This window comes from Perca flavescens, chromosome 21 (assembly GCF_004354835.1).
Source record: "Perca flavescens isolate YP-PL-M2 chromosome 21, PFLA_1.0, whole genome shotgun sequence".
NCBI lineage: Eukaryota > Metazoa > Chordata > Actinopteri > Perciformes > Percidae > Perca > Perca flavescens.
Window position 1 is genome coordinate 21,439,837 of NC_041351.1, and position 72,089 is coordinate 21,511,925.

The 72,089-nt window shown below is 41.7% G+C and overlaps 1 long non-coding RNA gene across 1 annotated transcript; it reads right to left on the reverse strand.

Moving 5' to 3' along the window:
- Positions 1-7,055: 7,055 nt before the first annotated feature.
- On the reverse strand, positions 7,056-46,448 carry LOC114548483 (uncharacterized). Its single transcript, XR_003691368.1, has 5 exons — positions 46,312-46,448; positions 20,255-20,437; positions 11,253-11,439; positions 9,702-9,842; positions 7,056-9,319 (listed from the first exon to the last, which is right to left on the reverse strand). It is a non-coding gene; the product is annotated as an uncharacterized LOC114548483 (long non-coding RNA).
- Positions 46,449-72,089: the final 25,641 nt, after the last annotated feature.

Below are 72,089 nucleotides of genomic sequence, written 5' to 3' on the forward strand. Positions count from 1 at the left end.
TAGTTACAGGCGGCTCTGACCCAAATCAAACAAGGGATACCTGAATAGCTTTTGTCTGTCTGGACAGGCGGTGATGGAGACACTGGCTGGAGTCAGGAAAGCAGATAGGGGGCGGACCAAATATTGAGAGAGAGGTTTAGGTGGCTTCAACTGTAGTCACAACTGATCAATCTCAGAGCATTTTAAGAGGACTGCAGGCCAGACTGACCACTGTTAAACCAGCCATGTGGATCGAATTGTTTCTGTAGTGTTACTTAGCTACAGTATAGAGCTGAAGATCTTTGTCGTAATTTCTATCATTTTACACAGGCTCGGGCCGGGCTCGGGCTTGCGCTCCGGGGTTGCGCGGTAAATGAGCGGTCAGGTGATGAGTTTCGATTAGTGCGAAAATGGATGCTTTGGAGGTGAAACTGAGGCTGGCCTCTGGAGGACTTATTTTATTTCTTTGTTCCAACTTCCAAGTGACCTATAGCCTACGTTAGTCATGAATAAATGATGTTAAATGTTTTTAGAAATTACTCATTCTTGACAAAATGCAAAAGAGCTGTGTGCGTGGGCACATTTGAATAATGTCGGGCTGTAAACAGGTTTGGGCTTTTTGTATTTTTTGATTTTTTTTGGGGGGGCTTTTCCGCCTTTATTTGATAGGACAGCTAGGTGAGAAAGGGGAAAGAGAGGGGGAAGACATGCAGGCAATGGTCACAGGTCGGATTTGAACCGTGGACCTCTGTGTCGAGGCATAAACCTCCAAGTATATGTGCGCCTGCTGTACCCACTGAGCCAACTCGGCCACACAGGTTTGGGCTTTTAAAAAGCTGTCAATCAAAATGTACCTGCCGGGCACGGGCCGAATTCTGTCGGGCTCGGGCCTTGTTGGGCCTAACATTACAGCTCTACCAGCTAGAGTATTCATGGCTGCGGAGCATCTCTACCGCAAATTCACGCTTGTATAACTCAATCCAACATACGGACTGGCTGCAGTTCCATCACCTGAGGCTGAAGACTGAGGTTGATGTGATGAGTTTGCCAAAAGACGGAATCAGCAGAGCCATAATTTCTCGACTATCAACACCTCCGTCTCCCACAGAGGGATGGCAGGCAGAGGGGAAGTGAACGGTAAATACTTTCAGAAGATGAGAGACATATGGTTGGAGCGCTGCAGGGTAGTTCACAATTACAATTTCCTCTCAATATTGTTCAGATGAGAGGTTCTCTTAGAGTTCTACGCTGCTGCATTTAGTGTAATTGCACTCTGCAAGCTTACAGTGAAGTGAACTCAGTCAAGATTAATTGCAGTTTGGTAAAATTACAAATTTGGAAAAATGACAATAGCCTGCCGTCGCTTCCTCACTGCAAACATGAAGCTTTTAATGGAAAAGTTGGACATTTTGGGGAAATGTTGCTTATTTGCTTTCTTGCCAAGAGTCAGGTGACAAGATTGATACTGCTCTCAAGTTTGTGTGATAAGTGTGTATCTGGGACAGAAGGTGGTTAGCTTAGCTTAGCATAAATACTGGAAGCAGAGGAAGCTGGCTGTGTAAAGCTTACAAACAATACACCTACCAGCATATTTACAGCTTGGTAATTAATATGTTGGATTTTGTTTGTTTAATCTGTCCACAAACACAAAGCTAAATGCCACAACTTGTAGTTTTACGGTAGATTACCAGCTGCTATTTGCAAAGACATACTTGTCACTTCCTGTAAAATAAAAAATTGTGGCATTTAGATTGTTGGTTGTGTGCAGATTTAATCGACGGAATGCAACAGCTTTGGGTTCATTGCACATTACATTGCGGACCGTTCGTGGAGCGGATGTGCCGCGGAATGTATGTTTTAACTGGCTACGCCTGCGGTGCACACACAGCGTGGGATTGTGTGAGTCACAGGCGAGACGGTGAGCTTTTGCTTTGGGGTTGTCGTTTCTTCAGTTGTTTTTTTTTGTGTGAATCGTCACAAACATATCGTCAGCTGTTACCAAAAGGGTGCAGGGGAGGGAAACAAGAAAAACAGAAACTCTCAAAACGAAAGTGCCAATACGCTCATTGACAGTCATCGAGTCATTTCCTGTATATCGGTAGTTTCATTTAAAAGAAATATAGACACTTTATGACCCGTTTCTGTGTAAAAGGGCCGCACACGCCTCACTTAAAATATTTAAATAGAGGACCGTCCTATTTTTATGCTTGTAGAGCGGATCTCCGGGGCGCTGCTCTCGTGCCCGGTGTAGCCAATTTCATTGATTATAGTGGAAGCCAAGTGTTGGAGCATCCGCTCGGCATACATTACGCGTGCAATGAAGCCGGCCCATAACCCGGTCTGAGAAAAAAAAAAAAAGCACTAGCTACATGTGGTGGGAAACCAAACTGACGTTTTGTAGCATGTAGGCCAGCCTGTACACTGCCTGCACTGCATTATGTTTTCTCTATTTTAGGCCCACCGTAGAGGGCGCTTCATCACGTTTTTCTCTAATAGAAGGGCATCCTGGAGGGCATTTTATTGTTTACTCAAACATCATCATCATCCAGGAGGCACTTTTGTTGCGTTTTCTTTGAAACACGGGTACATGGGGTTAGACGTCTCCATCACCTAGACTTCACCAGTGCCCCTGTTTGGAGTCTTTGTAATTCATAGGTAATTCCTCGTCTAATAAAATGTATTTTATATTATTGTAAACAGGAGTAAAGACTTTAACATTTGTTTGTTAAAATTACAGCGCACAGGAAAAAATCGTGAAAAAACAAATGGTAAAAGTGCTGGTTTTTAAGTGCTTGAAAAATTAAAAAAACTAAGCAGGCTCCAAATCAAACAAATATAACTTGTTCCTTGGTTGTTATTATCAGCTGGCGCATGGCCCCTCAGGTGGTCAACTTTCATAACATCATATTATGGATGTACATGAGTAATATATTGAAATGTGTAAAAAGGTCTTATCTTTTTGCATATTGAGGAACTTATTACACATAATTGGTTCACTGGCATGCTCCACCTCCGTGTGGCCAGTTAAATTGTTAGCTGGTCTGCCATTGGGCAAGATGCGGCAGTAAACGGTCGGTTTTAGGGGGAAATGTCTGTGTTTCCGTCAATCATAAATGAACTGTTGGCTACTTGGAATTGAGATTACTTTGGAGAGATAAATGGGACAGGATCTTTCAATTAAAAAAAAAAATCCTCCTCCTGAACAATCTGTCCCCCTCACTTCTGATATCATGGCTGCGCCCCTCACCAGTGGGTACATTTTTAAACTTTTGAAAGATCCCCGATAGGGTGTTTAACCCCTGCTTTCATTCTTTATGCTAAGATAGGCTAATTGCCTCTTTGTAACATGAGTGTAGTATGGATCTTCTCATGTAACTCTCAGAAAGCAAACAAGCAAATTCCCAATAATCCAAGGCTAAAAGACAGGTCTTCTATTTGTTGCTGTACTAAATGATCAAGCAGCCCGAGATGATCAGCTTTAATGGAAATAATTATCTCATTATGCATAATGCTCCAGCCGTCTCATATCTCTTGTGCGGGCATCAGTGGCCTCTCAGGAGACACAGGGCTGCATGACAACAGCAGGTGTGGACGCAAACATGTGTTGTTATTATACAGAAGCATTATTTGTCCTATAAAATCAGCCGATAAAGCCAGAGAAGAGCAGAAGAGAAGGCCAACTGCTGGAGCAATGGAAATGGAAATATTCCGAAAAGAGACAAGTGGAGGATAAGATCGAAGCAGACAGTAAAATGATAGATAGGGTTAATGAGGAGACAAAGGAGAAGAGGAGGAGTGAAAAGAGGTTTGGCTACATCGCAACTGTGAAAGTCACAACCAGCAACACTAACCCCTCCACTCACTCGGTTATCCCCGAACGATCTTGACAGTGTTGAAATTCACAGCTTGTTTTAACTCAGAATATGCGCGTCTAGTCCACTCCAGAGACGCATGCCTACCGTCCGCACAGCATGTCGGAGGTCAGAGGGCAACAGGTAGGAATGCAGCACCATGGGAGCGAACATAATGAAGTCATCGCACATCATGTCCTCATAGCTGGTGAGTCTGTGAAGCTGTAAAATAGTAGGGTCATCACTGCAGTCATCTCGCCTGTTTTGATGGCACTCACTGTCAAGTTCATAAACGTCCTGCTGCGTGTTTTTGATGATTTGTTACTTATCAGTTTCTTTTTACTATTTATGTGACAAATGAATCTTCCTTCCAAATAGGCCTAGCCTTAAAGGCTAGCGACACCAGCATTAGACCAGCCAAATATTACGTCAAAATAAATTAATTCCAATGGACTCATGGATTTACTTGTGCATACAAAGTCAATCCTTGCAATTATCACCGTTGACCAAAAGCAAGCCAACAGTGCTGACTTTTGAAGGAACAGAGAGTGCAAAATGGAGGATGCCAGTTGAAGATTATAAGACGGGAGTCTAATACGTCTTTTGAATACACAGTGTAAGTTATTGTCCCCTTAGTGACCGAGCTGACAAGCTTGCTAACTATAGTTGCCAAGCAGTTAGCAAGCTTGTTAGCCCTGAGAACTTGTTTCCAATTGTTAAAACGGCTGTGGAGCTGATGAAAAGTAGTGCTAGCATGTCACGGCTGGCTAGCGGTTAGCTCACAAGCTTTTGAGTGAATGTATGGTTCTGTTAGCAACCCAAACTGATAAGTTTGCTAACTGACAATTACCCAGCAGTTAGCAAGCTTGTTAGCTTTGAGACCTTTAATGTCCCATTTTACACAAGCCACATATCTATCGAACATTCTGACACTAAAATGGCATTTTTCAAACTTTGCGTCAGTCTCGGCAACACACCCTCGCAAGATGTGGCAACATTGATGAGCTAACGTCAACAAACTTTTGCAAATTCATGGCAAATTCATTTCCGTAATGATATACTGTATATGGCGGTTAGGTGTGTATCTAATGTTGTCCTCCATCCACACAACGTTCACTACACTTCCAAACAAGGATGTCTACTTAGGAGACAGGAAGTGCATGCCATTTTATACCAATAGCGCAGCTTTAGTTATAGAGCATGTTTGATTCCAAGAACAAAATGCCAGGAGGGAGTGAATGGCCCAGTGAAGAGAAAATTGAAAGAAGCTTGCAGAGCTAGTGACGACTAGCGCTAGCATGTTACAGCTGGCAAGCAGGTTAGCTCACTAGCTTTGGAGTAAACGGTGTTTTCAAACGGTCTTTTAAATAAAGTGTATGAAATTGTCATCCATTAGCAGCCTGAGCTAAAGTTATAGCTTCAGGGAACTATTGTTACCGACTAGTCACCAACTTACTCTGCGTGAGTAAGTTTTTTGAAAGCAAACATTTTGCCGAGCAGTGCTACTTTCTAGTGTGACCATGTGAGAAACAGTACAGGACAGTAACGGGTAACAATACATGGTGACTCACAACACTCACACTTACCAAGTAGCGTGACATATAATGATGGTCAGAAGGTCGCGTCAGCCTCTCCACTGCTGCCCAAATGCCCATTGACAGTTTATGGAGCAGCCGTTTCCTTTGTGGCGGCATCGCCCTGACTAAGGCCTCTGATGACTCAGCATCCAATGTGAAGGTCTCATTAATTTAGGCCACTTAAGGTGATTTTCCAGTTAGGCTTGTTTTCTAATGAGGCAGGGCAATTAGGTGATTAGGGTTATGGCAGCACTGTGCTTTTTTAGGCATACAGGAGTGGACAGAATATCTAGCCCACTGTCTAAACTGTGAAGGAGTCATTAGATAAATAGATGACAACAAACCGCACAAAGTCAAGGGTTCCGCACTTAAAGGGACGGTTAATGTTTTACTTACTACATATTCTGTTGTACTAAACGTGTGGCCACAATCATCACTTTTAATGATACTTGAGGCTAATAAGGTGGCATAAAATGCTGTCAAACGTGAACCGTTGCCTCACTGAAACTGTCGAAAGAAAGGGAAGACCGAGGAGTTCCAGCAGAGTTCCAAAAGGGGAGGAAAAACAAAAAAAGAACAACTTGTGAAAGAATAGAGAAAGCAGCAGGTTTCCTTTTAGTGTCTTAGCAACCGATATTTGTTACTCTTCCTGTGTAAACCTCATTTCTGTGGTCAGTACGGCCAATCACCTTGCAGCCCGCTCTCACTTTTCAACACATTGCACGCATGTCTAGACCCAAAAGGTGTTAGCAATGGGTTTAGTGAGTGTGTGTGTGTGTGTGTGTGTGTGTGTGTGTGTGTGTGGGTTTGCCTCCTGCCAATGATTCATCTTGCCATTATTGTACCACATGGAAACATGGTGCTGAAAGGCACTGGCTGGGTCTCGGCTGACAAGTCGACCCCGGAGAGGTGCACACGGGCTGACCCTGCAGCCACTTGCATGAATCCCGGGGGAATAGCAATTTGATTCATGTCCACATCACATCAACACATCACATATTCTATATATATTTTAAAGAAATTGATGGACGGCATACAGGGCGCTAAATTTCCCCATCAACTAGTACGATAGCAAAAGAGTCACCATATTATGATTATGCAAAAACACCACAAACGGGGCAGATAGGAACAGTTGCAAACTGTGGATGTGTCTCAAACCGCCTACTTGCACACTTCAACGCGCTACACTAAAACACTAAACGGGTACCATCTTGACTACGAAGCGGGAATGGGAAGGGACCAGGGACGGCGACCGGCAGCTGATTGGACGAACGCGTCACGTGGGTCTGGCTTCTACCGGATTTCACAACAAGGCATAATGGCGGCTCGTTCAGGATACGATCTCGTATTTTACGACATAGCTCACCGAAACGTGTTTCTGAAAACATTTTAAGCGAGAAATAGGCCGTGCAGTTGCTGAATCCGTCTTCATTTCAGATCAACAAAGGTCAGTTTAATAGACTTTTGTCCGATTTTGAGAGGCGGCGAGACGAGCCGACCGCTCGTCATTTCCGGTAAGTGTAAGTGTTTTAACATAAGTGTTCCTTTTGGGACAATACTAACCATCAAAAGTGGGCACTACGGCAGTAAGTGGTCAGTGCACATTAGCAGTGTACTGACGGAAGTATGCCGAATGAGACACAGCCGGTGTACTTGAAAGATTTATTTGGCAGTTGCATGAAACAATGCAGACAGGAGGAACTTTCTTCTTCCCTTCACACTAGTGGATGTCATAGCAGTTATTCAATGTCACAACAGAGCTCAACAGTCCGGTTCTGGAAGTGAAAATCCCATTCATTTTCTGAATCAAGGATTTTGATCATTAGCCATAATGCTATAACTGTCAAAGGTCTACTTACTGCAGGCTACGAGATTGTCAAACTAGGGTATACTGTATGCTCCTGTAGAAGCCACGAGTGGGTACGATATCAACCTTGTTTTAAGAAAAACAGCGACGCCTCCGATTGGTGGAGCTCGCTGTTACCGTGGAAACGTTTACTGCACACTGAACTCTTTGATCGTCATGTACAGTCTTGCACCTTTGCCTTTTTTTTTTTTCTTTCGGTTATCCAATTTTTTATTTTTTTGCTCTGAATCAAAATGGTCATGATTCATCTAATAGTTGTTGGCTTAGTTCCAGACTTAAAACTCTATATAAGGATTTTCTGAAAGGTCAATGGAGTGAATGAATGGGTAATTCACTTCCGGAACCAAAGCCTTTCAAAAACTTGGAGATCACTTTTGGGCTCTGTGCGCACTGGGTGAATATTACAAAAGCGGATTGCAAAGCTTCCAAACTAGATGTTCACATGGAACCTACTCTACTGTCTGGCAACTACAGTGTTGTAGTTGTAGATTGTCATAAAAAAAATTCCGGTTAGAAATGAGACATTTGCGTAAAGTTCCTACGGGCTGATGAAGGCAACACAAGGTGCAGAAAATGTACAGTGTAAGTGGCACATCAACAACAGTCACATTTCTCATTTTTAAACAAAGCGTTAGACATACTGAAAACTGAAAGCTCATATTATGTATTCCAGGGGTGTCAAACTCATCTTAGTTAATGGGCCACATGCAGACCAATTTGATTTCAAATGGGCCGGCCAAGAAAACCATTGCGATGATAATGCTGAATATTATATTACTTGGGCACTGGCTTCCCACTTACCTCTGTGAAGAAATAGGAACTGGTCCATTGTTTTTCTTAGAAAACTCGACACTGCGTCTCATTTTTGACAAATGCATTTTCCACCGGTGGCTGCTAAATTAACAGTAACCTACACTTGACAGTGGTGTGTCACGTATTATTGGGACAGTGAGACCCCCAGTTGACAATAAGAATAGCAGTGCAATTAAAACTAATGACTTCTCTGCAATTTTTTTCACTTTGCAAAGTCCTCCAAATTGGACTCTTTGGCAGGCCAGTTGTATGTTTGACACCCCTGATCTATCCTATGAAATCGCTCTAAGGCAGCAACAACTATCAACAAGTATCAGACATATCCATTCATTGAAAGAAACCTTGGACCATAAAGTTGTAGTAGTTGAATAAGTATTTTCTGGGGCAAAGGAGTGTAGTTTGAGTTGGCCTCGGCAGACGGTGATGCAGTCAAACACCCATAACACAGTCCAGCCCCCCCCCGATAGCCCTGACGGAGTCGTTTTGTCTCACCGTTACCGTCACAGAAAATTTAGGTAAGGGATTTACTAAACAAAATAGTGTCTGAGAATGAGACTGAGGGAAAGAAAGAGAGAGTGAAAGAAACATTACGAGACCGCTCCCTATGTTTACCTTTGCAATTTTGTCCAATTTGTCTAAATTGCTTAGCTGACCTCTTAGAAGAAAAAAAAAGCATATGCTTAATGTCAAAAAGCAGCAAAATATGACTGATCACCTTCATTTTGTCCATTTGGCTCCTTGGCGCAAGACTCTAAATTGTGTATTCTTTCCATGGCGCCAAACCGCCCGCCCTGCATTTAATTAATTTCCTCTTATTTATATGGGGTACATTTTTACAGCAGCTTTTTCTTTAGGTAACGTAGACTTGCCTGTCTTTGGAAGAGCCAGGCGGTTGGAGCTTTGGTCAATCACCATTTACAGTCACTTAAATTATCTCACTTTGTCCGACTCCGTTTTTGTCACTGCTGAATTGAAGGGGTTCTTTTCAGCATAAAAAAATAAATAAAAAAATGGAGCAGAAATTAATTTGTCAGGATCAGATTGTTAGGAGATGAAATTACTGGCGTCGGGACCAATCGGAGAGTAATGTTGGTCAACGTTCCTCGTGGCAGGGTAATGAGCAAAATGGCTTTTGTACTGCATTCGGGAGGGCAAAGATCTAGCCCAATTTCCTTGTTGATTTGGCTTCCCATGGATCATTGCTTGGTAGGCCTACTGCAGGGAAATGAAGGCTGGATAGAAAGAGAGAGAAAAAAAAAAAAATGTCACCACTATCAAGAATCCAAGGGCATTTCTAAAAAGGTAGTGTTCATGTTGGAAGCGCTGCGTCCAAGTGTACGAGTTTGCAGATACGATCTCAATGTAATCCGCTAATTTGGAAAAGCAATTAGGACACAAATAGCCGAGTCACATTGACTTTATCTAGAGATGAGAATTGGCCTGAGTGAGACTCCTGAACCTGGGCTCTTTTTTAATGCAGCATGTCAGCTTCAGGTTTTAATGCATACAGCCTGAGCCACATTCCGGTCTCCTTTTCCCCTGCGTTCCGGGCCAAAAGGTAGAACATGTTTTCTTTCTCTCCTTCATATTTAATACAGCTCTGCGCTTGTTTACCTGAAGGCCCCGGCCTTTTTCCCGTAAGTGAGCCGTCAATCCATCATCTCCACGGTGGGTAACCAGACCAGCCTGTTTCCACTGGGGTGGAAGCCCCTCTGTGGACGGACCTGGGTGGGCATGGAGTAAGGAGTGCAAAGGCTGGGGGGGTTAGGGGGAAGGAGAGCTGGGGAGGGAGCTACACGGTCCTATAAGAGACTAAATGATGCTATGGGGAGCTCCTCATTCTAATCACCTGTCATTTTTGATCATGTTATGAGTAGGACGAGTTCTTTACAGTAGGCCTAAGTGTCTAGGGTAGGGCTGCAACTAATGATTATTTTCATAGTCAAATTAATCTGTTGATTATTTTCTCGATTATTCGATTAGTTGTTTGGTCTAGAAAATGGGGGAAAATGTGGATCAGTGTCTCCCAAACGCCCAAAATGACGTCCTCAAATGTCTTGTTTTGTCCACAACTCAAACATAATCAGTTTACTGTCACTGAGGAGAGAAGAAACTAGACAATATTCACATCAAAGAATTTTTACTTTTGTCTTAAAAAAATACTCAAACTGACTAATCAATTATCAAAATAGTTGGCGGTAAATTTAGAGTTGACAACTAATCGATTAATCTTTGCAGCTCTCGTCTAGTGTGTTTGAATCCAGGTAAAAGGACTGATGATGATGGACGTTCTTGTTCAAGTTTGGTTGGAGCTGGAGATAAATGACTAAACACATCTCAACAGTAGACAATCTTGTCCAGGCTCTTAAGCTCAGTACAAACATCAGTTCTGCCAAAATGTCCCTGAAAAGCTGCTACACATGAGAATTAAACACACACAAGCTGTGTCACAAATTTCATACTACAGTACATGCTAATTCCAAGTAAAGTAAAAGTGTGCATATATTACTCAACCCTTGTGTTGTCCTCCCATCGACCATGCACCTTTTGTTTTTTCTGGGTCAAAATCATCAAATTAAATACATTTTTTTTGGTGACGTTTTGAGGATGTTTTTCCCGATGTTTTCAACTTTTTGGTCACTTTTTTTCCCCAATTGTTTTCGTCACAAATTTCCGATGTTATTGTCAATGTTTAGTGCCGCCCCAAGACGATTGTGATTGGTTTAAAGAAACGCATGTGAAGATAGGTCTGGCAATGCGAGACTAGAGAAGGATTTAATGGTGAAATCTGAATCTGCTTTTTCTGTCTGCCTGTCAGCCTGCCTGCCTGCCGGTCTGTCTGTCCGTCCGTCTGTGTCAGACAGGAGGCAGAAACAAGCTTAGCACAACACGCTAGGGAACGTGTGATGGCCGCCCCAGCTGTGCCTCCAGCCCTGTATTATTCCAGTGACCCAACCTGAAATAGCACCGCTGTGGCAGTTCATTTATTATAGTCAAGCCTCCTGTTTCTGTCCTTATGTGTGTGTGTGTGTGTGTGTGTGTGTGTGTGTGTGTGTGTGTGAGACAGACACACACAAACACGTGGGAGGAGGTGTTTCCCAACCCCTTTAAATACAAGCGTCAGGATTCCCTGTTCTATTTTGGGCTGTGTGTGTGTGCTCTGACCTGCTCTCCGTGGCTGGACTCTGCTTTGGATATTTTTTTTTTTTTTTTTTTTTTGTCCCATAGGCAGACCCTCTCGCAAGTCACAGATTCCTACTGAGCCAGTTTCACCTCGTTCATAAGTCATCTTTCATCCGCACCCATCATCACGGTTGCCTGCGCTGTTTTTGTAGCAGAGGTGGGCCTGCACCTGGAACAAAGACCACCTCCGCTAACATCAAAAACCTTGTGTCACATACTATACATAAAAATAATAAGTTGTGTAAACTGATCACGGGAAAAGAGGAAACCCTACCCATAAAAAACGTACTCATGCTATTTTATTACTGACGCAGCACCTGATTCAGACCATTCTTCACATCTATTTTTAGAACAGCTCATAAGTAGGTAACAGCGCCTTTGCAAAATAAATATATTTTCCATAGTAAAGATCAATGTGATACAGTGATGTATCTTCACTAGCCTGGCTCCGCCCTCCTACGTACTTCCGCTCAATTTTAATTTTCTCCGGCCAAATCTTTACCGGTCCAATCAGAGAACGGAGGGAGTAGCTGGGAACGATGACGTTGAGGTCGTGCGCTAGTTTAAGCAAGGGGGTAAGCCTCTCTCCACAACATGTACCTTCTATGGTGCTATTTTGATGCTAACAAGCTCTCACCCGCCGTTAGCATTCCATTCATTTTGACGCCACTTTGAAAGCGAATAACTTTACATCTGAAGCGTTTAAAGACTGTATTTGTCCATTTTTAATTTCTAAAGAAACCCGACAATGTATAAAAGGCTCCATTACCTTTTACCTCACGTTATGGCTCCGTAGTAGTCATTTTTGTAAAAATAGGCTAACGATTGTGTCATAACCAGAGAGGAATTACCGTATAGTACAGGAGAAGCTCGCAGGCAGTTTCGACTTACATGAGCTGTTTAAGTTTAATTACTAATGTTAACTAGCATTTTAGTTAGCAATAATTAGCCTGTGCCTATGTTATCACTTAGAAATTTCCATTCCAGACAGAATACCAGCTGAGATCAGTTGCATTGTTTTTTTAATCAGATTACATTATGTGCTTACATAATTGCAAAAGGGTTCTCGACTGTTGTAGAAAGAAGTGGCTGAAGAAACGCTTGAAATTCATGCTTTTTGGCTAAACGTCATACCCAAATTAAAAGTGGTACAGCGCCCATATACTTTGACACTCAGGGGTGTGCCTGATATCATTGGAAAGGTGATTGATGTGGGTTTGTTTGAGTATTTGAGAAGTGTTGTATTTTGGAGTTTTTGGGCTTTTTTCTTTGCACTTTTCAAATGGAAATAAAAAAAACGTGCAGACATATCTGTAGAAAAAAAGTCATAAAATCCATTTTTGAGTCTTTTGGCTTCTGGATTTTTTCTGTAGTAAGCTGAGACATGTGGCTAATGCTGTCAGATGTGTTTACAGCAGTGTACTGTCATTTTACAGATTTATGACTTGGACGGAAATAAAAAAACTCCATTCTAGCCTCTGTAACTCTGTGTCAGTAAGGCATAGAATCACCCTGACACTTGTAACAAAAAGTGTTTCCTTTCCAATGATATCAGGCACACCCCTGAGTGTCAAAGTATATGGGAGCTGTACCACTTTTAATTTGGGTATGACGTTTAGACCAAAAACCAGGGAATTTCAAGCGTTTCTTCAGCCACTTCTGTCTACAACAGTCGAGAACCCTTTTGCAATATGATGTTGTGCCCCCACCCTCTCTCCCCCACGGGGTTCAGGAAAAGTTTGATTTCGCTCCGTTAGTGGCGAAGGAGTTGGCTAAGGTGAACGCTAGCGATGCTAAGCCGATAGATGTTGTCGTCTCCTCTCGTTAGCCTGGTCCTACCAGACGGTACGTAGGAGGGCGGAGCCAGGCTACCAGAGCGGCTCTAGGCAGATCCAATAGTTTTAAACTTCAACAGAGTACCCGCCTTCAAGGAAGTTAACACTTGTCAATGGAGAGTGGCCAGACTCTCTGTACAAATGAAATGTACCAGAGTCTGGTAGGACCAGGCTAGTATCTTCCTTAGTTACTAAATAAATTTAAAGGAATGGACAGACATTTTTCAGGAAATCCCTTTCGTGCCAAGAGTTATATGAGAAGATCAATACCTCTCTTGTATCTTTGTATTTAATTTAAAGCTACAGCCAGAACGGTGAGCTTAGCTTAGCATTAAGACTGAAAACGTGGAAAAGGGCCATCCTGGTTCTGTCCAAGGGTGACCAAATCCACCTACTAGCTAGAGCTGGGCAATACGGAAAAAAATGTAATATCACAATATTGTTGACGAAATACCTCAATGCAGCGATATTGTAGGGTTGACAATTGGTGCTTACAAAAAAATATGTACACAATTTTATTTTGATAAATAATCATCATTAATGTGTATATAATAACTAAGTGGGTAAAGGCAAATAATAGAAAAGCTAGAACAGTCTGGTGGGTTTAGCACTAACGATCTCAGAGCTGTTTCTGGTTAAACAGAAAGGTCTCAAAGAGGTTTTAAAGGTCTACCTCTGAAGGGACCCTTTCCATAATGTTGTCAGACACGTAGAATATTAATCTGAGCCTGATAGTAGCAAAACGAGCACTTTTGTATAGATAAATACGAACTGGACAATTGCTCTATTTGGAGTTAGTTTCGCCGTTGCCGACTGCAGCGTTCTTGCCTAATACTGGACCAATGTCAAAGACTGTTGTTCCCATCAGTCACGTAGACACAAAAACATAGGAAAATAGACGGTAGTTACCCTTTAACTTGCACTAATGTTCTTTTGTCTTAGATTCAGATTACTGATTATTTATTATTCAAACCTGCAAACTCAGAAGGGCTGAAAAAGGTGACATTTTATACAGCACAAGGCTGGCGAGGCGAGTTTCAAGTGAACGCAACATCTGTTTTGTACGGCAGCTACAGACTGTTGTTGGAATCCTCTACAGTGAAATACAGAAACGTTTACACCGTTTAGCTGTCAGCATTTTTAACCGTTGACAAACTGCCACTTTGCTCGTTTGAAAGCCATGATGTCTCTCTCTCATGGGTGGGCCAAATTCTCTGGGCAGGCAAAGCAGAGAAAGGAGAGGTAACCTTGCTCCTTATGACCTCATAAGGAGAAGATTCCAGATTGGCCCATCTGAGCTTTCATTTTCTCAAAGGCAGAGCAGGATACCCAGGGCTCGGTTTACACCTATAACCATTTCTAGCCACTGGGGGACCATAGGCAGGCTGGGGGAACTCATATTAATGTTAAAAAAAACTCAAAGTGAAATTTTTATGCCATGGGACCTTTAACGTTAAACATGTTAACAACAACGTTAGAGAAAACAATTATATTGTTGACAGATAACAGCACTTACCTCAAAACTAATGTCAGTGATTGTGATTGGCCAAAGGAATCACGTGACGTATCACCAAAGATGTTTGATTGTAAAGAAGACCGCAGTAGGTTTTTGAAACTCCCGTTAATGAGAAATTGTAACCCCCCACCCTCCCCCCAGTGTGTAAGCATTTCTCAAATGCCGGACTATTCCTTTGATAACGAGAATCTGTTGGCATGTATAGAACCCTCCCTTAATACAGGATGTATAATAGGGCTGCAACTATCAATGTGTTATTTTTTTCAATGAATTCATTAATTGTTAAGCATAAAAGAAAAAAAAATGGCTCTTAAAAGTTCCCCAAGGTGAAATTGTTGTCTGACCAACAGAACAGTTTCATTTACAATAATATAACACAGCGGCGAATCTTCACACATCTGTGGGGGTGGAAACGGTGAATGTGCTTGTGTTTTGTTTGATAGCCTAAATGAGCAAAAAAAAGTCAAACGTTTCTGTCAATTAACTAATAGACTAATCTTTTCCGTACTAATGTTTAATCATATATTACACTATCAACATGTCCATGTGTGTATTCCGTGAGGAGACAGAGAATATTACAGAGCCCCACGGCCCCTTTGGGAGCGGCTGCAGGCTCGTGTCGTAAGCGCTCCACTGATTTGTTTAATGAAGTGCCAAAGTGCAGTCGGTCATGCTTCCTCTCTGCACAGATACACAGCGACACGCGAGATATGCTTGGGTTCATCTCAGGAAGGCCTGGACTGTGTGGAGCCACCGTGGGAATAACAACCCCGAATCGCAGCAACAACATTTAACGGCGCAACTGCACCGAGTTCGCAGAAAGGGGTAATTATCCATATTGATGAGGGGTTGCCGGCGCGATGCATCATCCCGGTTGGCGACAGGTTTGTGTAACATCCAAGGCGAAAAAGAAAATATCCAAATGTACATTTGTTTGCTTTTCTGGCAAAGGAAACGTGGATGGTCATGCACGCAGGCTACACTACACAGGACAAGCTTATGAAAGTTTGTCCCTGTTGTTGATTTGATTTTTTTTTTTTGGGGGGGTCTTAACTGGTGTGTTCTTTTATGACTCCCATATTGTGTGATAAATCACAGCATCAGAGTGGGGACAGTTTCATGGCATCATTCACGCTACATTTCCAACCGTGGGCCAGTTTTTGATTAGGGCTGTAAATCTCCTTCACTGTCTGCCACACACAGACACACACACACACACACACACACAGACAGACACACACACACACAGGCACACACGTCACACAGTGAATGTTCATCGAAGTAAAACTTGAATATTGTTTTATGTCCGTCTACTCCGATCCATAAGTAACGGTGGTTTCCTTAAGGGGTGGAACTGGGTGTAGACTGTGCTGCTTGTAAGACTGCAACTTTTTTCGAAATCAGAAGCCACTGTGTCGACAAGCAGCATCTATAGGCTGATAGCAAAGTACTGCGTTTCCCCGTATTCCCGGTGAGTTAGTTGTTCTAAACACTAATGTCCGTGACATGCCAAAACGTAGCGTGACAGTAGCAAAATTAAAGTATGCATCACCTAGCACTGCGAGGCATTGGTGAGCTTACCAGGCGTAGATAATAGGGGTGGGAGAAAAAATCAATACAGCATAGTATCGAAATATTGTATCGATACACAGACTCCAAGTATCAATCTTTTATTATATATGTGTTGGCCAGTTGGTCTGCTTGACAATTAGATTTTGCAGCAATACAATTGAAGTGAGATGAACAAACAGAAATGTATATTTTTAGATAAAACAGATTACAAACAGTTATCTGGAGTTACAAAGTTTGCTTTTGTGGACATAATTTGACATTGGGGAAAAAAATTTGAAGTTGGAAAAAAGGTAATGAATTGCAATATATTGCAGAATATTGCAATATGTTTAAAATCGCAATAATATTGTATCGTGACGCAAGTATCGTGATGATATCGTATTGTAAGGCCTCTGGTGATTCCCACCCCTAATAGATAAGAAGCTGTGAAGATATTTATTTCTGAGATTCTGAGATTTACTTCTTTTCCCTCTCTCCCTTCTCGTCCCTGTGTGTGTGTAACAGGCATAGTTTGCGCATGCTGTGCATAAGCCTAGGCGCATTTTACTAATGCGCTGTTAAAATAACAATGAAATGCTGCGTTATTGACTTCAGACCAGGTTTTTGTTGGTCAATGGCACGATAACTTCCCACTGCCTCAAGACACCAATACGCCAAGAATGCACCTGAACACACCTCCCTGTAAGACCAGCATGCCCATGGGCGCAGGTGCATTTTCTATTCAAACAACGCGGGCGCTGGATGGGAAATTGACAACTGCGTCGGTCTTAAACTAGCAAAGACACTTGGGTCGGGCTTTGGGCTGCGCCGTGACCTTCAAGACCACATGTAAAAACAAAAAATAGGTGCTGCCTCACACAAAGTCACATAAATACTTAGAGAGAGTCAGAGGCTAATCATTTACACGGTGCTTGCTAACAGAAATGCTACATGCTAGCGTGTTAGCGTTACCAGAGCCACAGCAACATACAAGAATTAGAGGCATGTTACGAAACTGGGTAACACTTTACTTGAAGTATACATCTACATAAGAGTGACATGACACTGTCATGAACACATGACACTGTCATGACACATGAACCCTAACCCTAACTCTAACCCTAACTTGTCTTGACAAAAACCGAATAACACTTACTAAAAGAAGTGTTATGTCATAAACTTTATGACTTGTTTATAATGTTTATGACACGTTTATGACAGTGACTACGTTTACAAGCGGCCAATAACCCGTTTAAAACCGGAATATTAGCAATAACCCGGTCGCGCACGGCCATGTAAACACCGGCAAAAAAACACAAATATGCTCATATTCCTGTTTTTAAAAACCTGAAAATGATCCCTGGGTTACCCCTTTTCTAACCCGAAATTTTGGTCATGTAAACGCGTATCGGCATATCCCCATCAAAAGGAACATTGATTTTTGTTCTGCGCATGTTCTATTCGCAAGGAATCTTGGTCTTTTTGAGTAGAGAAACTTCTTGTATGCGCCAGAAAACCTGCGCGCAGTATACCGTAAGTAAACAACAAGTAGAGGTAAACATGGCGAGACGCAGCACCACACTTTTGGAGCAAGGAGGAAACCAATTTCTTTATTAGTGTGGTAAAAACCATGAACATAATGTCTTTTGTTGACGGCAGAAAGTACCGAGATAGTGAGATTTATAAGAAGGTGACTGAAAAGTTACGCGAAGCAGGGTTTGTCCGTACGTCCAGACGCTAACCGTGCGTCGCCGTTTCCATCGGGATATTGCCAATTGATCAAATTCTATGTATACAGGAGCAACTCTCTCTGCTCACGCATGTAATTAAATTATATTAAATTATTCTAAATGTTTCAGAAACCCGAATAGTGACCTTAACCCGACCATAACCCGAAAATAGACAGCTTGTAAACGTAGTCAGTGTCATGTCACTCTTATGTAGATACCTTCAAGTAAAGTGTTACCCGAAACTGTTCTTTCCTAAGCGTCAGGATGTAAGCAAACCGGCTCAGTAATGTCAGTTGCACAGTTCTCCACAGAAGATAGCTAATGTTAGCTAGCAGTTTCAAACGCAAGCTAACATTCACACGAGACCAAATAAGATCATAGTAGCAAAACCATAGAGTGTAATACATTTTAGCAAGGATGTGGATTTGAACATTTAGGAGTGTTTTATTGTCAATGAAGTCAACTTCACATTTGTTCAACATTAATTGTGTTAGTTTTTCTTTCAGAAGTTACATCTAACCTATCAAATGAAAGGACTTAAAGTGTGGTTTTAACGTCACATCTTGGTCTTGGCAACTAGTGTACTACAATAGCTGAACTCTTCTAACAATTAAAGTACTGTTCTGTTGAAATCTGTATGTCAAATGATTTGCCCCAACCAATTGCCCATGAGCTAAAATTACAGAAAAGATATATAATTTTCCATAAAATAGCTTCCACTGGATATGTACCTTTGATTCTTTAGGGTTGCATAATTGTCTATATGAATTTACTTGACCTCCAGCACGTCACGACAAAGTTGAATTCCTCTAAAGGGATCAATAATTGCATTTTATTCTTCCTGCGTTGAAGTCCCCTTGCCATAGTGTTACCCAAGTAATTTCCGATTACACCGATTACAACAAATGATAACTGGAAAGAAAAACGCCCGAAAATGAATTGGTTTCGGTAGGAAAAAGGTATTGGAGAACACACGTCTAAAATTCAAGTGTTCAAGCGAGTGTTATTTCTTTCTAGGCCGCCACTGTAACTAACCACTCAAACTAAAATACATCACAACCAACAGCCAAGTCCGATCGCTTAGGTCACCGCTTGGATGCGGAGTTTTGTATCCAAGTGTACCAGACGGAGAAATTGAATTAAGTTGGTAACAAAACTTCCCGGTTTGCTTCCAAACTGGAGCAATGAAGTCCGTAAACACTGTTGTTTTATAAGTGGGTTGTTATTTCCCCGCCGTTGAGTCCTCTGCCTTCGTTTCAGATGTGCAGGAGGCTTTCCCGGTGGAAAAAAAAAAAAAAAAAAAAGAGTGTAAGGGACCTTTTTTATTTTTATTTTTTTAGGGGTTGACACTGTGGTGCGAGAGGATGGAGCGCTATGAAATCATTTCGTCATTACACTGTCAAGGAGCGTGGAATGTTCCTGCCTTTCATGTCGGAGGAGCGAGGGACAGAGGAGACTGAATTAATACGCGAGCATATTTGGGGATTTGGTTGAAATGCACGAAATTGCTAAAAATGTACACTCACCGCACCGTGGCCCCGGCCGCATACTGTGCACAGAATACATTCACACTCCTCTCGCTACAACGTTCATTAAAGGTTTCCCCCCACCATGTTACAGAAATGACTGTGAAACTTATAATTCACCTAATTATGGTTGTGCCTCCATATTACCCCTGCCCTGTTTTCTTCCCTCTCTCATTACTCTTACAAAAACACATAAATCAGAAAAGTATACACCGTTGCCCCTGCAACACAATGCACGGGGGGATACCCCTTAGCTATCCTAACACGTCTCAAATTCAAATTTCTCCTGACATTCCAGTTCCCCAATCCTCAGCTTGGGTGTCAGAAAATAACAGTAGGGGAACTCTCGCCCCGCTCTCCCCCTGCATTATTCCCGATTTTTTAAAAAAGGTAAACAGAGCAAGGAGCAGGTGGTTGTGGGGGATTTTTTTTTTTTTTTTTTTGCGGAGACTTTCGATGTAATGTCTGGTGGCAATTAGGTGTAATACAGGATGTCAAAGCCCACAGCCGCTAGCCTCAGATATCTGTTGCCTAATGTTAGCTTTACAGATTCACTCTGGCATATGGCTTTGACTGCGCAGCCCGGGGCCAAATTAGTGAACGCTATTACCTCCTTTCCCTCTGTGGCAAAGGGCACAGCAAAGAAGAAGAAGAAGGAAAAAAAAAGGGTAAAGTACACTGAGGGAAATTCTTGCACAACCTGAAGAAATTTAGACACTGCCGGAATCCGATTAAGCGCTGGAAATAACTTAGTAACAGTAAAAGTCTTTGTCATGCCTCAGATGCATACTCGGGCATTAGTTCGCTGTTGTGAGCGAAAACATACCTCCGTGAATCTTGGATTGAAGTATCTCTCGGAGGCGTTATCTTAAGGTCAGCGAGCCGAGCGCAGAGTGAGGCCGGGGCAGGGTCGCAGGGGCAGTGAGCAGATCTCCAAATGAAGGGAGTGCCATTGCTTGTGCAGTAACTGGATCTGTGATATCCTTAGGAAGGGTACAATAGTCCGGACCTGTTGAATGCAACGCAGATGGAGAAGGGGTGGAATGCACAGTTAGACCGTCCTTGAGGAGTGCCAAGGTGGGCAACAAAGTGCTGAGTGCGAAGAAGAGAATAACATGTTGGGATATTGTACGGAGGAGGTCAAACTAAATAAGCAGCAGAGTATAGTGTGGCGAAACGGGGCAGCTTATTATTGGACTGGCGAGATTAGTTGGATGTTTTCCGAACAATGCTACGGCTAAATACATAAATAAAATGGATGCACTGTGGATGGCGGTTTATCCGATTGTTTTGTTTAGAGCAGTGATTCCCAAAGTGGGGCCTGGGGATACTCAGGGGGTCCTTGATGGTGCTCCAAAGGGGGTCCCCAGCAAAGGGGAATCATTTTGTCACCGTTTTCAGTATAATTCCATACATAGGTAACACAATGACAGAATGTGTGACTATTTTGGTCATGGGTTTCATACACTTTCTGTAAATGTACCTCAAAAGCAATAATCTATCAGAGATGGGGGGGGCCCTTGGAAAGAAATCTTATCAAAGGGTGGTCAGTGGTCTAACTTGTGTCAGTCCTTCATGTGATAAAGTTTGGGACCCACTGGTCCAGGGACATTTTATGAGAAGACTAGACTTACATCCATATAGGATTTAGGATTATATCCTCCTATATTTCTTTGATAAACATAGTGAAGCCTTTAGCAGCTACACAGCCAGATATTTCCCTTAGGAGTTGGTGGAAACCAAAAACAGAGCTTAAAGGAGAGTGTGAACATTAAATTCTTTAGGTGGCCAGAGACATGACTCCTAATTAAAGACAACGTTGCTCTGTATCTGCTCAATAGGTAAACAAACTGCTAACAAGTTCACTATATTAACTTAAAATGCGATATGTCATGTCGTGTTCACAACTTGTTTCTGCTGCCTCCAAGTGGGCAACTAAAAGTTATTACAGGTTTGACCATATTTTATTAGACAAAACTTACCGTCATTGGTAGATATTGAAGAAAGTATATAAAAAAACAAAAAAACATTGGCATTGGACCTAAAGCAAAGTCGTCATTGAACGGAATGCAAGGTTTTGCCAAATCATACAAATCGTCCAATATCAATGTTCTTTTCTGGCAATGGGGTTGAGAATACTGGGATGTCTTAAAGTGCTCATATTAGGCTCATTTTCGGTTCATAATTGTTTTTAGAGGTTGTATCAGAATAGGTTTATGTGGTTTAATTTTCCGAAAACAACAACTTTATGTTGTACTGCACATTGCTGCAGCTCCTCTTTTCACCCTGTGTGTTGAGCGCTCTGTTTTAGCTACAGAGTGAGACATCTCACTTCTGTTCCATCTTTGTTGGGAGTCGCACATACGCAGTAGCTAGGTAAGGACTACTAGCCAGTCAGAAGCAGAGTATGAGGGCGTGCCACGCTAGCAGCTAGGTGAGCATTATAACGTGTGTTACAAAGTGACCACGTTTGTCTCTGAAGTAAAGACTGGACTACAATAGAGCTGTTTGGAGCAGTTTGTGAACAGTGTTTTCTGTTGGAGATGGTAAGGCCCTTTGGGGGGGACTTTGGGCTTTTTCACTTTGTACACCTATAACATGCACAAAAAAAGATATATGACACAATAAAGGAAAGGGGAAAAGCCAAAAAAGCATGATATGAGCACTTTAACAAAAAGTTTGGACTTTGGACTTTACAATCTCCTCTGTAAAATATTGATCAATGATGTGTTCCGATTATTTTTCTTTGTTGCATATTACTGACATTAATTCCCATGCAATCCCAGAAATTGAAAACAAATTACAACCTGTAGGCTAAGTATTTTTTTTTTTTTTTTAAATAGACACTAGAAATATCACTAGTTGCGGTAAAGTTGTATCGACGGCTTCACGTGTCCCCGTTTTCTTATTCCAATGTTGTTTTTGTGGAGTGATCAATTCGTCCCAATGAGGATTTTGTATTGGAAATCCATTACCGTCATCAAAGTGGGTGTCCTTGAAGTCCTTTAGCCTTCACGTGCAAGTAGTGAGAAAGCGCAGCTCCTGCATGCAGAAGTCAATGAGTCATGCAGAAACAGAGCGTGCATGCTCACCAAACCTTTTCCTGGATAAATAAAGGGCTTTTAAGAAAAATCAACTATGCAAGCGATGAATCATACCCAAATTATCCTTCGCTCCCTCCGCCTACACTCGATCATTTTGTGATATAAATAGTCGGGCCACAGTTTTCATCAATGTCCATAGATTTCTAAACCACAGGTCAAAGGGAAAACAGTCGGGCTTAGAGGCTTCTGCGACACAGGAAGTGCTGTAACATTATATCTGACAGGCAAGCAGCGGTAATCCACAGTTTCACTCCAATCAATATCAGGACAAACCATTCTTCACGGAATTAAGGATTAAAAATATGCTGTTTAGCTATCGTATTACATCTGGGCAATGAAGAATGTTAGATACTTGTATATAGCAAGATTTTCTGCAATAAAGCAGTACGTTTAAATATGGCCTCACAACTCTAACGATGAGCAGTACTAAGTTTCAAAATCATAAAAAGGTCCTGACAGCAGATGTGACCTACTTTTCCTGTTTCACACTTGGCTCATTTGGAGCAGTTGTTTTCGTTTCCCCAACCTGAAGATCAGTTTGTTTGGGCACGAACACTGCAATCACACTCGGATGCGGGACAAAACAAGCAACAAGGCAGAGATTTCCAAAGGGTGGTCTCGGCTGCTTCCAACCGATGCCCGTAGCGTGTTCTTTTGCAGTGTGAAACGCAATCAACCCAGCAAGCGAAGGCAAATTCTTCCGGTAAGATCTTTGACTAATAATAAGATAAGATATACTTTATTGTCCCTAAGGGGGAAATTTGTTTTGGACTCTGTCCGTTCTGCAGCTTTACAAAATAAAGAAAATAACACACAACATGGTTCCATATACATTAGACCGGTACCTATATAGTAAGCACCAGAACTCCTCCTTTCATTGGCATTTTTTAATTGAACAACCCTGTCGGCTGCATTCTCTGATATTGCACAGCTAACATATTGCCCAACCCCAATAGCCTACGTATTGCACAACCAACACATTTCCACATAACCTATGCAGTACACAATGACATATTGAACAATCCAACCAATGAGAGAACAGTTTGCCCTCGCATGGCATATGTCTACAAATTCAAGACCGCTTTGGACCGCTGTTGAATGTTGCCGTGTGAATAGGGTTGCAAAATTCCGGGAATTGTCAAAGTTGGAAACTTTCCATGGGAATTAATGGGAATAAACCGGATATTTTTAATATAGCTTGTGATAATACTGTTAGTCTATAACAGGGAACTTAAATGTAGTTGGAAAAAAAAAAAAACATCTTGCAACTTCAGTTGAATGAAATCAGCATAGACTACTACATACTGGCCAACATTTAGTTTTTAAAATACATTTTTTTTTTTGGGGGGGGGTAATTGTAAATAGTACTGTTATGAATAACCTATGTGTGTTAATTGTATAGCCCACTAACCATAGCAAATCAAAATTGGAATGTTTCCAAAAGTTCCAAGCTAAACTTTCAATGGAAAGCAATATTAAAAATATCCAGTTTATTCCTATTAATTCCCGTTTATTCCCGTTAATTCCCATGAAAGTTTCCAAAATTCTGCAGCTAAACTTTCCATTGATAGTTTCCGGACATTTACCCGATAATTTACACCCCCCTTTGAAACCCTACGTGTGAACACAACAACCAAGGGACAAATGCAATAATTACATAATTTTTGTATTAGCAACGTGTGAACACACCCCTAAGTCTGATATCTGCTGGAAACATTTGATTGAAGCTCCTGCAAACCGTATTTTGTGTTTCTAAAAATTAAGACCACCTTCACCTCATTTCACTAGTTTCCACTAGAAGGAATTTGTTTTGGTGGAACACGTGCACGTAGGGAGGTGAGCTCTGGAATTAAAATGGCTGTTGTGTAATGAGTTTTCCTAAATATATATATATATAGGTGCCTGGGTGACCTAGTTGTAGAGCGTGCGCCTAAATATAGAGGCTCAGTCCTCGACACAGAGGTCGCAGGTTCAGTTCCAACCTGTGGCACTTTCCTGCAGGTCATTCCCCCGCTCTCTCCCCTTTCATGTCTAAACTGTCACTAATAAAGGCATAAAATGCCACAAAAAAAAAGATCAATATAATTTCTCGGTTCTAGCTCGGAGGATGTTTCCCCGAATCGACCGGAGTTTGGAATGCCAACACAAAGAAAGCGGAAGGTTAGGGACATCCAGCGGAACATCCAGCGGGACATCCGGCCACGGGAACCAGAACAATCCCGTAAATGAAACGTCGTCGATTAGGGATGTAACGATACCACGATAAAATGATAACAATTACAGTTTTCATTTAAAATATTATTATCGCGGTGGATTACCACGGTGTGGAAACCGCATGTTTAGGCCAAATCCTTCCCAGCTTCATCCGAGTCTCCTGAAGTTGCCGCACTGCGCAGCCTCCAACGTGCGTTTCTTGATGTTGGAATAATGGCGGAAGGAGGAGAGGACAGTGCTCAGGATATTTGATGTTAAAAGTTGCACTTTTGATAAAGTTTGCCTATATTTGTTGTAATATAATACACACTGTTACACTTTTTGAAACTAGTTCAGCTTGTGTAGGCCTAGAAGTGCTTTCTGAACATATTGAACACACTTTTCAAAATACCGCGATAATACCGAAAACCGTGACAATTTTGGTCACTATAACCAAGAGGTTACATTTTTATACCGTTACATCACAATCGTCGATATAGATTCATTTCACAATGACCGTATGATCTAACATTCAAATAACCGGCGAATCAAAAAATGTTCAACTGTGCAGACTGCATGATGCAAACAGCCAACATAGTAAGAACGGTATGTACACCTGCTCTACATATCTGTCCCTTTCCTGTTAAGTCCCAGTGTTCTCTTATCTCTTACATTTTAGTCATGTTTTCTATGTGTCAGTCCTTTGAGTAACTTAAGGCTTGTGAATAAGAAATGGATTGTATTTGCAAGAAGAAAAATTGTGATTGGACCTAAGCGCCCTTTTCCTTCTTGTAATATATTGTCTACTGTTATGCTACATTCATGGACCAGTGTGCTCTCAAATTAACTCCAGAAACTTGAACGGTTATATTTCCTCTGGATTATGAATGACCTATGTGGCACACATAGAGAGACGTCGCAGATTAACGGTACACAACCATGACTTCCATACAGATCCACACTGTCTGCGTCTGCTGGTTGCGCTTACAAAGGCTCCATAGCTCCAGACAGATGGCAATCTGATCTCAAATAAACACTGCTGTAAATCCATTCAGCCCGGCCAAACAGCCACCAGCAACAGGGCCACTGAACCCCAGCCTCCACGAGTTACAGCGCAAAAAAAAAAAAAAAAAATCAAGCGTCTGCGTCGCACTGGAAGGTAATGGAAAGACGTTTTTTCGGGGAGCGACCCAAAACCACAGGAGGAAGTTGCATGTCAATGTTCTCTCATACGTGAAGACGGCGGGAGCGTTTGCCAGGTGTCAGCACCAATCCACGTGAATGCCGGCCCGCGGAGCGTGGCTCGATGGGTTTCCGCACGATCCGCCGCGGCCCCCACCGAACCCGCCGCGTGAAAGCGATTCGACACGCCAGCAGGTACGGTAGGAGGGCATGGGTGCGGCCTCACGCGAGCTGCTGACTTGGTGTTCAGATGTGTGGCTGGGATGTATGTGCGTCTCTGTATCGCAAACACCTGTTCTCCATTCAGTCCCACCACCCGGTATTTACTCTTTACAGGCACGGTTCTTCATTACAAACACATGCACTGCAGAGGGGGAAGGCGTGTGTGTGTGTGTGTGTGTGTGTGCGCGCACGAGGCTTTCAAAGTCCACAAAATTAAGACAGATGGAGATGAAAGGATGGAGATGTTACAGGAACTGTCTTCTGTCTCCGTACACGTATTTGTCCTATTTATTCCAGCTATTCCCAGCTCTGGCACCTCTGCTGCTCTGTCCACCAGGTTAACATATGGCTGCATAAAGCTGCTGCTGTATGGAAGCCAGAAATAATTAAAAATAATTAAAAAAAACACACGCACCTAAGTCTTCAACAAAGCCAGGGAAAAAACTGCAATCTTATAATGATACCATCCCGATATTAGTCTAACTATGAATACAAAATGCCCTGTGAAAAGGTTAAGCGCAGGTTTTCTCTCTCTATTCACTGCAAGTCCAAACTGTTAGAAAACAGCACAATTGTGTGCAGCACAAGTTTTACAGTCTGTAAATTAAAATGACTACTGAACTATAGAGCAAAAAAATTTGGACTTAACTGTGGCTGGGGGCATTTGTTATTTCCTCAAACTGCTGTCCACCATCCCGTCGAAAACTAGTTAACTTAATGTTCAAGTTTCCCTCATTCATGTGTTGAGCGCCACCTCGAGGAGCCATGAAGCAGCGGAGCTGGGAGCAGGGAAATCTATTTAGAGCGTCTTATTTTATTTATTAAAATATGATATTTGGTGCCAGCGTATTGATTCTCGTATCGCAAACAATTTGTCAACAGGAGATTTTAATTGGGCATCTATTATATAACTTATATAATGTATAATGATGTTACTTATTTAAAAGGTTTGTCTTCGCGGTGTGTCCCCTTTAAACAAACTCATTTGGAATTGCAAAACGGAATGAAAAAGGTACGTTTATTACCAAAATTGTCAGTTGTAAATATCAAATTTGCAGACTGGTTCAACATTGACCTCTAGTACTTGCCGTAGTTGTGCAATAACAGGTTCCCTGTGCCATGAGGGATTATTATATATATTTTAGGTGCGCCCACATTCAATTTAACTTCAAATCAAGTGGTTTTGATAATCATGCTAACCATTTTTTTAGCCTGTTTGCAACCTATATGCTCCTCTGAACAGGCTTCTTGCCACTTTCCAAGTTGTTAGCAATTAGTCTGGTGAGTACAATATTATCATAACCAATAGAAATGATGGTCAAACCTGCAAAAATGAAATATAAGCTAGATCTCTGAAGCAAGGAATGTTGGAAGGGTTTTTTTTTTTTAATACATTGTACAAATGAAGCAAGGCCACTTTGGCTCTGAACAGGAGTCATGTTCAGACAAGCGTTAAGTTGAAAACAAACAAGGGCAGAATGAGTGAAGTCTGGAACAGGACATTGTGGATGTTGGCACTGGAACGCCTGAATCATGCACGTGTACGAACATACAGTATATAGGTGCTCACACACTTACTGCTCGCACAATTACATGGAAATCTGTATGCCGTTTGGACGCAGACGTTTCTACATATACAATGATGAAAGGGGATCGAGGATCTAATTTTACATCAGCTGGAGCCAAGCAGAGACGAGCCGTCCTGCAGCAGGTGTGAGAGGAGACGCTCAGTGTTTGTTTATCCTCTCACCACCCCGTCTATAGTGCTGACCTTTTCTCTAAAACAAGCCCTGAATACCCTTAAATAAACTCTGTGTAACCCTATCTTTAGTGCAGTTAAAGTTTATGAGTTTATCTAGACTACGTTTGTGTATTTATTTTTTGGGCTGCATGGCTTACCTGCGTAGAGATTTTGAAATCCCATGCAAAGGACTTAGACAGAGGTGGAGCCCACATATATGGTCGTGTTTTGTGCAAAGAAGAGGTACAATGTTACAGATCACACCTTTAGAGGATTGCTTCCATTCTCACATATGGGCATCAAGTACAGAGCTAGAGCTTAGCTTAGCATAATAGTTGGAAGCAGGTACAAACAGCTAGCGTCTATCCGCAGTTAAACAATAGAGAGGTGAAGTCCCTCCCCCTGCGGTGGACAGCCATGGGACCATAACTCGGAAAACATATGGACGGTAGTGAATGGGAAAAGACAAATAAATAAACTGTTGAAGTATAAGACTGCGAAAATACGTAATTAGAAAGACTACACGCTACAAAGTCACATGGATGACGTCTCGCTGAAGCTACAATGTCTGTGTGTATCGTACCGGGGACGTAATGTTACTCATATGAGCAGCGATATAAGATAACGTTACATGTGTTGTGGAACAGAGCTAAGCTAGCTAGCTAGCGAGCAAGTTGAGCATCAAGCTAGGTGACGTAAATTGTGTGAGACGAGAGATGTAGTTCACAGAGCGGTTTCACACAAAACTACGTGATCATATGACAAACCTACGGCTAACTGAGACTTGTAATCCATGGCTCAATTCAAACGGGATCAACAAATAATTTGCCTCTCCCCGTTCACTACCGTTCGTATTTTTTTAGAAAGATAGGTCCCATGGACTGGCAGTAGAAGTAGTAGTAGACTTTGCTACCTAGCTCTCACCCACCGTTAGCATTCCATTGACTGCCATTCATTTTGACGTCACTTCGACAGCGAATAGTTTTACATCTGAAGCGTTTAAAGACTTTATTTGTCCATTGTTTATTGCTAAAGAAACACGACAATGTATAAAAGGCTCCATTACCTTGTACCTCACGTTATGGCTCCGTAGCAGACGTTTTTGTAAAAATAGGCTAACGATTGTGTCATAACCATGCGACTTACTGTCCCATTGTAGATGAATTACCGTATAGTACAGGAGAAGCTCGCAGGCAGTTTCGACTTACATTAGCGTTTTAACTTTAATTACTAATGTTAACTAGCATTTTAGTTAGCAATAATTAGCCTGTGCCTATGTTATCTCCTTACATATACCTACGCTCTATCCGTCTCTGCAAGATTGAGAATGAATGATTGAGATTTCTCTTGGCACAGCTACCAGAAGACTTCCAACTTTCAGACAGGTTGCTCACGTCACATCTATGTCTTCGAGCTCAGTCAGAGGCTGCGCAGTAACGCTCAGCCATCACCGGAAATGTGCTTCTAATATCCTTCACTGGTCTCTGTCTAGAGCAACGGGATCTGTTGGTCCATTTTATATACGGTCTATAGTATATTCACACGTGTAAAAAACAGATAAACAAATTAGATATTTTTTAGCTTTAGAGGTGCTGGTAGGCAGATATTGTTTCCTGGACAGTGATAGACTAGCTGCTTCTTTTTTATGCTTTGCTATGCTAAGCTAACCAGCTGCTTATTTAGATGACGTTTCGTCCCTCAGGCCTTCTTCAAAATCAAGAATGCAGATATGGATATTGCCCAAAATGACCGACTATTCTTTTAAAGGGATAGCTTTCTAGCAGAGAGTTAAATGAGGATATTAATACAACTTTTACATCTGTGCATCAAGTACAGAGCTAAAGCTGGTAGGAGATTTGTTTTTCGATTAGCATAATGACTGGACGCTGTGGGAAGTAGCTAGCCTGGCTCTGTATCTCAGCACCACCAAAGCTAATTAGCATGCTGCGTCTCACTGTTTAATGCATACAGAAATGTAAAAAGAAAACGACAATATGTGGTTTTCATTAAACCAACAAGACACAATATGTTAATGAATGAGCTGAATTAGCTGTGTTGCTATTCAAATTCTTTAGCTTCAGAAAGAGCCAGGCTACCTGGCCCTGCTTACATTATCCCGGGTTCACAGTCTTTATGCCAAGCTAAGCTAAATGCCTCCTGGCTCTAGCTCTCTACATAAGGCACTGACAGTGGAGTGGTATTTATCTTCCTATCTAAATCTTGGAAAGAAAGTGAATACACAGTTTTCTATTGCAATAATGGCAATGAAGTATTTTAAACCAGTAAATACATGTGCTGCTAACACTTTAACAATCTCCTCAGTGTGGTTTCAGTGGAGGGTTTTAGTGCCCTATGATGGTGTCGGTGCTGTTTCAGGGGCTTTAACACCCTAACAAGAACAAAATCCAAAACCCTGAACACTTTTGCCCTTAGACCCGACACTGTGCTTCTATTCGAAGTGTACACAGGGTACAGTTTGTAAGAAAACCCAAAAAGCTGGCCAAGACTCAAGACCTACGCAATCTAAATATACCTCTCTAGTAAAATGGAGACAAATTGTATACATTAACCTAAAAATGGAAACAAATTGTGTGCTTTTCCCCCCCTAAAACTCGAGACAAATTGAGTGAAGGCAGAGCAGAGCAACTTTTACTGCTTTATTTCTCTAAAACATATGGAGAGTGCCATTAATGCGAGACCGCATCATGAAAATGGATGGAATAGAAAAGGGTTTCTATGCCCACTTGCCTGTGTCTGTATTACGAGACCAGACAGAGGGTATTTCAAATAAATACAGGATGCCACAGAAATGTACACTTCCCTCTAGAGGACCACGGGCCAGGCCTGGATCTGCACACCTAAACACTATATTCATTATGCCCTGGCCTCATAAAGTGATTACATTAGAGCTTGATGATTGGGACGAATTTGCTGCCAGGGAGAACTTTCCAAACAGAAACGGTTTTGGCTTAATGGATCGCCCGCTCTCTCTTTCTATTTTATCACTCTCAGACACCCAATTTCGTTGTCAGTGTTGCTTTTTCTTTACCAAAACGCTCACTTTCTGTCACGCTGTCTGTCTCCATTAACAAAGTGCCAAGGTGCAGTGGCAAGCTAGGAAGCGCGATGACTTTAGCCCAGTGACGCATGGAAGGCAAAATAATGCAGGTCGGAGGAAAAATCGCCCCATGGATGTGCTTATGATGTTAGTTCTTGTTAATCTGCGACGCTTGCAGCTTTCCAACAGTTATTTTGTGATGAAGTGTCATAATTTACCTTTTTGGTGTAGCCGCTTTCCATCAGCGTGCCCCGTCTACTTGTGTTTAACTAGCAGTAAATAGCAGGTGGAGGGAGCGCAGTGAGTAAAAGTGGCACTCAAGTCGCACTGTATCATTTTTGACTGCATGTGCAATGGAACATACTTCTGTACGGTTTCACCGTCATATTTGCTGACACAGGTTAACGAATGCGTCCGAATTCTTCCGAGGATATACAGTGGCACTCATAAGTTTATGAACCCATGCTATTTGACTAAAAAGGGGAATAATCTTAATGCCTTAATTATAAATATTAGGAAAAATCCAACCTTTAAGGACACCGGTTTTATTTGTGAATGAATAATGTAATAGGGCTGTGCAATTAATCGAAATGTAATCGTGATTATGATTTTGGCTCCCAACAATCACAAAAACAGAATAATCGAGAAATACAATTATTTAGCTCATTACATTTTGCAAGTAAACTCTTTATTTTCTCGTGTTCTGAAAGAAAAAACTAAGTTTAAATAGGAAAAGTATTAAGGCAAAATCCGTAATCGTGATTATATTTTTTTCCCATAATCGAGCAGCCCTATAATGTAACGTAAAAATAAATAAATGTTCTTCCTTAAAATACAGGGGGCATAAGTAAGTACACCCCTATGTTAAATTCCCATTTTTATTTTTAAAGGCCAGTTATTTCATGGATCCAGGATACTATGCATCCTGATAAATTTACCTTGGCCTTTGGAATTAAAATAGCATCACATCATCACATACCCTTCATCATACCCAGAGATTGGCATGGGCTACTTTCCATAAAATCATCTCTCAATGCAAATCAAACCAGCTATTAGGCTAACTGAAATAAAACTATGCCAATCTGTAGGTATGGTGAAGGGTATATTTGATGATGTGGGGCTATTTTAATTCCAAAGGCCAAGGGAAGTTTATGAGTGCCACTGTAGTCTTGTTTGATTTCTTAAGGCTCTTCTAAAAATGACAACATTTTCTTCACTTATATGAATACCAGACAAATAAATTACAAAGTATCAGGGACACATTCTAAACAAGCCACATGTGTCAGTTTACCACTTGTTGGTGTGGATGAAAAAAATAAATAAAAAGGACATATCTCATATGGTTAAGTTTAATGCACAATAATCTGTCCCCCAGTGTTTTTCCAAATCTACCAGAAGAAAGTTTTCTCTCTGACAGCTGAATCACACAACAGACTTAATTACTCACAATTTCAAAACCCTTTCTAGTTGGATTTAACCCCCTACTCTGCGCACACACACACACACACACACACACACACACACAGCTGTCTAACGGTCATCAATGCAGACTATAAAGAGCTTGTTGTGTGGAGGTTAGTGATGGAGACGGGGGTTGTGGCCTGATGCTCGCTGTGACAGCTCCTTTGTTTCTTGCTTAAACCACGTCCATCTCAAGATAAGGACGGATAAAGACGAGCGGGTGAAAAGACAGAAATGATTAGACTCTGTACAATTTGGGTGTGGGATATTAGGTTATATTAGTTCCAGTCTTAAAAAATGCATCAAACAACAATAACTTTGCTACAGATTATGTAACACGATATAATAGAGCTGCAACGATTAATCAATTAGCTGTCAACCATTTTTTTTTTGGTGATGCTCAACACAAGGGCCACGTTCCGTGACTTCTGATAAGGTGTCGGAGGGGGGGGGCTTTGTGTTGTCATGACAACCATTCATCTTGTCTCGCAGGCACGGAGCTTGAATACGAGGGGCAGAGATAATGCTGTGCAGCTGGGGCTCTGCTGAATGACGGTGCCACCCCGCAGCACGGATAGAAGGCCTCCTTTGTTTACCACAGGTGTCTGCCTGCTAACAACATGTATGTATGCCCACACATACATACATGGTAATATCCATGTACATGTACATATGTACACACACACACACACACACACACACACACACACACACACACACACACACACACACACACACACACACACACACACACACACACACACACACACACACACACACACACACACACACACACACACACACACACACACACACACACACACACACGTCCTGCTAGAGATCCTGTTCAAATACAGAGTGCTAAAGTTATGACTCTGCTGTCAGCCCAGGGAGGAATACATTAAAATGGAAGTGGGAGAAGCAGATATTTAAGAAATGCCATGTTTTTGTTTTTTTAACTTGATACCGTCCTGGATATGGAAGCGGCTTTTTGTCACGTTTGTGCCAACTTTCAAAGAGCTCATATTATGCTTTTTGGCTTTTCCCCTTTCCTTTATTGTGTCATATATCTTTTTTGTGCATGTTATAGGTGTACAAAGTGAAAAAAAGCCCAAAGTCCCCCCCCAAAGGGCCTTACCATCTCCAACAGAAAACACTGTTCCCAAACTGCTCCAAACAGCTCTATTGTAGTCCAGCCTTTACTTCAAAGACCAACGTGGTCACTTTGTAACACACGTTATAATGCTCGCCTAGCTGCTAGCGTGGCACGCCCTCATACTCTGCTTCTGACTGGCTAGTAGTCCTTACCTAGCTACAGCGGATGTGCGACTCCCAACAAAGATGGAACAGAAGTGAGATGTCTCACTCTGTAGCTAAAACAGAGAGCTCAACACACAGGGTGAAAAGAGGAGCTGCAGCAATGTGCAGCACGACAAATGTGTTGTTTTTTGAAAATTAAACCATGTAAACCTATTCTGATATAACCTCTAAATACAATGATGAACCTGAAAATTAGCATAATATGAGCACTTTAAGCCTTGAAAGAAGAGAAGTTAGTTCAATCAAAAGATTAAAAACAGGGGAGAAGTAGGACAAAGAAGATGCTGATTCAACCATCCCAGGGGTTATAGAAAATAACTAACAATGTTTGCTGAAAAACCTTTTTTGGCTTTCGCTGTTTTTGCTCTATGGTCCCTGAAATCGAGCGTCTTTTTTGCGGTTTCTCTCTCGAGGCCGCGTGCCAGACCTGTCGCCACCCGCGGCCTTCAATGGCTTCTTTCATAGTCCCAGTGAGCTGAGCGGGGAGGCTTCTCTGTCCAATTTGACTCCTCTCTGATACACCCTGACTTTTAAAATACACCACATAAGATATATTACCACCTGTATGAAGAAAAAAAAGAAAAGTTAAAAACCCCTCTTCTCCTGCCTACACACACCTTTACTGCTTCATCCCCAACATCTCACGTCATAATAAATTATACAAATTTGCAGACGCACACGCGCGCACACACACACAATCTTGCACCCCTCTCCCCCCTCAGACCTTCCTCCCTCCCCTCCATTTGTCCACCTCAGGTTAGGAGCCACATTTCTGGTTCCGGGCCAGGTCTGAGAAGGGCGCAGCATATCTCCCTCGGACAGCGTTGGATTTCAAACGGATGCCAGCGAGGCGGCCCTGGTGCGAGGTCGGGAACCACAGCCAGGACCACCGGGGGGCCCCGGCTAAAAGCCTCGTCTGTTTACCGGAGGCGGTGCGTGTGTGTGTGTGTGTGTGTGTGTGTGTGTGTGTGTGTGTGTGTGTGTGTGTGTGTACCGTGGGTGGTGCCGCTTCTCCTTGGATTTATGTTTAATTTGGTTTTGATGCAGAGTGCTATTTCCATCAGGAATGACGAGGGCTAATGAGGGATACTCTCCTGTGCTGGGAGTTTTGTTCATGGGGGGGTGGGGTGGGCCCGAGGGGGGACCAGTGGTGGAAGAAGTATTCAGCTCCTTAAGTACAAGTACTAATACCACACTGTAAAAAAAAAAAAAAAAAAAAAAAAAAAAACACTGTTATAAGTAAAAGCCATGCATTAAAAATGGTATATATGCAAGAGCATGTAAGTATCATCAGGAAAATGTACTTGTATTATGTTTTGTATTATGTACAAGTATTAAAAGTACAGCTGGCCTGTATATTGTTGCATAGTTTAATTTATAATAAAACATTGTATTTTCTAAACTACATGTGACTGAGTCCAAAAATCGTAATGTGTAAAGTAACTAAAGCTGTCAGACGAATGTAGTGGGCTAAAAAGTACGATATTTCCTTCTGAGATGTAGTTGAGTAAAAGTAGAAAGTGGCATGAAAAAGCAAAGACTCAGGTAAAAGAACAAGGGCCTCAAATTAGTCACATTAGTACCGGAGTAAAAGTCCTTAGTTCCATTCCACCGCTGCGAGTGACACGCGCAGTCTGAGGGTCGGCGGCTCGCGGTGGGAAATGAAATGCGTCGAGCGAAAGCAAGAAAACAAGTGGAGTTTTTGTTTAGTAATGATTCGTCATGGGAGAGGAGGAGGAGGAGGAGAAGGAGGAGGAAGCTGCTCCTAGGTGGCCTGCGGATGGAAGCCGAGTGGTCAGTTGATTTGTTGTCCCAAAAGTTTGTTGAAGTTTGCTGAAGGTGGAAGCAAAGTTATTGCAATTTTATTTATTTTTTTTCAATCGGGAAACACCAAGTCACCGCCACGCCCCCCCGCTGCCAAATACGACCACGGTTACTTCAGATGCAAAGGCGCTGTAAATACGCCGTCTTTGGAGTCCATAATTATGCCAAGTGTAAATCTCTGAAACCACAGTGTGTCTGAGGGCAGCAGTTAAAGCCGGGCTGGAGAGGGCCATGTCCACCAGGGCTCAGGGCTCAGCAACCGCTCCTATCAAAGGAGACGCTTTGGGCCATCAAAATATATATATATATATATATATATATATATAAAAACATTTTAACCTAATAAGTCTAAATAAGATTATGATTTTGACCATCTCATCCCATTCTTTTTTTCTTTTTCTTAGGATCAGGGTTCATACGCATTTTAACCAATACTTTTCGGCAAATTTCCATGACTACTAAGGCTGAGCAATTTTATTGATTCTGCGATATAAGTCGATATTTTATTCCCCGAGAAAGTATTGATTTTTATGCCGCGAGTATCGATACATAAGTCCCATTCAAATCCCCCGTGTTTACCCGCGTTCGCGTTGCAGGAAGAGCAATTTGGTCAGCCAGCCGCTAGTGTCGCTGTAGAGCAGCCAACGTCAGCTGGCGGCCCTCCGCCAAAGCTTTTAGTCTGGCCCCCAGAATAATCAGGAATTCACTAAATATAAAGAGGAAAAACTGCCTTCTGTTATTTATCATTTCAAGCATTTAGAGCAAAAACACAGCCCCCTGTATTTACATCTCTATTCACATGCCGGGATTCTCTACAGCGATGACCGAGCTCCACACACACGGCTGAGCCGAGATGTGTGTGCGTTAAAACACACACACTGCTGAGCCGAGATGTGCGTGCGTTAAAACCAAGGGGGTAAGCTTCGCTTCAGAACTCGAGCCATCATGGCGCCATTTTGTTGCTAACTGGCCATCACCTCCTGTTAACATTCCGCTGACCGCCATTTTTTTTTTACGTCACTTGACTGCGAATAACTTTACATCTGAAGCGTTTAAAGACTCTATTTGTCCGTTGTTTAGTTCCAAAGAAACACGACAATGTATAAAAGGCTCCATTACCTTGTACCTGACGTTATGGCTCCGTAGCAGACGTTTTTGTAAAAATAAGCTAACAATTGTGTCATAACCAAGTGACTTACTGTCGCATAGTAGAGGAATTACCGTACAGTACAGGAGAAGCTCGCAGGCAGTTTTGACTTACATGAGATGTTTAGGTTTAATTACTAATGTTAACTAGCATGTTAGTGATCAATAATTAGCCTGTGCCCATGTTATCTCCTTACATACACCTACAGTCTCCGTATCTGTAAGATTGGGAATGATTGAGATTTCTCTTGGCACAGCTACCAGAAGACTTACAACTTTCAGACACGTTGCTCACGTCACATTCTCTCAGTTGGAGGCTGCGCAGTAAAGCTGGCCATCACCAGAAAAGTGCTTCTAATAGCCTTCACTGGTCTCCGTCCAGAGCAACGGGGTCTATTGGTCCATTATATACTGTCTATGGTTAAAACACACACACCGCTGAGCCGAGATGTGTGTGCGTTAAAGGTTAAAACACGCAGCACCTGACTGGGAACGATACAGAGTTACCAACGGCCGCTGGGGCAGATGAACTCACGCTGGTCTCTTTTCTGTAAATAGGCTCCAATTAAACCTTCGTGAGTAGAAAGTCAATACTTATCAATGCACTCACCTGTGTAGACCGGCATCAACATGTAGAAAGCGATATTTCAATCTGCTCAGTCTGCTCAGTTCACTCTTATCCACCGTGCTGTTTTACGCAAACACAGCTCTACTCTGCGAATAGCGAATTTTTACAAACAAGCTAAAATAAAAGCTGTCGGTTTTTAGTCTAACTGTTTATCTTAGGTTGCCGGGAAGCTGAAAATTTTGAAAAAATTCTTTGTAAACCTCACTGCTGGCTGAACACACCAAACTCTCCGCTAGAGCAGACAATCTGGAGCTACTTAATATGCACGTGAATGACGCGATCGTTATGTTCGAGTGATGATGATGATGATGGTTGTATTATTTTGCAACAACATTGTTTCATTGCAAATGAGGCATACATGACGAGTGCATAGCCTGCTTATCAGTCCATTCATCATTAAAGCTGGGCTTTTGGCTTTTCCACGTCAACTTTTCGCTTCAGCGTCTTTGACAGTGACATGTTTACCTGACAACAGCCTTTCTTTCTGCAAGCATTTTCCACCAATCAGGATGCTGCATACTACAATAATGTTTCCATAATCACAGACTTTAACCATCACTCCTCGGTGAACTGCCTCCTAGTCTGAGATCTTTTTCTAGTTAAAGAGCCAGTTATCATTATGGAGTTTCCATGTTTTTTAGGAGTTTGCTCACACTAATACATGTAAAAAAAATATATAAGTATAAGTATATATATAAGTATAAATTCATTTTATTTTATTTGAAAGTCCGGCCGCCAGAGTGCTTAGAAAAATTCTGGAAAAAAGAGACATATTGTGTTATTGATGTTTTCAGTTCAATTAATTAAATCCAAGTAAATGGAACACTCACAAGATGTCACCAAAATCACTCCGTCCCCTTTAAATCTTTCAGAAAATGATGTAAGTGTATCGAATTATATCGTATCGTATAATCGTATCGTTGGCTGAATATCGTGATTTATATCGTATCGTGAGCTGAATATCGTGTATCGTATCGTGAGATTAGTGTATTGCTACAGCCCTAATGACTATGTGTTCCTGAAAATGTCAGTCGACATTATACAATAAGAATACAAATCTGTGTTAAAGTTTACCCTCAGAGGTTTAACTATAAAATGGATGACAATTTATGTGGTTCACCAGTGGGATTCATAATATCGCTCCCCGAATAGAACGTGGAGGTTAAGACAACGTGAAAATACATTTATTAATGACATATTATTATGCTGTGTTAAGTTTCCAAAACCTTTCCAGGCCTGGAATTTGCATTAAAAAACATTTCCAGGTTTTTTCAAAAAACGTATGAACCCTGTAGGATTATTTTTTGGGCATTTTGGGCTTTTATTTATTTATTATTGAAGAGGTGAAAAGGTAGATTGAGGAGTAGAATGCAGCAAAGGGCTTGCAGACCGGAGTCAAACCCGCGGCAGCTGCATCGAGGAGTAAACCATATATGTACTTAACAAAAAAGTGTGAAATAACTGAAAACATGTCTTATATTTTAGATTCTTCAAAGGAGCCACCCTTTGCTTTTTATGATAACTCTGCAAACCCTTGGTGTTCTCTCAATGAGCTTCATGAGGTAGTCACCTGAAATGGTTTTCACTTCACAGGTGTGCTTTAATTAGTGGAAGTTTTTCCCTTATTAATAAAAAAAAGCAAAGGGTGGCTACTTTGAAGAATCAAAAATATAAGACATGTTTTCAGTTATTTCACACTTTTTTGTTAAGTTCATAATTCCATATGTGTTCATTCATAGTTTTGATGCCTTCAGTGAGAATCTACAATGTAAATAGTCATGAAAATAAAAATTAAACACATTGAATGAGAAAGTGTGTCCAAACTTTTGGCCTGTACTGTGTGTGTGTGTGTGTGTGTATATGTATGTATGTATGTATGTATGTATGTATGTATATATATATATATATATATATATATATATATAAAAAGAAATTTTCAGTCAATTAACACTCATTCAATTGTATCAACTAATCGATTAGTTGATATAATCGACAGAAACATCAGTTTCTTGGAAATGAGTAATTAAGCATGAATAATCATAAAAAAGAAAGAAATCTTAGTCGACTAATCGAACATCACTTGTAACGGCCCTCGTATTCAAAAATTGTCGATAGGGCTTGTCAATATATCGATATTATATCGATATCGTGATATGAGACTAGATATCGTCTTAGATTTTGGATATCGTCGTACGGTGATGTGACATAAGTGTTGTCTTTTACTGGTTTGTAAGGCTGCATCACAGTAGAGTGATGTACTTTTCTGAACTTACCATACTGTTCTAGCTGTTCTATTATTTGCCTTTTCCCCACATAGACATTATGCCCACATTACTGATGATTATTTATCTAAAATCTAAGTGTGAAGATATTTTGTTAATGCACCAATTTGTCGACCTTAGAATATCGCCACAATATCGATATTGAGGTATTGGGTCAAGAATATCGTGATATCTGATTTACTCCATATCGCCGAGCCCTAACTGTCGGGTTTAAAAATCGGGCTCGGGCTCATAATTAGGCTGCATTTAATGTGTCGGGCCGGGCTCGGATACGACATGCACGGGCTCGATTTTTGTTTTTTTGGGCCCGATCTAAGCTTTACACAGCGTCTGCGTGCCCTGTCCCAGAGACGTGTCCATCTCCGGAGCCACAGCTTGCAGACCCCTGATCTCAACTAAATAGACCGTATTCACTTAGGTAGCTGCGCTGTCCCCTTTTTCTTTTTTTTCCCCCCAAACATACGTGTCACCTCCTGTCTTTTCCTCTCCGCCCATATCCGTCCCTTCCTCCTTTCTTTTACATACTGCGAACAGGGCTCTAAGTGTCCAGGGTCCGAGGCCACAACCCTGCTGCTGTTGCTGGGGGAGGTCTGCTAGGAACAGTACCAGCTGATACCTATACATCTCTGCCTGCCTGGCCTCGCCAGGCCAGGAAGAGTCACAGACCATTTAACTCGGGTATTAATGACCTACAGGGCGACACGTTGCCTTTTTAAAAACTACAGTATATGGAGCTACGAGAGTATATACAGACAGAGGCTGGGGGGGGAGTAGAGTGCAGAGAGCGAGGTGCCAAGGCCAAGAGAAATGAGGTGTGGGAAGGCGAGGTAGAGAGAAAAACAAAGAGTAGATAAAGATTGAGTGATGTGAAAAGGCACGCGCTGTACAGTATCACGAGCCGAGGGAAATAAACAAATGTCAAGAAAGTACGCTCAGCGGGGAATCTGGGCTGCAGATGGCCACATGGAAGCATGATGGGGAAAAAAATATAAATATGTCATGGCACAAGGATCATAATTCCACTGTTTTTTTATTTAGCAAAACAGATAACCCAGAATGAGACATCAGAGGGTCTGCTCAGTCCAACCATACGGCGTCATGCTCAAATCCAAGTTGAAACTTAAAGCTACGTTGTGTAGGAATTTCACCCATCTATTGTTGAGATCATATATCGCAATCAAAGCTCTCTCGCCACGTGGTATCGCAGCTACGGTAGCCTTCACGCTTCAAAAAGCAAAAGGTGAACAAAAGGCCGTCTGTCAGCCGTCGTCGTTGGAGTTCGTGCGTTCTCTTATGGTGCGTTCTTTTTGTCTTGTAATCGCGACTAGTAGCTTGAGTGTGACGTCACACCCGTGTCGAAAAACGAATAACCGCGGGTAGGCTACTGCTCTGCTTTCTGCTCGAGACTCGGCCATTGTTGTCATATAGCAACCGAGCGTCTCTAGCCAATTTCAGCTGCACAAGCTACTAAATAACTAATGAGGCGGTATTTAACTCCTAATAAGACTGTAGAGACATGCCTATAGGTAGCAGTATACAGCACTATGTTTAACTCCTAATAAGACTGTAGAGACATGTCTATAGGTAGCAGTATACAGCGCTATGTTTAACTCCTAATAATACTGTAGAGACATGTCTATAGGTAGCAGTATACAGCACTATGTTTATCTCCTAATAAGACTGTAGAGACATGCCTATAGGTAGCAGTATACAGCACTATGTTTAACTCCTAATAAGACTGTAGAGACATGCCTATAGGTAGCAGTATACAGCACTATGTTTAACTCCTAATAATACTGTAGAGACATGTCTATAGGTAGCAGTATACAGCGCTATGTTTAACTCCTAATAAGACTGTAGAGACATGTCTATAGGTAGCAGTATACAGCGCTATGTTTAACTCCTAATAAGACTGTAGTGACATGTCTATAGGTAGCAGTATACAGCACTATGTTTAACTCCTAATAAGACTGTAGTGACATGTCTATAGGTAGCAGTATACAGTACTATGTTTAACTCCTAATAAGACTGTAGAGACATGTCTATAGGTAGCAGTATACAGCACTATGTTTAACTCCTAATAAGACTGTAGAGACATGTCTATAGGTAGCAGTATACAGCACTATGTTTAACTCCTAATAAGACTGTAGAGACATGCCTATAGGTAGCAGTATACAGCACTATGTTTAACTCCTAATAAGACTGTAGAGACATGTCTATAGGTAGTAGTATACAGCGTAGGGATGCACCGATGCATCGGCTGAACATCGGTAACGGGCAATATTTGCCTCGTTGACTGCCATCGGCCATCGGGAAATAAAAATGACATTCGCCGATAATTATATGTCTCATGAACGCTGTGCTCAGGAGAAACTTTTTTTCCCTCTTTTTATTTGGGCGGGGGAAGATACCCAGACGGAAGAGGGCACCCGCGCACTCTCCTCAGTAACTTAGATTAAACAAAGAAGATGGCGGTCGTGTGGCAATATTTTACAGTTTCAGAGAAAGATCAGCGTTTTGCAGTTTGCAATACGTGTTCCATTGACATTTCAAGAGGGGGGGCTGTTAGAAAGTCATTTAACACAACAAATCTCATTGGACATTTGAGAAGCAGGCACGAGGCGGTGTACGGCGATTACCTGCAAGCTGACCAAAAACGGAAAAATGAAGCCGCCAAGAAAGCGCAAACCCCCGGTAAGACTCAGACTTCAATTGACACGGCGTTTGAGAAAGCCAAACAGCTGCCTCAGACAGCGCCAAAGCGAAACAAATAACAAACAAGGTGATGGAGTTCATCGCTTTAGATGACCAGCCTTTCTCTGTAGTGGAGGACGTGGGTTTTGGTCTGATGAAGTTTATGGAGCCACGCTACACGCTGCCGAGCCGGCGTCACTTTGCCGAGGTCTGTCTCCCGAAATCCTCAACATTGTGGCCACGCACATTCATGAGCTACTGGCTTGCGACATCGCTGCAATCAGTTTCACCACAGATATATGGAGTTCAGATGTAAGCCCTGTGAGCATGCTTAGCCTCACGGCACAGTGGATTGATAAGGACTTCAACCTGGCGAAGGCAGTGTTGCACTCCCAGGAGTTCGCAGGTACCCACTCAGCATCTGCCATCTCGGTGGCATTTGAGAACATGTTCCAGACGTGGAAAATCGACAAAACCAAAGTGCATGCTGTCGTGAGAGATAATGCTAGGAATATGACGAAAGCTATGATGGACAGTGGTCTGGCTAGTTTTGGCTGCATGGCGCACACACTGCAACTGGCAATTCATGACGGTGTTTTTAGCCAGCGCGGCCTCCACGGATGTTGTGGCTATTTGCCGAAAAATCGTCGGCCACTTTAAACACTCACCCCTCGCCTATTCACGTCTCCAGGCTGTGCAGATCCAGTTGGGAATGAAACCAAAAAGGCTACAGCAAGATGTTTCCACTCGCTGGAATAGTACATTTTATATGATGGAGAGCTTGCTGGAACAAAAGCGCGCACTTGCTACATATGCCGCAGACTACGACCTCCCGGCCACTCTCAGTGCGCACCAGTGGCAATTAATTGAAAACTTTCTAACACTCCTCTCCCCATTTGAACAATTGACGAGAGAAGTTAGCTCATCAGAAGCATCAGCTGCAGATGTCATCCCCTCTGTGACAGCCCTGAGACGTCTTCTGAGTAAGCAGGCTGACACAGACCACGGCGTTAAAACAACAAAGACCTCATTATTAGAGGCTGTAAATAGACGCTTCGATCAAATCCAGTACGATCCCATGTTCTGCATTGCCACCTATTTGGATCCCAGATACAAGGATCGTTACTTTGATGAGGATGTTAAACAACGCGCTCGAGAAATACTTGAGGCACACCTGTTGCCTGCTGCGGTGCAGAGGATGGGACGCGATGGAGAGCGCGCACATCAGACAGAGCGCAAGAGGCAACGATCCGACAGAGCAGGGCCCTCCCTGCATGATGTGTTTGAGGAGATTCTGGAAGAAAATGGAGCAGAGAGGACAAGTACCTCTGTATCCCAACAACTGGGTATTTTCCTGGCAGACACCACTATTCCAAGAGGTGAGAGCGCACTCTCTTATTGGAGAAATAACCACCTGCGTTTTCCAGAACTCGCACAAATGGCACGCAAATACCTTAGTCGCCATGCACCAGCACCGAGTGAGCGGTTATTCAGCTCTGTGTCTCATGTCTTGGATGAAAAGAGAAATAGGCTTTGCTGTGACAAGGCAGAGATGCTTATCTTTGTAAAGAAAAACATGCATCTTATTAAGAAGTAGGCCAGAGATTCAGCAGGTGACTTATGTGTCGGATCAGAAGTGGAGGTACTGTTTTTGTTTTATAAGATGCCCCATGTTCCAGCCTGTGAGTTCTGAAACACTGCAATGTTTTATTCTGTATGAGAAATACACAAGGTGAAAGATAGCCCTATTTATGTTTGTATTTATGAATATCATAATTTATTTATTTTAATAACATTATTTATTTTAATATTATTTATTTATTTCACTTGTTTTTGCATTTACACTTGATGTATTTTTTTTTTTTTTTATTTATCAGAAAAATTATTTTTTTTATTGGGCCATGAAAATAATCTCATTGAGTAAGTTTTTGTTTATCAGGCTAAAACCACTCAAATAATTTTGTTGGGCAATGTACTGAAACAATCTTTTCATTGATTAGTTAGCAGTCAAAGGTTTTTGAATGTTATTTTTCAGAAAAAAACTTGTCATAAATAAGGTTATAACTAATGTCAACCAGAAAGTGACATTAAAATTTGTTTTTGTTTCATAAATTGGTCTGATTGAATTTGTGCTCATTCTAAGATAAGAGCCGAAAGACTTGTATGTTTCCGTGGCACAAAAGAAGGAATAAATAACAAAAAGAAAAAACATCGGCATCGGCCATCGGCCATGTTGTTATGTTAAACATCGGTATCGGTATCGGCCCAGAATTTCCCAATCGGTGCATCCCTAATACAGCGCTATGTTTAACTCCTAATAAGACTGTAGCGACATGTCTATAGGTAGCAGTATACAGCGCTATGTTTAACTCCTAATAAGACTGTAGAGACATGCCTATAGGTAGCAGTATACAGCGCTATGTTTAACTCCTAATAAGACTGTAGAGACATGTCTATAGGTAGCAGTATACAGTACTATGTTTAACTCCTAATAAGACTGTAGAGACATGTCTATAGGTAGCAGTATACAGCGCTATGTTTAACTCCTAATAAGACTGTAGAGACATGTCTATAGGTAGCAGTATACAGCGCTATGTTTAACTCCTAATAAGACTGTAGAGACATGTCTATAGGTAGCAGTATACAGCACTATGTTTAACTCCTAATAAGACTGTAGAGACATGTCTATAGGTAGCAGTATACAGCGCTATGTTTAACTCCTAATAAGACTGTAGAGACATGTCTATAGGTAGCAGTATACAGCGCTATGTTTAACTCCTAATAAGACTGTAGAGACATGTCTATAGGTAGCAGTATACAGCACTATGTGTACGACTTCTTCATTTGGTTACAACAAAGACAAAAGTGCTTTGTTGTAATTGTAGAAAACCACAATGTTTACTACGTGCGATGCACGACGTAGCCATCTTTGAAAGTGAACTCGGGGTCCTCTGAGTTCAGACGACTTGACGAGTCGTATATACAACCTCGGTGGCGTTCTTTTTGCAACTTCCGGTTCGTAACTCCGGAAAACGACTCGTAGATTGACTTCGGTGGACAAAAAGAACGCACCATTAATACATCCGTGAATTCATGTCGGAGAGCGGCGCGGACGGTGCGGCGCGGACGGCACGCCGCTCGCCACCCGACGGAAAGGAGAGAGAAAGGAGACTGCAGCGGTCCGGGGGATGATGAACTAGTTGGGATTTGGCGTGCGCGTCCAAAAGCAGCTCCAATGTTCACTCTTTTTTTCTGATGAAGCCGGTCTCTTGCCATTTTCAATATCCGTTTTCTTTTTCGGGGCGAAGAAGAAGACTCCTGTTCCCAATACCCATTAGCAGCAGAACGCAAAAAGGCGCAGTATGTCCTGTATGTCCCTTACCGGCTATTAACTAATTAGCTAATAACGTATTTCAAGATGGCGCATCATTATGGAGCATCTACCCAAGTTCATGCAAGCGCAAATGTAAAATTCCAAGCTAATAGGAATACTTGAACTTGATGGTGGTGGTCAATATTCATGAAAAAGGACAAGTTTGTGAAGGGCAGTACAGATTTTGATAATGAACAACTACAAACGTTACACACTGGGGGCTTTAACAATATTTCAATTATTTTACGTAACAATTCTCCACATGTATCATACAGGCAGAATACATCACTGTGCCTGTATCTGATATTATTGCTGGAAGGTTGCCAGACAAGGAGGGGTGACTCCATGAGGTCACTACTCTGGCCAAGAAAGCAGACATTGGAATTTTCTTTTATTTTTTAACATTTTGGATAGATATAACATTTCAATTAGTGCGCGTTTTAGAGGTGCTGGAAGACAGGTTGTGTTACCTTCTGAAAGAGCCAGGGTAGCCGTTTTCTCTGTCTTCAGTCTTTATGCTAAGCTAAGCTAAGCTACTGGCTGTATAACTTTATATTTAGTGTAGACTCTACACTAGTGTAACGTTAGTCTCTGACTGCGGGATGCTAACATGCCTGTCTGTTTAGCTGGTGTTGGGTGTTAATATAAGACTTACCAATCTTCTGCCAGCTCACAAGGTGTAGCTACACTTGTTTACCCAACGGTCCATGTTAGCAGTTAGCACTAGCCAAACATTTGCGTGGCTGGGATCTGATGTCATGTGCGACGGTAGACGAATGCTGCATTCAGGTGCTCCTCGGAAGAAGTCCGGAAATGTGATATTCTGCTTCAGAAGTGGTTCGAACTTTGGTGTTCATTAACTTTTAAGATGCAATAAAGATTTTTATTTTGTATCGTCTTAGAGTGTTTAAACAACATATTGTCAGCTGTTTATTGCATTACATTATGAAACTATTTCCCTATGTAAATTCCGAATGACACATGGGGTGAGCTTTTTAAAAAAAAAATGTTTTAACTTTATTTCAAAAGACAATTTACAGAAATTCAGTCATCGCAGTACGTAAACAAATAGGATACAAAAATATATACAAATAATATATGAAAGTAAAAAAAAAAGTCTAAACAGAGGAAAATAAATTAAACAAAAAGTGACAGACTTTCAAGAATGTTAAAAATAAAGACAGCAGGAGCACTTAAAGAGAAGATATCAGATATTAATATAGCTTTCTTACTGGATACCAACTTGAGAGACTCAAAGTACATGTCAAATTCAACTTGGAATAGTTTGAAGCACACATGGGGCGGGCTGAACTAGGGCTAACCAGATTTGTGACGGGGCTATTACGAACCCCGGTGTAGCGCCGTGATTGGTGTAGAGACATGAGTGTGGTAGCTATTTGATCTTTAATTGATATTTAACTCTGTAACAAAGTTGTAAGGTTTTACTTTTTGATTAAAACACTACAAAATGTTTAGGTCACTACCTGCTGCCAACGGTTAACGTAGGCTCACTGTATTCCGGTGGACAGCCCTATGTTCCCACAACCCAATGGTCCCACAGCCCTATGTGGTTCCTACATTTCTAAGATTTCTTTTTTTTCCACTGAAAATTAGGCCCTATATTCCCACAGCCCTATGTTCCCACATTTCTATGATTTTTCTTAAAATCAGGCCCAATGTTAGGGTTAGGGTTACATTCCATCCGTAGTCCATTGCTACATAGGGTATACATAGGGTGTAATTGGCTACCAAATTGTGAGAAAGGGGGATAAAATCTGATACAAATTTATGAAAAAGGAAATCTGGGAACATAGGGCCTAATTTTGGAGAAAAAGAAATCTTAGAAATGTGGGAACATTCATCATCATTTTCATCAAATTTTAATGTGTGTAAGACCTGTCCCCAGAGACGGGCAAACCAATCAGGCGTATCTTGCCACGCATTGATAGCTTATGGGACTTTTACTGTACTTACTGCGTCAAAAGTGTCCAGAATCCAGTGCGTCTACGTTAGTGCCTTACAACTCATTTTAGGTCATGAGTAGTCTGGATCAACAGAAGGACATTTTCAGGATAAAGCCCCAGGCTTTTCACCTTTGCGTTGTAGCCTACTTTTTTTTTTAAATCCCTTTGTTACAGGAAACAAAAACAACAAACTAAGAGCTAACAAGCTACACGCTGAAAACGGCAAATTTTGAATAACATTTGGATCGTGCAACAAGGCACTGCTTGGTTCTTTCAGGGAATGATTGTAATGATTTATAAAGGAAAATGCGTCATTTATGCATGGACATTTTGGGAGCGATTGGCAGGGATTTCTGAGGGGGAAGTGCACATGGCGACACACTGATAAGAGTAAATTATGTTGCGGGGTGCAAATGTTCCACCAAAACAAATTCCTTCCTGAGACCATTTTTGCAGAGCCGGCCCACGCTGCGTCCAGAGCTTAGCGCTGCCCAAGCGATTGTGATTGGTTTATAGAAATGCAAACAACCCCAGAGCGTTTTTTTTTCTTCTCCTTTCCTGGAATATAAGTGTGGTAGAGTCAGATCGTACTCCACGGCGCTGTGGTGATAGGCCTGGCAATGAGATAGGTCATGAATAAAACTGCTTCTTCGGCCCAATGGATTTACTGTGACATTCGCTTGCTGATCTGTTGGACTGTAATGCATTACTTCATTCTGTTCTCATTTACAGTATATCAGGTTAAAGGGTTACTAACACGACAGGTTGTATATGTGCAGTGTACACAAAAACACATGCAATATATATATATATATATATATATAAGTTTTTATGTTGACTGTTATCTAATGATTTCTATTTTACTTGTGTGATGAAAAATTGAGGCAGAAAGGTCCCTGGTTTTCTTAAACTTTTTTTGCAGTTTATTGTCCTATGCAAACATAGACAGGATATAGAGTTTACATATTAAAGGAAAGGCCTGGACCATGCCACATGGTTCCATATTAATATTCTATATTGTGAGGAATAGTCTAATAGTGTGGATCTTTTTTTGTTTAATTCCTGCCTTCTGTTGGAGCAGCGCAGCTTAAAAAGGCAGAAATCAAGTGGCCGAGTTCTTGGCATGTGTGTATCAGCGTGTGCGAGTGTCGGGGCATCTGTCGGACTTCTTCTCTTGATGTCCAGCTGAGAGGTCAGGGTCAGAGAGAGATGAAGGCACACTTTAATCAGCGCGTCACCGCAAGAGTGCTGCCCTTTGACCTGTGGCGCTAACCCCGGCCTGCAGCAGTTGCACTGCTCGTAGGAGATTCAAAAGGGGCCCCGTGAAGACCTCAGGGGAACACCGGGACACATCAATGGCGTGACGGCTCCCTGCCGGGCCGGGCTCATCCCCTCAGGTGCATCGGTGACAGCCCACGCCACCATCTACCAGTGGTGGAAGAAGTATTCACATCCTATATGGAAGTAAAAGTACTAATACTACATTAAATGACTCTGTTACAAGTAGAAAGCTCCTGCATTGAAAATGTTACTTAACCCTTGTGTTGTCTTCCTGTTGACCATGCACCTTTTTGTTTTTTTCAACGTTTTGGTTGTCTTTTTCGACATCTTTGTCACTTGTATCCATGTTTGTTTGTCTCTACTTCCGATGTTTTTTTTGTCACTTTTTTTGTGTTTTCCCCCCCCACGTTTAAGAAGCTTTTTCCACATTTTTGTCACTTTTTTTCAACGTCCTTTTATCAATTCTTTTTGAACTGATCATTTATTTTACTTGTGAAGAGTGTTGTAGGGAACCATCCACGTTACTTTTTTCTTTTTTAAATTGGCTGAAAGAAACCCACATTTCTGATATAGAAACCTTTTGAAAAAGGATAACAGGAGGGTTAAGTAAAAAAATATAAGTATCATCAGGAGAATGTACTTAAAGTATTATGAGTAAAAGGACTCTGCAGAAAAATCCTCACATTTTAGAAACTGGAAAGGATCAAAACAGTTATGTCGATCACTTAAGTGTTTCATCATCTAATCATTTCGGCTGGACGTGTAGGCCTTTATATTGTCGGCAGTTTAATTTAGAATAATAAACCTAGTATTTTATAAACTGCATGCATTTTGTGCTTTTCAGGTAATGAAAAAAAAAAGCTAATTTGAAAATTTTTTATTGAGCTACTTGAATTCAACAAAGTCAGATGAAACTGCTCACTTTCTGAACATTACCAGACAGAATGGATCAAATTCCCATTGTGAAACGAGTCATGTTGCTGTTACAGACGTCTCTTTACAGACGTCTCTTTCGCCACGTAAGTCAATGGAATTTTCGGCCAGAGTGCATCAAGTTAAGGGCCAGGAGTTGCAATTCCAGTGTTTGGCTGCAATGTTCAATTTGTTGGCACACTTCCAGGGGGCCTGCAAAACACACACACACACACACACACACACACACACACACACACACACACACACACACACACACACACACACACAGAGTGTGACTACATTCTCTACTCAGAACGCCATCACTACACTGTATCTTCACATAGCAAATATTTGTTTGCTGCTATATTAACGATCTGAATGTCGAGTAAAGCACCTTAAAATATCTCTAATGCAACAAATACTCAAACTTGATGTTTTTTTTAATTTGAAATGGGTATACATTATAAGCATGAGCTTTAGCCTACACCTGTTTTAGAGTGCTGATATAATACGTTAATATTTCAGTCTGAAATTAACCTTAGATTTTCAAACTTTATGTGAAAATGTGATTGCCACTAATGGTTGCCAATTCCTCAAAATGGTCGCAGACACATGGGTTCTGCAGCAACTGGTAGAAGCACATTGCCCAACCCAAATAACATATGCACACACACACACACACACACAAATATAGACATAAGCCCACACACACAAATGTGCTCCCGCATGTACTCAATCACAGCTTCCTGTTTTGCATCTAAGCTGAAGCGGAGCCCCATCGGCCGTGATGTCACTGATGAGGTCACTGCTTAGGTCACCAGCAGCACTCTGATGTTCCCCTGAGAGCGGCTGGTAATTATGAAGTCATGGATCAAAACACACACGTGCACGCACGCATGCACGCACCATCACGCACGCACGCACACACACACACACACACACACACACACACACACACACACACACACACAATCTCATCTATTTGCAGCTCCAGCTGGTTCCTGGCTCATCTTACACAGCTCTCCATCAGCAGGAGCAGCGGCAGCCTGAGAAAACTTCACACCGTGTTCCTGCAGATGAACCTGGGGGGGGCTCCTGTGCGCCTCATCATAACTGAAGACAATGGTCTGTAAATACAGGGGGGTGTCCACGTATTAAAGAAAAAAACAGAAGCTTACGTGGTTCGCTAACATTATCTAAATGAACAGCAATCAACTACTGGGGGGATGAAAACAATGATGCAAACTGCAGGCATCTGTAAACATGGGGTCCTTTCTCACAGCCCTTACATTGCATATGAATACAATTGTATTGAATCACAAAGACAACAAATAAACACAATAATTGCATTGAAGCAGCCCGTTAGATTCCTCTGAACATTCTGCCTTCATGTGGAGCAGAGCAAGCTCTGGACACAGCCCTGTCACGGGACCACATGTGTGCTCGTGGCTGGCCTGCACGCCGGCTCGTCGCCCTCGGCAACAGCTCCTCTGTGCGACCGGATGACGGTGACCACTCCATGTAATCAGGCTCCGAACTACAGCGACGGACTTTACATTAAGCTACCACACACTGCATCCTAATTGCACACAGGAGGCTACGGATTGTTAGAGTGTGTGCACTCTATACGCTCAGAGTGAGTGTGTGTGTGTGTGTGTGTGTGTGTGTGTGTGTGTGTGTGTGACATCATGGTTAATCACAGATTAGACTTCTCAATGAGCGTAAAGCACTGTGGAAGCAGAACATGCACACAAAGACAGGATTGTGATGCGGAAACTCCCATTTGTTTGCCCTCTCTCTCTCACTCTCTCTCACACACACACACACACACACACACACACACACTTTCCACAATCTTCCTAGTTATCTGATAGTCTTTATGCACTCAAAATACGGTACCTTGGAGAATTGTTAAGCTGTGTCTGCACACATGTCAGACATGTGTATGTGTATTTTTCTATGTATGTATACGTGTATATGTGTATGCCTTTGCCTGCGTATATATACTGTATATAATTAAATGTTTTGATTTTTTGATTTTACCAAAGTACAAAATATAGTAAAGGGGGTAAGACCAGAAAAGTTTTTTTCTTTAAACTTCTGCCTATTGCTGTTGGAAAAGGGTTAGGGTTAGGGTTAGGATTCTTATTAATCTTTTTTGTTAACGTGTTCAAACTAAACTAATTTTAAATTGAAAACATTGTATTTCCTTTTTTATCCTTTTAGATAATTTTTTGGGCTTTTCCTTTATTTTTATAGGACAGCTAGGTGAGAAAGGGGGGAGGGAGAGAGAGAGAGAGAGAGGGGGAAGACATGCAGGTCAGATTCGAACCCTGGACCTCTGCGTCCAGGCATAAACCCCCAAGTATATGTGCGCCTGCTCTACCCACTGAACCAACCCGGCCACCGCACACAGGCTTTTTTTGAATGATTTTGCTTGACTATATAGCTGGGTTTCCCTACTGTTCGGTCAGAACTAGATGAGAGACCAAATGTCTTGGAGACGCTTTAACCAAGTCCAGTTGCAGTTTATATATATATATATATATATATATATATATATATATATATATATTTTTTTTAACTTTCCTTGGATAACTCCTGCAATTTAGTTCTTTCCAGATTACATGTAACAAGGTTATAAAGGTGCGTGTCTCATGTCCTTCCACCTGTGTGTGTGAGCGTGTGTGTGTGTGTGTGTGTGTATAACTGTGTGTGTTCTGCGTAGGACTGTGTGTGAGCGGTGTGGTTATGAAGCTGATCTGGCAGCCATCCCAGTCAGGACATTTGACCTCGGAGAGACTTTTTTTTTTTCTCTCTCTCTCTCCACAAGTTTTTTTCTTTTTTTTTTTTTCTTCAGCCCCTCTCTCCTTTTCCCCTAGCAGAGGCTAAAAGGCTCAAAAGGGTGGAAAGCTAAATATTTTCTTTAGTCTCCTGGACGCCAGGTTGCATAAAAGGTTCCAAAGCCGTTTGCATCAAACCTCGACCGTCGAAACCACAAATTCTGTTTTTCTAGCCATAAAACTCCCTCCGCCAAAAAGAGGAGGGGGGGAAGAAAAAAGATTTCCATTCAGTTGATTCTTATAAATTTAAATGAACTGAAAAAAAAATAAAAATAAATGGTTTACTCCCAAAAGGAAAACATGGAGTCAAATATACGATACGTGTGTGTGTGTGTGTCTGTGCTTGTGAAACGGGAGCAGCAGATTGAGACAACCGTGTGCTTGATCAATATCACGGATTTACAGCTGAATGAAAGTCAGCCATCTAAAATGGCGATTCAATCAGCTTTCTTCCAAGTTCAAGTTCAAGTTCCTTTATTTGTCCCCCAGTGGGGCAATTTATTAGTTTAGTATAGTACAAAGCACACACAATCAGACACACAATACAGAGATTGCCTACCTTACAGGCAGTTAAAAACCCCAAAAAAAAAACAGTAAACAATCAATAAATAGTAAGTCGATAATAGGGTTGGGTACCGAAACCTACGGAACCGTTAGGAATCGGACCGGATTGGAACGCAAATTCCGGTTCTTCATTTCGGTTCCACTTAATGTGTCGACTGAAATATTTCCCCTCTGTCGCTGTTGTCACAACGACAGAGGGGATAGAGAGACAGTTTATCCAATCAGCTAACCAGTATTTTTGACCCCGTCCCAAAAGTTCTCCAACGGAAAGTTACCACATCTATAAAAGAGCCTTTCCTTGATGTCATTTTTCAGCTTTTCAAGAATCGGTTTAGGAATTGTTTTAAAAGTACCGGTTCGGAATCGTAAAAATCCAAACGGTACCCAACCCTAGTCAATAAGCTATCTATGGTTCTTTATAGAATTAACCCAGTATAGAAGCAACCCGGGGAGAATTTATCCTACTAAGCCCCCAGACAATTTGCACTACCCTACCCATACTGTTCTATTTATTTATTTACAGGTGTACATACTGTAATTCCACCTATACATAGCCATTATGCTACTGCTCTTCATACTATTCATCCTGCACATACACTCACTATTACCTGCACTATTCTCACTACTCTTATAATGTTACCACACTGCACACTGTCTGTCTGTATATGGTTCATTCAGTATATCCAGATTTATTCTGTTTCTCTTATTCTGTTAATACACTGCATATATCTATATTATTCTCACTACTAGTATAATGTCACTGCTACTACATTGCACATATCTGTACATGTCGTTCATACATTGTTCATATTACATAGCCATATTTATTCCGCTCTTAGAACACTGCAATATATTTCTTGTCCTGCCTATGCACCACCTGTCATCTTTTTTTTTGCACTTCTGGTTGGACGCAAACTGCATTTCGCTGTCTTCGTACTTGTACACCGCACAATGACAATAAAGTTGAATCTAATATAAGAAGCAGAATGGCTGTAGCTACAAAAGAAAGAGTGTTTTTATCGGTTGGCTCTGAGTTTTGGGGAGTTTAAAGCGTGATGACACCAGATGACAACATGTGACATTCAGCCTGTAAGGGATGAGAACTATCTATAGGACAGGATCGATTCAACCCTTCTTAGCATCTGCTTCTGATAAAGTTCCTCCAGGCATTTCCCCTCACCATAATTAGCCCGGAAAGGGAGGTTTTTTTGTTTTACAGTAATGGACCCATACCAGCAGATCTTATTAACCACGCTATGCAATAAACAGCTTCTTTTTTATTATTATATAAAAATGGATTCTACATCTGGTTGGCTATTAAAATAAAAATAATATGGATTTGGAATTTTGAGCAATTACTTTACTACTTTCAAATGACTGGATTCATAACATATGCCATAGGACATACTGGACTCCCCAGAAGAGATACTGTACGTCTCTAAAGCCATTCCTACTCCCTATTGCACGTTCTGCCAACCTGAACAAACAGGTGCATGAATTTGGGAATAAAACAACATCAATAATATCTGATATGATAGGATGTTGACTTCATACTGACCCGATTGTTTTTTTACATTAATGATGACTTAATAATTTGCCGGGTTTCGGTACCCAACCCTATTTAGGACTAGGGGTGTGCCTGATTAAGAATTTACATAGTCCAATCAGATTTGTCAAGCCTGTCGTCGAGTGATCGTCAGGAGGGGGGGGGGGCATGCAACCGATTAGGACACAGACGTAAAAAGAGTAGCTTCTTATTGTGTAAGTGTTGCAAGGGTGTAGGTAATTATAATTGTAATAATTAATTAAAAGAGGTGAGCAGTCAGCAGCTGGCCCCCGGGTGAAGAGAAGCCAAGCGCACAGAGCAAAAGTCTGCTTTCCTGCTTTCCTTCTATACTTCTTTTACAATCCTCTAATGTTTTTATGCCACAAATGCAAACGTCATTGCATATTTGCAGCAGCTTGCTGGTGTGGTGTGCAGGATTTGGTGATCACTGGTGCGGACGGATCACGCCATTGGCTGTACGCTGGATCACGGCTGTGCTCTTGTATCGGGCGGTGGCACACACACACACACACTCGCGTTTTACTTTGGATGATATTTTACTATTTCAAAGTGCGCCCACACTCTTCTCCCAGACATTTTCACTTCACTGGTTGACATTTCCCTGGCACTAAGATGCTCCTCCATCGATCTCGGATCATGGAACGTGAAGCTTGAAAATCTGTCATGGGGCGGTTGGATTCCTTCACACACTTTAAAACATTTTAAAAGCGTCTTTCTTTGGACATTTTTACTTACAGCATTAGGCTATATTTTGATATTTATATCAAAATATGCTGTGTATTAACTTATTGGGAGAAAACAGGTAGTTCTATGTAAAATCCAACATTGAGCACACCCACATTTAGCCAAAATGGCATGATCCTCATTTCATAACGCTGACCAATCTCACAGTTGAATTGGGCTCCTTCGATCGAGGCATCGAATATTCAACTATTAATTTTTTTTTTATAAGCTTCCATTTCTCTTATTTAAAAAAAACGTGTGTGTGTGTGTGTGTGTGTGTGTGTGTGTTTGTGTGCGTGCATGCGTGTGTGCGTGTGTGTGTGTGTGTCTTCACTGAGAAAGATAAGGGGAGCATATATGTGGTGTTGGTGTACAACAACAAACAACCATGTTCCCAGTTAAACCAATGAAGTGCATTCACAAGCTGAATGCACGGATGCGGTTCTATCCAGTATGTGTGTACGTTGTGTATCGTGCATGCATGTCCAGGACTTTCCAACACTGACATGTTTACAGAAGGACCACACATAAGCAAAGGACGTATGCCAAGCCTGTGAAATATCCAGCTACAAGTGTGTCAACACACACGCACGCACGCACGCGCACACACACACACACACACACACACACACACACACACACACACACACACACACACACACACACACACACACACACACACACAAATGCACGCACTGCATACACAGTTCGGAAAGCCACAGAAATGTACCTGGCAACGTGCTATATTTTGCATTAAGTGCCTCTCCCACCCATATGTTTGTCAATCTAAACTATTTCGGCAAATATTCCCTGACATTGGTTTTACTGTGATGTGCTCAGATTATGGTGTGTTCCTTACTGGTGCTGCTGGAAAGCTTTAACCGTCTTCAAATTAAAGAAATCAAACAATATAAATACTTTAAACAGGGAGCTGTTTTTTTCTCTTTAGCAGCGTTAGATCACTGATTATCAAAACAATTGGCTAAATGGCTGCACCCATGCCCACTTTTGTACACGGCTTTAGAAATGTCAGAACTTTTTTGGGATGGTGCTATAGTATGGATCTGGTAAACAAGTCATGGAAAGTGTGCTTTGTGAGGTGACCTGAGCAAGCAAGTGAACACAATCTGGTGACAACACATAGTGCCAGAAGCCATAGTATTTTATTTTATTTTTTGCTCCGGTTTGCCATGTCCATGTTCTATTCAATTTGTGTTTATAGCAACCCGTTCTCATTCCCAACTCATCAAATACTGGTGCTTGGTCAGTGGCTCTCGGCGTCAGATAATCGCAAAAATCAGATCAAGATGACGTGGTATGAAGAGCGAGTGGTAGCAAGTGGTAAGAAAAGACAGACCAACCGTGTAAGGAGGTAGGTCGGGGTGGTGGATGGGTCAAACAACACAGGACTTTCACCCAGGAGGCCGGGGTTCGTGTCCCTTTCTCGTCCCGCGTGTCACTGAAAGGGGGGGAATTTCATAGAAATGGGTGTACATAGGGCTGACCACCCCCCTCCCCCCCCCAGGATACTTCATACATTAGCATCCATCCGGTCGCATTCCCCGAGCGGGAGCGATGAAAGCAGGTTTACATCACTGAACACGTCAGGTTCTTGCCTACACTCTGACCTCTGACAGTTTAATGGCGGTCAGGCTCTGACCTCTCGCCGTCGTCACCCAGCCTCTGAAATAAAAGGACATGATGAAAGATGAACAGGGGTGGGTTGTGGGTGTTGGGGGGACGGTTGGGGGGGAAGGTGGTGCTGTTGAGTAGTACACCCACCTGTGTGATATCCAGCGGTGAGGAGCAACTACTGATTTAGCATTGCTGATATCACACAGCCAGTGGTGGAATGTAACTAAGTACATTTACTCAAGTGCTCTACTTAAGTACAAATGTTGAAGTACCTTAACTTTACTTGTCTCTTCTTTTCATGTCACTTTCTACTTCTACTCCGCTACATTTCAGAGGGAAATATTATACTTTTTACTCCACTACATTCGTCTGACAGCTTTAGTTACTAGTTACTTTACAAGTTAAGATGTTTGCACACAAAACACATGTAGTTTATAAAATACGATACATTTGAATATAAATTAAACTGCCGACAATATATAGGCCTACAAGTCCAGCTGAAATGATTCGCCGATTAAACACTTAGTAGATTGACAGTTTGGATCGTTGCCAGTTTCTAAAATGTGAGGATTTTTCTGCATTTAATACTTTTAATACTTTAAAAGGTGCAGTAGGTAAGCCTTATAAAACTAACTTTCTGTCATATTTGCTGAAACTGACCCTATGTTCGAGAAGAACTACATGAAGCAGGTAATTTAAAAATATCTGTCTCCTCTGGCACCACCTACAGCCTGTAGTGCGATTTGCAAAAATCCACTCCCTGTTCAGATGCACCAATCAGGGCCGGGGAGAGGGGGCTTCTAAGTGCATGTCAATCACTGCTCACTCACACACATTCATTCTCCCTTGTGGGGGGAGGGGCTTAGGAGCCCGTTTTGGGCTTCAGCGGAAATGGGGGAGGGACTGGGAAGTTGTTCTTCACAATCCTACCTACGGCACCTTTAGGTACATTTTCTTGATGATACTTCAATACTTTTACTTTAGTTACATTTTTGAATGCAGAACAATTTCTTGTATTTTTTATAGTGGGGTATCAGTACTTTTACTTGAGTAAAGGATCTGAATACTTCTTCCACCTTACACAGCACACTGACCCCAATCACTTTCCATTTGCTGCTTCAAATGTTTCCATCTCATGTAGTCGGATAGATCCGATGCATGCTCTCCTTCACCGAGTGAAGGCTAACAGCCATTACCGTGCCTCTGTGACCCAGACAATAGCTCAACTCCCTTCTTTAGCATCGGCCCGTGTAATCTTTGGAGTTAATTTAAAGCAGGTTTACTTCTCCAGACATGTCTCTGAATCAGGGCTGCTCTGGAGAAAGACATAATCTCATTGGTTATGTTTAATCTCAATGGGAGCAGCGGAAAAGACAGCTTTTTGGAGCGCAAACCTGCAAACTGTGGTCAAAATATTTTTTAAACGAACAATATAAATGTCAATGACACTTTCAATTTCATAATCTTGGCATTCTTGACCCAAGAAAAGGCCAGCTGAGCCAAATAGCAAATATGCATGTTTTCTATTACTGGTAAATACGTAATATGAGCTTCCTTTTTGTGTACCCCTTGCGTTTTAAACTCAGCTCCAAGTAATGCCTACCATGCTCTAGAATACTTTGAAATGTAATAATAATGTCACTGAGTTTTTAGTCACAGCCTTAAGATTTTGCAATGACTGGGGATCTTGCAGGGTGACAATCTGCAATGCTACCATTTAAAGCAACACTATGTAACTTTTTTTCCCACTTTGGTCCCCCTACAGATTGTCTCATTGGAACTACAGCTGGCGCAACCCGCTGCATTGGTCCCCCTACAGGTTGTCTCAATGGAACTACAGCTGGTGCTACCCGCCGCTTTGGTCCCCCCTACAGGTTGTCTCAATGGAACTACAGCTGGTGCTACCCGCCACTTTGGTCCCCCTACAGGTTGTCTCAATGGAACTACAGCTGGCGCTACCCGCCACTTTGGTCCCCCTACAGGTTGTCTCAATGGAACTACAGCTGGTGCTACCCGCCACTTTGGTCCCCCTACAGGTTGTCTCATTGGAACTACAGCTGGCGCTACCCGCCACTTTGGTCCCCCCTACAGGTTGTCTCAATGGAACTACAGCTGGTGCTACCCGCCACTTTGGTCCCCCTACAGGTTGTCTCAATGAAACTACAGCTGGTGCTACCCGCCACTTTGGTCCCCCTACAGGTTGTCTCTTTGGAACTACAACTGGCGCTACCCGCCACTGTGGTCCCCCTACAGGTTGTCTCATTGGAACTACAGGTCGCGCTAAAAGTTACATAGTGTTGCTTTAATTTCACTATTATGACTTAAAACTTACGACAAAATCAAACCCGTTGGGTTTTGTCGGAATGTCGAGACAGGAAAAAGACTGCTGGGACTCCAACCACTGAGGTTTCATTCAACCATTACGATTATTTCTGAGGGTGTAACAATACAATGATCTGGATCAATACATCGATTTAATGATCCACGATCCAACATCATTGATGCAAAGGGAAAATATCGATACACACGTCTGGAAAATTCCCTTTTATTTTACAATCCCACTTTATATTTTTTTCTTTTTTATCAAAAAGAACAGTTTGTTTTTAATTTCAATGTCTGGAAGAGCTCAGTATATTTCATCTCGTATTTTTGTTGCGTTTTTTGAGTTGATATAAATGTGTTAAATAGGCATTTATGATACTGTCTTGTATTGATCGCAGGCCCTGAATTACACTGAATCGAAATCGTATCGTGACAGACTTTTGAGATATCAGCATATTGTCCAAATAATCGATAATACCGTATTGTGATAAAACCTGTGATTAACACCCATACGTAGCCCTGTATTGTAAAGTCACTCAATAATTGTCAAGCAGAGTAGATAATACAGTGGATGCTCAACAGTGTATACTCTGCTTTCATTGGGCCAAATGAAAATGAAAAAAATACACAAAAGCATGCTTTTCATTCAAGTGTGAAGACACCAACCACAGAAACCTCAGTAGAGACAGTTATCAATCCAGACATGAAGTTTTAGTAGAAATCCATAAATTCTGCACTGGTGGAAGAAGATAATGACTGGGATACAGATGTTCCGACTGGCTGTCCTCCAGTGCAAAGCTCGTCCTCTCCACAGAGGTCTTAATTCCATCCACTAATCATCCATTGGACAGCTTAAGATCTTGGATGACTACAGAACCCTGAAGCATCCTCCCTGTTCTATGTGCGTGGCTTTTCATCGGTCTACCTGGTCCAGAATAGTTTACGCATGAAGCCTTTATTTATTTATTTTTTTAGTTAGAAAGCTGGAATTAGCCCTTGTGTTGTCTTCGGGTCAAATTTGACCCGTTTTTTTTCAAAATGTATATATCAGAAATATGGGTTTCCTTTTTTTTAGGACACCGTTTTAGGCTTTAGCAGAAAGGGGGGAGGAACTGAGAAGTTGTCGATGTTCAAATTTTTTGGCTAAGTCCTGGATCTTCACAATCCTACCTACAGCACCTTTAAGTTGTAAGTTAAGTACATAACACAAGTTAAATTATGTATCTGAGTTAAAATAAGTCAACGTTGACGTTTGATTTCATACTGGACACAAACAGTGGCCTCCTGGGTGATAGTCTTGTGTTAGTTTGAACCATCCATATGCAGACTTTGATTAGAAACCTATTTGCGATACGTCAAAAACAAATGAGAAAATAAGTTTCCCTGGAAACTTAATTGAGAATGCAGTTCTATGGAGTGTGTGTGTGTGTGTGTGTGTGTGTGTGTGTGTGTGTGTGTGTGGACTCAGCTGGAGGTGACTACATGGCCTTTCACTGCCCCGTTTCCTGCTGTAACTATAGCTCAACATGAACCCGTCCACCCCCCTCCCATTACCATAAAGCAACACAGCGAGCACAATTAAAGATAATTTAAGACTTAAGCAATTAAGGTCACATCTCCTCTGGAAACACACGCCCATGGAGGTCCTGGTATCTGTCTAGCACAGGATGGATTTGGACAGGTTTGGTAGTGTGTGTTTGTGTGTGTGTGTGTGTGTGTGTGTGTGTGTGTGTGTGTGTCGTATGGCATTGTAATTGCAGCCAAGGTGCAGGGTCAAGCAGGGTCTATGGGGGGCTGTTTTTGGCTGAATTGCCCAGAAGGAGATTAAGACAAAATGACACACTCCGTGCCTACCTGCGCTCCAAATACAACTGGGTAAACACGGACACACAGTATAAATAAAAAAAAAAAAGTCAGATTAGGACGTTTGCATGTACACGCGGTAAAACAATGCCATCTCCGTGCAGACCTCCAACGCTAGGGATTAATGACTACAGGCCACCAAGGAGCTCCGTTTTAAAGGCCTGAATTTGGAGTGAAAGTAGACTCGGCTCCACTTACTGATGTTATATCAACAGTATTTTATTGAGTGGAAATCGAGTGGGATTTTTCTGATGGAAGAGAAGTGTTAAAAACAGCTTTAGTTTACAGCGTGCGCACACACAGCCTACACTCTGTGCTGTTAAATTATGTTCCATACGCCGTCGTAGGTTTACAACTCCCACCGAGCACTGTCTGCTGATCTTAGAACCATCATCGTAAACCTACAAACACACACAGAGTATATTCCCCCTGATTCCCACACACTGCTGACTCATCATATTCAACAGCCAGCGAGCACGGAGTCATCCCACTGCCGGTGATTCCCCTATCGCTCTTCTCTGAAAGGATCTCCCTGTGTGGTCCCCCTCAGCACTGCAGCCACTGCGACTGCCACCTCAGGCAATATGGCGGTGGTAGGGCGGTGTGTGTGTGTGGGGGAACTGAGATATAATGGATGAGGTGACATCCAGCAGACACTCCAGGCTACTACCGTTTCTTGGCAGCCTACTTTTTCTCTGTAATATCAGAAAGTAATTTCAGTTGTGTTGATGGTTAAACTTTACAATTAATCTGCGGTGTGTGCCGAACGGATTACGCATCAACTAGGTCCATTTTAACACTATTATAGTCAATTTGTATTTATAAAAATAGAAAATGTTACACTTCATAAGGTATTCTATCCATAACATGAGGTATGGGCTGGGTCTGGATTGACTTGCCGTTCTGTTTCGGATGTGGACCTTGGCCAGGACTTTGAGAATCCCTGGTGTACATGCGTCTTTAAGAGCATGATTGTTTTGTTTTTGCATGCTTTTTACTGTAATGGTACGTGTTTATATAGCCGTTGTTTTCACCTCAGGGATCAACCAGCATTGCACGCTAGTGGGCTAGCCACCAGCAGCTATCGGTTTCTCTTCGCTGACCGCTGACAAGCAAAGAAAACACGCTACACCCTCCTACAAGCCCGATGGCTGCACCTGATTGGACAAATGCATCGCGTGGGGCTGTCTGCTCCCATACTTCAAAACATACCATAATGGCGGCTCGTTTGGAATACGATCTCCTTTTTTACGAAAAATGGTTCACCGAAATGGGTTTCTGAAAACATTTTCTGCGAAAATATGCTATGCAGATGCTAAATCTGTCTTAATTTCAGATCGACAACGATCAGTTTAAAAGATTTTCGTCAGCTTTTGAGAGGCGGCGAGCCAAGCCGGCCGCTCCTCATTTGCATAAAGTTGGCTGGATTCAACTTTATGCAAATGAGGAGTGGGCGACTCGATGCCACGCTTCCCCAAAGTCCCCACGACACTACCAGAATCCATTGCATAGCTGCTCCCGTAGAAATGAATGGGAAGTGTGGAAATGAAGCTGACAATGGACACTTAAGTCACCGTAAGTCATGGTAAGCCTTTTGTTACATGAGCTTAACTTGCCAGTGTATTAGGTAGCCTACGTAAAAATTGTCACTCTTCTTGAATGCTGTTAAACTGTTCAGCTGTGTTCTGTCGTTAAGAAAGAAAGTTTTGATATATGATATAATGTAGCTTGATAATCAGAAAGAACTGCCATTTTGTTTTATTTCCTTAATGCAGCCTAATACATAACCGATTTCGTGAGGGGTGATTATTTTGTTTTGCCCGAACCTAGTAGCAAGTGACCGATCCATTGCACGTCATTGTGTCATTGTTAGCTATAGCTGCAGAAGCATTCACATTGATCAAAGAAAATGTCAATTTAAAAGTGGCTATTAGCCGTCTTACAAAAACTTGTACAGCTGTGTCAATCTCATTTTGCGGCGCTATTTTTTTTTTATGTAACAAGTTGGCTAGTTTGCTCTGAATTTTATTCGTGCCAATTAAGCTGGTCGACGGTTTCTCCAGCCCACAGAAAAAGCAGTCAATTATCTCCACACCATCTACTTAAACCGCTGAATAGATCTGAGAGGCCGATGCTATTCCAGATGTCTGGACCTAAGCCAAACTACCCAGGAGTTACATTTAGGCTAGTGTATATCGACGACGTTTCATTTACAGGATTGTTCAAGTGCAATGAACATCATTAATAAATCAGAAGTCATGATGATTCAAATGCCTTAATTGATGCATAAATTAACGTATTGTTCCTGCATTAAATCATGCATGTGATATTATTAAAGGACAAATACGGCGCAAAATGAACCTAGGGGTTAATAACATGTGTACCGAGTTGACCGTTCTCTGGGATATGTTTTCATGCTAATCGAATGTGACCTGTTTTAGCGCAAACCGCTAATTAGCTTATAAAGGTAGTCATCGGGGCACCGATAAAGTAAAAAGAAATAACACCAGTTGAACGACGAACGCTAGTCCCAAATGGGGTATGGATGACATTAGCTTTGGTCAAACTTTAGCTGCGTTGAGCATAATCATTACTGCCTAATCTTTCGTACATCTTTTGCAATCACTACCTAACATTATCATCCCCAATTCCAATCACCTGCCACAATCTATCTTTACATTTCGCATGTCTGTCTTCTTTACTTTCTTTGTCGTGAAGTGCTTTGAAAATCAATGTTAATGGAGGACGAAAGCTTCAAAGTCTGTGTTATTAAACGTGGGCCAATTTTTTTTTGTGCTGGGAAGAATATAAGAGAAACATGTGTTGAGGGAATTTGTAATGTGGATTTTATTACAGAGTAAGGACTCATAAGTGGCCCTAACAAAGTTGTCTTTTTCTACAAACTGAGTTATTAACTATTTGAAAAATATAGCTGTTTCATTCAAACTTAAATTCACTGTGGAGAATTACTGAAATGGTCAGCAACAAGGAGACATAGGAAATAGCACTGAGATGACGTGAGTGCCAGTATATTTGTTGAGTATCAAGCAATGTTTTATTTCCAAAATGGCTATGCAGTGTTTTGGAATCAAATTCTTTAGTCTGCAAAGGGAGCAGCAGGGCGAAGAATTTGAAACACAATACTGCATAATAACAACCGGTTAAAACCTGTTATCCAGCAGGAATGTGCAGTGTCAGAAACAAAGAAAAACACATCCAAAAACAGCATCAAGATTATTTTGTTTCCAGCCAGCTCTGACATTGCTAAACATAGCCATCCCCAGGCCTCCATGGTTTCAACCCTCCCGGACAAGACGATTCAAACTTTTGTTGCTTTTCACTAAATTGGGCGTCGCTTTAAACCCATACACAGCAGTGTCAACCTGGAACTGCATAAACACACACACACACACACACACACACAGGCGGTGTTTCACAGGTCATGTGCAGCTTCATGTGAGGCGAGGGGCTGCCAGCACGGAAGCCACAGTGATAAAATGCTACCCACAATGCCACAGTCTAAGTATAAGTCTGCCACCCAGCAGACATGTGCAACACGTAACCTGTACGTAAACCCAAAATATCTTCCTCTGTCTTCCTGTTTCTCTCTCAGGCTTGCTTTTGCAGCACACGTACCTGTCAGGTATGCAGTATTGAGTTCTTTCTTAGCTGGATTATCGTACGTGAACATTTCTCTGATGTAGATGTCGTGTCTTATTTGGTGAGTTTACAGTCGGTGGGCAGTGTGTAGAAGACAGTTTTGTAGAGTGATGTTGCAATTACAGTGGAAGAGGAAAGGGAGGAACAAACAACATATGAGCGAATTTGACTGCTACATTTTTACAGTTCATATTCATAAACAGCCAATGCAGCACTTAAACTGATAGCACAGATGTTTGAAACAACATGAATCGACAGGCCCTGCCCTTTCTTATTCCTCTACATTTCAGTGAATTGGAGCAAAACTTGCAAGCTAGTTCAGGCAGACAACAATATGTCACGTTATGACTAGCATTAGCTGTATGCGTTGTACAGTCCCTCCAGAAAAACGCGATTATGCGATCGCATAATTCAATGCATAATCAGCCAAAGTCTGCATATTTATGCGGGGGGCGCATTTTTTCAACTACGGCACACTTTCGCTGCATAAATTGTCGATTTCCACGCAAAATATGTGGGGCTTGCATGATTTCATAAACCCTGCATTTTTGTTGCAAAAAAAGTCACATATATCTTAGCAGAAAGTTTAAAAATGTTGCGTTTACTTCACACAAGAGCGTTTTTCCTGTTGCTTATGGAAATGTTATGAAGTGACGTAATTACGTGACGTGAACGTCATTGAAAAGCAGGGTGTTGGGGGAATCACTTCTTTTTCTCTTTTTCATCAAACCTCAGTTTTTGCAAGTTCCCGCAATTTTTGCAAGTTCCCGTAATTTCATCACATAAAATTGCATAAATATCCCACATATTCCATTGCATTTTTTATGAAAACATGCCCGCAAAAAATCACAAAAAAACTGATTGTATCTAATGTGGTTTTGGGAGTGAAGTTAGTGTTGTCACTTCCCAATCGGAGTTTGGTGTATTTGTGCATAGAGTGACAAAAGCCGTGATTTCAAAGATCAAATCTAGACATAATCTGTTATGCAAAATAATCTGTTGAGTAAATACTTCAAATTAAACAACAAAATATGCCATTTTTGCCCTCCAAAATTACACATATGGGGTTTTTGGTATTTGACGCGGGCCCTGTTGGAAGGACGACATTATTTGTCGGTGCCTTCCAAAACTGTCACAAATCACCGTTGCCAAAATAACAGGGTTATCTGATCTGATACCTCTTTGGTTGGTTAGGTTAAGGGAAACATTATGGTTTGGGTTAAAGTAATGCTTCTTCAATGATAGGGGACTTTTGTCATGATGTTAAAAAGGCCTAATTGCTTAAGATTGTGAGGCCATGGTCAAAGAAACTAGCATGTCTAAATTTGTACTGGTGTGGTATCTAACCATCATTCCTTGTGACTTTCTACAAAAACTTAACTGTCTTAGCCAGTAAACGTGCTGACCTTTTAAAATGTACAGTTAACGTAGCGGGAGACAAATCATTTTTCGATCCCGTTTGAATTGTGCCATGAGTCACACGTTTGTCAATTTAAAAGATCATTTTGCAAGTCAAGAAAATCGCAGTTTGTCGTACTTTTTAGTTTTGTGTGAAACCGCTCAGTAAACTACATCTCTTGTCTCGCACAATGTACATCACCGCTAGCTAAGTAACTTAGCTAACTTCCAGCGACTCCTGGTCTTTTTATCAGCGGGGAAGCAAAACAAACCGAGCAAGACCAATCGGAAAGCATCGTACTTTCAGCGAGACGTCACTTATAACGTATTTTCACAGTCTTATACTTAATAGGTCTTACGATAAACTGCAACTTTCTTGACTTGCAAAATCATGTTTCAAATTGACAAACGGCATTTGTGTTATTCACAATTCGGTTTGTCTCTCTCCGTTCACTACCGTGCATATTTTTTTCTGAAATTAAAAGTCCAACGAAAGGGGAGGGACTTTGTTTCTCTATGCTTGCAAACACACTGCCAGTTTCATTAATACTGTATGTCCCATTGCACAGCTGGTAAATGGTGACTGAAGAGACACTGCATACTTTACTGCTACAGTAGTCTCGCTCTACCAGACCTAGACTCCACAGCGCTGTGGTCTGGCGAGTCCACACAGCATTCCAGGATGGGAGAAAAACGTGCTCTGGTTTATTGGCATTTTTTTTTTTTAAACCAATCACGATCGTCATGGGTGGCGCTAAGCACCGGATGGAGTCACGGGAATGGAATCCGGGAAGGAACTTGTTTTGGTGGAGTATGTGTACGTTCAGAAGTTGTTAGTGGTGCAACAGAAAACTCAGATTGGACAGATAGTCCAGCTAGCTGTCTTTACCCTGCAGAGATCTGAGGAGCAGTTAACCATAGTCCTCCTAAATCGACTAGAGTTTAAAATTCCAACACAAAGAAAGCAGAAGGTGACGGACATCCTTCCAACAACGAGGGGCATCCGGCGGAATTTCCGACGGCAACGGCACAATCCCGGAAGTGGAAAGCTGTGGATATAGACTACCGCTACAATGACTGATATGTGTCTCCGCTTGAGTTAATAGTAAAAGTACATTCTCTTTTCCTCTCTGCATCTCTGACACACTCTCTCTCTCATTCATCCTGTCTTTTTCCACACAGACACAGACACGGATTGTATCACGCTGTCTGCTCTGACCCGGTCAAGTTCATGAGTAGCAACAGGGGGCATTTTAATTAAGGAGCCATCATCTGGTTCACTCATAGCAGCAGGTGGTTGAGGCTCGGAGAGCTAAAGTTACTCTGTGCAATCACCATGATAGACAGAAGAGAAGCACTTCAATGCATAAGGTGCTCATACAAGTTATCGTCTCTGCACGCTTTCTTTAAGTGACACTATAATTTGCCTCTGAGATTACAGTATACTATGTGATAATAGGCAGAAGTCTCTATTGTATAGGCATTTTATACACACAAAAGCCAAAATCCAATCCAACTTTATTTGTAAAGCACATTTAAAACAACCAGGTTGACCAAAGTGCTGGACATTGACATGATTTCGGACAGATTATAAACACACGAGTACCAAAAACGAACATTTAAAACAAGTAACAAACTGGAAAATGAAAACGCAGGATACAACTCTCAAGCAGGTTTAAAGGCCAATGAATAAAAGTGAGTTTTAAGTCGTGATTTAAAAATGTGAAGGCTGGGGGCCAATCTGACATGCAGAGGGAATTCATTCCACAGCCTTCGGGCCACGACTGCGAACGCTCAATCTCCCCTACTTTTGGAGCGTGTTCTAGGGGCAACAAAGAGTAGCTGGTCAGTAGTCCAGCGATATAAGCTGGGGCTTGACCATTAAGAGCTTTAAAAAGGAACAACAGAATCTTAAAATGTATTCTAAAGCAAAGCAGTAGCCAATGAAGGGAGGCAAAAACAGGTGTAATGTGATCTTGTTTGGTTCCGGTAAGGAGTCGAGCGGCAGCATTTTGAACCATTTGTAATCTGGAGAGGGAGGCCTGGCTAACACCTCCATAACATCACACTTCTATGTTTTGTGCGGCGCATTTGCACGGGATAAGCAAAGTCTGTATTTTACTAAAATTGACCGATGTTATACCTCATATTCGCCAACGCAGCCAATACAACCCCAAAGCGCAGGGGTGGCGCTTCGCACGGGACTAATATTCTCACACGACCTCTGTGTTTGGCTAAATATGGTAAATGTGGTCATTTGTGGTGGAACTTTTACTTGACAAATTGCAGACATGGCAGATTTGCACGGGATTAAGATGACAGATGACCTCCGCAATTATTATAAATTACTAAAGGTCCCCAGGTAATAATAGTCCCGTGCGAATAGGGCTAAAGCAAGGTAAACTCTTCGTTCTGAGAACTTTTCGAAGACTCATTTAATTCATTTCAATTTAACTCAATCAAATTGTGCAAAACAAAGTCCAAACAAAGTAAGAAACCCTTTGCTCGATATATGTTTCTGTTCCGTTTTCTTTCTTTTTTTTACCATCTCCGCTGACATCCTGTGTATCCCTGAAGTCCATATGGCGATCCCACAGTAAGTGACACACCATATGAAGATGCCAACCTCAGAAATGTGACGCTGGAGCACCTCAGGTGTTCTGTAGGAGGTACAACGTCTGTCGGAACGGACGTTTGATAGTCTGCTTGCTGCGTTTCGAGCAACCGGCTGAAGTGAAAGAAGCAGACTCTTGGGAATACAATTCTCAAAACAGCACAAACTAGTGCATCACAAAAAACCACAGTTGTTTACCTCAAAACCTGTTGGATTGGGAGTTCTGGAAGAACCGGATTATGAAATATGTATGAAATGCAATGCCGAAAGTTGAAAAAGTGTGTGGTGTGAAGAAAAAAAAACGAAACAAAAAAGTTATGCGTTTGCCCACATTTTAAACTGTGAAAACCAAAGATAATTACATTGGAGAGGAAAGCCAACGGAGGACAAAGGTGTAGCTGTCGAAAAAAGGGTGCTTAGATGTAATCAGGAGAGGAAAGGAAAGATGAGAAAGGACAAAATGGTGGTTTATGGAAAAGCTTGAGAGTGAATGGTCACTGAGGCGGCGTTGATGTGTTTGTTCTGGATCCCCATCCATCCCTCAAGCGTCCCAGCAGGCTGTGTCGTTTGGCAGATATGAGGACTATATGAGATGAGGGCGAGGGTTAGCTGACTGACACTTACATTTATAACCTGCGCATGTTCTGTCAGGCACTGTCGGAGGCCTACCGGCTACATTCCTGGACCATCATTCTTGCTCTCGCATTTCCATAATTTATTTGTACTGCAGTTTTAAATGGTATACAGTACAGGCCAAAAGTTTGGACACACCTTCTCATTCAATGCGTTTCCTTTTATTTTCATGACTATTTACATTGTAGATTCTCACTGAAGGCATCAAAACTATGAATGAACACATATGGAATTATGTACTTAACAGAAAAGTGTGAAATAACTGAAAACATGTCTTATATTTTAGATTCTTCAAAGTAGCCACCCTTTGCTTTTTTGATAACTCTGCAAACCCTTGGTGTTCTCTCAGTGAGCTTCATGAGGTAGTCACCTGAAATGGTTTTCACTTCACAGGTGTGCTTTGTCAGGGTTAATTAGTGGAATTTTTTTCCCTTATTAATAAAAAAGCAAAGGGTGGCTACTTTGAGGAAACACCAAAATTAATTGTTTGGTTCCGGTTTCCGACCGACCCTGTCAATTAATGTGCGACCCAAATTTATTTTATGAGCTTGGGGAAGAAATGATACTAATTAAACAAATACACAAATAAAAAGTTTAAGGCGAACTATAATTACATTTTTGTACAGCACTCTTGCGATGCAAGATGCCCGTTTTCCTCCAGCACTGCTGGAAGAGGACCCCATGTCGCCGCAGCGCCACTTAACTTTGCCGTGTCCAGTTTTAGGGCTGCAGCAGCAGCGTGAGGACGGCGCCTTCAACCAGCCCTCTCCGGCCACGGTGGCCAGCTACAGCGCTACTGCCCCGCCGGGGAGCTTCAACACGTTAAACAGGGCAGATGAAACCACTCATGAACTATATGTTGTGTTAAATGTCGTTCAAGAGGATGGCAACGTAGCAAGCAAACCCGATCAAATGAAAGGTAAACCCCCTTTAGAGTGCTCTAACGTTACAGCAAGTCCCTGGGGCTCATTGGAGGTGGCTAACAGCAGTGAAGCTAATGACAACTTCACAACACAATTCATTTGGATACAAGCGTTGCATTATGGAAGATAGACGGGATTCTGAACAGCGATGCACGCGCGCACACACATATACACACACACACACACACACACACACACACACACACACACACACACACACACACACACACACACACACACACACACACACACAACGATAGCAGAAACGATAGCTACAGCTTATACATTATTTACTTCCGCTGGCGCAGATGAACTAACGGTACACTCGTTAACTGTAAGAAGCCTACAATCAACCCTCCATGATTTAAGAGTCAATATTTATCAAAACCCACCTACCTGTTCTACAGGCAAATTTAAACATGTAGAAACCGATATTTCAGTCTGCTCTGCATGCGCTGTCCACTCTTGTTCACCGCACGGTGCAAACAAAGCTCTACTCTGCAAATAGCGACTTTACAAACAAGCTAAAATGAAAGATGTCAGTTTTTAGTCTGTTTCTTAGTTTGCAACGAATCTTGATTTTTGGACAAACTCTTGTAAACATAGCTGCTGTCTAAACGAACCATCCTCTCCGCTGGAGCGGTAAACCTGTGGCTGTATTATAAGACCAAAACAAATACATGTGGCTACTTAATATGCACGTGAATTACATGTTTTCAATTTATTAGGCGACAACTGTACATGTAGTAACAGGTAGGCTATGTTATGAAAATATTGAGTATCCATCGCTACTGTAAAGGCAAAAAAAAAAATCCTACTTATCCTTTGCTGCCACTGGGAAAAAAATAAAAATAAAAAATAAAATAAATTCCCTATCGACCCATGACCTCAACAGACAACAAACCGGAACCAAACAATTTTTTTTTATGCCTTATGAAAGATTTTGCGTGAAGGATTATTTCACTTCACAAAAAAAAAATATTGGAATGAGATGGCTAACTGTAGTAGCGTTTATTACAATATCTATAATTGCCTAATTTAGAGATCACTTTTTTTTTTTTTTACCGACTAACAATAATTTTGACCGGTTAACGTTGAAACGGTCAACCACCGGTCAAACGGTCATTGGTTAACATCCCTAATAAAAACAAGACTTAATGCTCCTATTAAAGATTTTTTTTTTTCATTTATTTTGAAAAACTGCAAACATTCAACGGTGGCTCATTGGCCATAATCTTAATTTTCTTTCGTTAAAATAAAATATTGATAAGAAAAGCTTTTAAGGCCTTTTTCTGTTTTACCTTTCACAATAAAAGCCCAGCGTAAATTTACTCCGAGCATTTCTCTAAAGAGGCAACTCGACTAAATAGCTAAAGGTTACTCGCAATGCGTCACACAACAACAACGTCAAATCCAGAGTGCATTGCCAGACCTTCCTCCACAGCGCTGCGGAGGAGGGTCTGGCTAGTCCACACATCGTAAACGTGCTCTGGTTTATAGGCATTTCTTTAAACCAATCACAATTGTC